Genomic DNA, 71,863 nt, shown 5'->3' on the forward strand with positions numbered 1-71,863 from the left:
TCAGTCCCCGGGTTCAAGGACCTCGTCCGGTGAGGGACACAGGGCAGGACGGGGGAGGAGATGCTGACCGTGGGAGGTGGGGCTGGGGGCAAGGGCGCAGGTGAGAGCGCTCGGGTGCAGGGAGCCCTTCGGGGGCTGGTCACTCGGGCGCTGCCCCCATCCTGCCCCGGAAACCACACAGGGACACTGAGAGAGCTTCTCTCATCCCAGCGCGTTCGGCTGCAGCCTGGCTGCGGGGCGCGCGGGCCTGAGAGGATGGCTGGCAGCTCGCAGCTCAGGGGAGGCAGGGGCTGTGCGGGGCGGGGCTCTAACTCACGGATGATAAACGATTCCATCATGGCAGCAATGTGGCAGGAAGAAAGGCCTAGTGATGTTTAGACTCTGCAACTACAGACAAATGCCTTTTTAAATATTTTCTCACTGGAAGCCCTGAAGACCCGTTAGTTCACGGACCTAACATTCTCTTTCCCCAGGAAAACTATTTTTTAAAGCAGTTTTCACGAGTAGGCTCTCAGGACAGTCGCTTTTTAACAAAGTGATAACGGCTGAAACTCCCCGCATACTCGCTGTACCCCGTGTGGCTCTCGGCTCTCACATCGACGACCCTTCCACCTCGTTTGCCTTATGACATACGATGAAGTCAACGCACAGGGCAAACACATATTGGCAAAGCATCGTGAACAAAAATAATTCAACATAAAAACGTCGACAGCAGCTCCCTACAAGACATCACATGCCAGGGGTTTGGGTGGGGGAGGACCTTTTACAGCGCCTCGTCGTCGGTTCCCACCTGGCCACGCGCTGTCAGGAAATCACTTGGCTCACGCCTCAGATGTGCCCCCCCCCCCACGCGGGCTGTCGCCCACCTACTTCTCCAGGACGGGGCGGATGCGCGCCTGAGACCACACAGTGCCTCCCCCCCTCACTGTGTGCTGGAGCATGTCAGCCTGGAGATGAGGATCACGGCAGCACCATTTCACAGGGGTGCTGCTGAGCTCAAACAAGGCCATGTGCAGTCGGCACGTTGGGAGCTCCCACGGGCGATGCTCGGGTTCTGGCCGTTCCGCACCTGCGACTCTGGGTCACAGTTTGGCTCTCATCCCCAAGGCCCCATTCCACCCAGATGGTGCCCACCCCCAACTAGACCATCTGTCCAACGCCCTGAATTCTCCAGTTTCCAGTGGATTCAACCTCTACCGATGCCCACCTTGGTGACGCAGTGATCGCTGAGAAGGGCTCTGTCTCTGACCACAGTCTCCCGATCTTGGGGCTTGAACCTCCAGTCCTCAGTCCCTCCACTCCCAGCCTCTCACTCCGTCCTCCCCACCCTCCTGGGCTTCAGGGGTATTACCCAGAGAACCCGGCACCTGCCCTGCCCCCACCCACAGAGAACCCACACCCTCCCTGCCCCCACCCAGAGAACCCCACATCCCCCCTGCCCCCACCCACAGAGAACCCCACATCCCCCCTGCCCCCACCCACAGAGAACCCCACATCCCCCCTGCCCCCACCCACAGAGAACCCCACATCCCCCCTGCCCCCACCCACAGAGAACCCCACATCCCCCCTGCCCCCACCCACAGAGAACCCCACACCCTCCCTGCCCCCACCCACAGAGAACCCCACACCCTCCCTGCCCCCACCCACAGAGAACCCCACATCCCCCCTGCCCCCACCCACAGAGAACCCCACATCCCCCCTGCCCCCACCCACAGAGAACCCCACATCCTCCCTGCCCCCACCCACAGAGAACCCCACATCCCCCCTGCCCCACCCACAGAGAACCCCACATCCCCCCTGCCCCCACCCACAGAGAACCCCACATCCCCGCTACCCCCACCCACGGCGAACCCCACATCCTCCCTGCCCCCACCCACAGAGAACCCCACATCCCCCGGCCCCCACCCACAGAGAACCCGGCACCTGCCCTGCCCCCACCCACAGAGAACCCCACACCCTCCCTGCCCCCACCCACAGAGAACCCCACACCCTCCCTGCCCCCACCCACAGAGAACCCCACATCCCCCCTGCCCCCACCCACAGAGAACCCCAACCCTCCCTGCCCCCACCCACAGAGAACCCCACATCCCCGCTGCCCCCACCCACAGAGAACCCGGCACCTGCCCTGCCGCCACACCTGCTGGCAAACCCCAGCCCCAAGGTCAGCTCACCACTCCTCCCCTTCCCTTTGGAAGCTGGACAGGGAGAACCCCTGCCTCGTGGATCTGTCCCCCGTGAGCCCCTGGGGCCTCAGAGCTCCCCGTGCTCCAGGGGAGCCACCTCGCACCTCCTCGAGGGCCAGCTACCCTATCAGGAGCCTCCATCTCTCCCACTTGGAGTTCCCCCCATGCTCCACACGTGCGGAGCAAAATCCAAGCCTCCTGCTCTCCCATCTGGTCTTGGGTAGAAATTCAGTAAAGACAGAAGCTGATGTCTGGGGACCGATGCTGAAGGGTGTCCCCCAGGTGCCCGCGGAGAGCCCTGAGCGGCCCCACCTGCGGGCGGAAAGACTGACCGGCCACCAGGTGTGCAGCGAAAGCGCCCGTGACATTCTGGGCCCAGAGCCGAGTTTACGTCCACGTCTGTTAAGTAGCGCACAGCAACTGCCACACCGTGAAGACGTGTGATGTTCTAAACCACTGGCGGACCATTTCAGAATGCTAACGTGTGCATTTGTTGAGTTATTTTTACAGAAAACTGTTCACGGAGGCATTTTATTGTAGAAGGTGGATTTTACTCATTGACGTTGTCACATTATGATCCAATTCAATCTGGAGAAAAAGCATGTGCGGATTTCCTTAAGATTACCAACCTAACTGGCATTCTTCCTTCTTACCGAGTGACCAACCCCAGCTCCTCCTGCAGACAGTACCCGGCAGGTCGGTGGAAAGAAGCGACACATTAGCCCCGGCAGGTACCTCAGTGGCTAGAGCGTCCTCCGGATACACCAAGCAGCGGGTTCGACCCCCGGTCAGGGCACATACTAGAAGCAACCAAGGAACGCATCAATAAGCAGAGCGACAAATCAATGTTTCTCTCTCTCTTTCTCCTTTTTTCTCGCTCTCTCTCAAGTCAATAAATAAAATCTTTGCCCAGCCTGCATAGCTCAGTGGTTGAGCGTCGACCTATGAACCAGGAGGTCACGGTTCGATTTCCAGTCATCGCACTTGCCCAGGTTTCGGGCTCCATCCCCAGGGTGGGCCGTGCAGGAGGCAGCCGATCCATGATTCTCTCTCCTCATAGTTGTTTCTATCTCTCTCTCCCTTTTTCTTCCTCTCTGAAATCGATAAAAGTATATTTTAAAAAATAAACGAAATATTTTTAAAATGTACAACTCCAACCTGCTACCAGCAGTAGGACCACTGCAGTCTTAGATAAGGAAACAGAGGGTAAGCAGTCACTTGCTTAAGGAGCCACCAACACCCACACTTGGATCACCTACAGGCTGGCATCCCCTAGGGCCGTGGTCAACAAACTGCGGCTCGCGAGCCACATGCGGCTCTTTGGCCCCTTGAGTGTGGCTCTTCCACAAAGTACCACGTGCGGGCGCGCACGTACAGTGCGATTGAAACTTCGTGGCCCATGCGCATAAGTCGGTATTTTGTGGAAGAGCCGGTATTTTGTGGAAGAGCCACACTCAAGGGGCCAAAGAGCCGCATGTGGCTCGAGAGCCTCGGTTTGCCAAGCCGCAGTTTGCCGACCACGGCCCCAGGAGCTTAGAAAAACAGCTGCCTCCCTCCTCCTGCCCCCTCCCTCCTCCTGCCTCATCTGACTCGCCTGGTCCAGGGGACCCGCCAGGGCTGAGAGCCTGCACTGTGGTCACGTTCTAATCCCTCCGCCCATCAATGTCATGTTTAGGGCCAAATGCCCTGCTCAGGATCTGTAAGTTGGACAAACGTGAGTACACTCTCAGAGATGACCTTGTCCCCAACTTCAAGAGAAGCCTACAAGTCCTGTGGCCTGAGAACGCGTACGTCAGGTTCTACCTCAACCACCGCTGGTGGCACGGCCTCCCGAGCAGCGCCCAGGAGGAGCTGGAGGAGCTGCCGGAGCTGGGAGGGGGCGACGCCTCGGAGGCCGCGGCCGCTGCCGTCCACCGTGCATCAGCCGGGGCCTGGGGACAGGCACCCCACAAGGCACCTGGCCGCTGAACAGGACAGGGTGTGGGGCGCACGTGGGCGCCCGAGGCCGACAGCCCCACCCAGACCTCCTGTGGCCAAGTGGCTGGAGGACCGTGCGAGACGAGCAGCGAGCCCAGAAGGAGCCAGGCCAGAGGGAAAGCAGGGGCTCGGTCTGCGCGGACCAAGGAGGACCCCGTGGCTGAGACGCCCCGGTGGGGACGCACAGGGGTGGGCGCTGACCCTCAGGAGGTGGCGGCCGGACCTCCTACGGCGTGGGAAACCCGACCTCCCGAGCTCGGCGGAGAGCGGGCTGCACGAGTCCCCAACTTGTTCCTAAACGGCAGTAAAAAGCCCAATGCTTTCTTCCAAATGTTGAGAGAATAAAACATACTTCATGTCTTCGAAGAAACACCACAAACACCAGTTTAAAAGTAAGGCAAGTGTTCTATGAACGGGATAAAACTAAACCTGTTAATTTAACAAATCCCTTTCAAGCCAGCGAGCTCCTGAGTCCTGCTTACTGCAAGCGTAGTCATGGAAACCGCAGGTCCCTGCCCTGCCCTGACCTCTGCCGGTGACCGTGCCCGTCCACGGCCGGCAGCCACCGGGGCGGCATCCACATCGTTTAGATTTCCTTCCGCAAACTTGGGATCAACATCAGACCCCACAGACACGAAGCAAATCTCGGATGTTTAAGAAAAACATGGGTCGCCCTAACCGGTTTGGCTCAGTGGATAGAGCGTCGGCCTGCAGACTAAAGGGTCCCAGGTTCGATTCTGGTCAAGGGCATGTACCTTGGTTGCTGGCACATCCCCAGTGAGGAGTGTGCAGGAGGCAGCTAAATCTGTTTCTCTCTCTTCGATGTTTCTAACTCTCTGTCCCTCTCCCTTCCTCTCTGTAAAAATCAATAAAATATATATTAAAAAAAAAAAAAAAGAAAAACATGGGTGAAGGAGAGCCAGGAGCGCCCAGCACAGCGGGTACTTCACCGCGGCTTCCTTCAGGGCGCAGCGGTGTGGGGTCCCCTCCACAGCACAGCCCGAGGGTCCCCGCGAGGACGTGAGCAGGTACGTTATCTGGAGCAATTCTCACAGCGCTCTAAGCTCCATGGCACTCCACTAGAGTGAGGTCAGCTCCTAGCAGACACGTGGCTACCTTCCATCTGGTGAGGTTAATGCCCGATGCCAGGATGTGCCTCAGGGAACATGGATGACCACACTCCAGGGCACCAGCACCTGCCCAGGCCCAGGACCCCAGCACCCGCCCAGGCCCGGGACCCCAACACCCGCCCAGGCCTGGGACCCCAACACCCGCCCAGGCCCGGGACCCCAACACCCACCCAGGCCCGGGACCCAGCACCCGCCCAGGCCCGGGACCCCAACACCCACCCAGGCCCGGGACCCCAACACCCGCCCAGGCCCGGGACCCCAACACCCGCCCAGGCTCGGGACCCCAACACCCGCCCAGGCCCGGGACCCCAACACCCGCCCAGGCCCGGGACCCCAACACCCGCCCAGGCCCGGGACCCCAACAGCCACCCAGGCCCGGGACCCAGCACCCGCCCAGGCCGGGGATCAGCCAGTTGTACCAAATACATAAAGGGCAAAGTGATAGGAAATAAAACACCGATCTGTATTTCAAGTTTATAACATTTATTTACAAAAATAGGCTGGGGAGGAGGCTGCTCTGCGCCACAGTCTGGCTGTTTTCCGAACGGTGAGTAGTCGCAGTTAAGCTCCTTCCAACATTCCCGCGTCCCCAGAGGCCGGCTGGAGTGCAGGGCGTGAGGAGGGGGGGCACCGCGGCCCAGGGGCTCCGCCTGGCGCAGGTGCCTCGTGTCCCCCAACATCGGCATCACCGCTGACCCCGCTCTGCAGGGCCCGAAGGACAGCGGGCTGGCGAGGTGACCCACAGGCCAAGGGCCAGGCTGACGCTAGGACAGGACTCCGAACACGGGGCTGTGGCGGCAGATGCTGGGGCCGCGCTCCTCGTAGTCCCTCTTGGTGTGGCAGGCCTGCAGGAACGCGGGCTGTGCCGCCCAGAGTGAGTGAGTGTCCGAGGCCAACACAGCCCAAGTGCCCCTCTCCTCGCCGCCCTCCCCCCCAGCCCCACACCCTCCCCACCTCGCCCCCCAACACCACCACCTCCCCCCCCCTCCCCGCATAGGCCTGCCCCTCCCCCCTCCCCTCTCCACGGGCCTGCCCCTCCCTCCACCTCTCCTCACCACCCTCCCTCCCTCCCACCCACAGGTCTGCCCTCCACCCTCCCTCCCCCCCACCCACAGGCCTGCCCTCCACCTCTCCTCACCACCCTCCCTCCCTCCCACCCACAGGTCTGCCCTCCACCCTCCCTCCCCCCCACCCACAGGCCTGCCCTCCACCTCTCCTCACCACCCTCCCTCCCTCCCACCCACAGGTCTGCCCTCCACCCTCCCTCCCCCCCACCCACAGGCCTGCCCTCCACCTCTCCTCACCACCCTCCCTCCCCCCACCCACAGGCCTGCCCTCCACCTCTCCTCACCACCCTCCCTTCATCCCACCCATAGGTCTGCCCCTCCCCCCTCCCTCCCTCCCCCACAGGCCTGCCCTCCACCTCTCCTCACCACCCTCCCTCCCCCAGAAGGCCTGCCCTCCACCTCTCCTGGCCTGAGCAGCCACACGGGTCCTGTGTTAAAAACCCCTCAGCCTCTGTTTGGGACCAGCTGTGTGCTGCCCTGGGTTTAGCAACTCATGACCTGTTCCGTGCTGACGAGGAAAAGGCACTCATGACTCGGACAGTCACGGAAAGGACGATGAACGCATGTGGGTTCACTGACCACACGGCCCGTCACCCCCAATCACTGAGAACTGAAAGGACCGCACGTTTCTGTCCCACAGCATTAGGGGGCGACAGTCTAGAGCAGGCACACCAGCTGACCTTCAGGACACGGGAGGGAGCAGTGCTGGCCGGCAGGGACTTACGGTGGAGGCGAGCATGGAGCCGCCGAACCACACGGCGAAGCGCTGCATGTGGTGCGTGATCACCTGCACCTCCACCGGCCTGGGCTGCAGGGAAGGGACACGGTCACCCGGGCACCAGCCTCTCCACAGACGGGCATGTGCCCCCCTCCCGTGGCACGGACCCTATGGTCAATCCCTCTGTGAGGCAGCAGCCACAGCTGCCTCAGAAAGGAGGTTCTCAGCCACTCCTGCTGCACCCCTCAAGCCCCCTCCGCCTCCTAGGCCAGTGATGGCGAACCTATGACACGCGTGTCAGAGGTGACACGCGAACTCATTTTTTGGTTGATTTTTCTTTGTTAAATGGCATTTAAATATATAAAATAAATATCAAAAATATGTCTTTGTTTTATTATGGTTGCAAATATCAAAAAATTTCTACATGTGACACGGCACCAGAGTTAAGTTAGGGCTTTTCAAAATGCTGGCACGCCGAGCTCAAAAGGTTCCCCATCACTGTCCTAGGTCACTGCCCCCCAACCTCCGCCCCACACTCTGCTCACCCCCAGCCCAGCCCCCAGCCCAGGGTGGTGCGGAGAACACAGCAGGCAGTCTCTCAGAACACTAAGGGCATTTATAAAAGCAAACCATCGGCCCTGGCCGATATGGATCAACGGTTAGAGCGTCGGCCCGCAAACCGAAAGGTTTCGGGTTCAATTTCTGGTCAAGGGCACGCAAGTACCTGTGTTGCAGGTTAGATAGGTCCCCAGCCCTGGCCGGGATGGTGTGGGAGGCAACCAATCAGTATGTCTCTCTCACACTGATGTGTCTCTCCCCTCCCCGGCCCCCTCCCCCACCCCCCGCCCCAAAAGCAATAGAAAAATATCCTCAGGTGAGGATTTTTTAAAAGGCAAAAAATCCAAGCAACTAACTCAGTTCATTTTTTTACTGAACAAATTAGCTGTTCTAGTTTTGTAGGAATAATTCCAAGTAACACTAAGAGTCCCCAAAATGCTCTGAGAAATGACATTTGCCAACAATGACTCAGCAGGTGACATCTCCCACTCACCCTCCGCCCAAGCCCCTGTGACCACTGCTGGCTGTCCAGTGGAGGCGAAGGGCGTGCAGCGGCGCTAACTCCCTGCTCAGGGCCCACGTCAGGGCGCCGAGGCCCTCGGTGAAGAGAGCCCGTCGGACACGGGCTGCCGGGGGCTGCGGGGGCAGAGCTGCTGGCCTCCGCGGCCGGTCAGTCTGCTCACACTTGGAGTGAGTTCAGCAACAACCTCTACCCGTAACTTCACAGTGTGGCTCAGGGGGGACTCGGACAACCTCTACCCGTAACTTCACAGTGTGGCTCAGGGGGGACTCGGACACCTTTCGCTTCCTGCTCCCCAGACAGCTGAGTCCTCGGCTCCGTGTGGGGGGAGAGCCGAGTCAGCTGGGGCAGAATCGCCCTTCCTCCCAGGCCCGCCCGTCCCGGTCCCCACCTTTATTCTGCCGCCGCTGAGCTCTTGGCTGAGTCGCAGTCTGGCATCCACCACCCTTTTCAAGTCTCTCTGCAGCCGCCGTCCAAAGTCTCTGAACATTGTCGAGCCTCCTGAAAGAACGACGTTCTAGAGGCAAAGCAGAGGTTTCCCGGGGTGAGTGGCCGCCCACAGAAACCGCCAGAGGGACCAACAACTGGCAATGACAGGGCAGGGAAATGTGGACTGACTGGGCATCTGATAATCCTGTGGGATTAGCATCAATGCTCTTAGGTGCGATCATGGTATTACGGTTCTGTTTTTCTTAACGTGTCCTTACCTGCTAGACTAGAGACACTTTCTGAAATACTTTATGGATGGAATACAATGTCTGGGATGAGCTTAACAATAATCCATGAAGAAGGAATGTGTGGGTGACAGGTACTGGGGGTCTATCAGTGCCCTATTTTTATGTTTAAAAGTTTCCATAATAAACTAATATATTATTGTTAAAAAAAAAAAAAAACTGCCAGGGGCCCGACGACGGTGTGAACAACACATTTCAGCCGACTGAGAAGACAAGCAGCGACCCAGGTCACTGCATACGAAGCGCCGAAGCGCCGCTGCATCTCCCTCCTGCCACCCCTCCCGTCCCCCCTCCCGTCCCCCGTCCCGTCCCTTCCTCCGTCCTGACCCAGGGAAGCCAGAGGCAGCTCTGCCCCGCACCCACCCACCCGCCGTGCACACGGGGAAGCTAGACAAGGACCAGGAGGGCAAAGCAACCGTGCACACCACCCGACTGCTGGTTGTCATGAAAACCTACGGCAAGTCGCACTGGGCCCAGTTTATCTGCCTTAATAATCACCGGGAAACACGTCTTAAACACTCGTCCGATCAGGAGGGCGCTATGGAGAACGGTGTTTTCGGGTGAGACACCCTTGTGCCCGTGTCCCCTCTGTCACCCTGAGACTCTGCTAAGTAGTCACAACAGGACTCTCCCCGGACCCTCCCCGGGACCCTCCCCGGGGCCCTCCCCAGGGTCCCTCCCCAGGGCCCCCCCCAGGACCCTCCACAAGCACCCTCCCCAGGACCCTCCGGGGGGGCGACCCCTCCTCAGAAAACATTAAGGACAAACACACGCGACACAGTGCCCAGGGATGGTGTCGCCACCAGGATGGTGATGGCCAGCCCTCCCGTGGGCACCAGCGTCCAAACCTCGCTTGCTCTCTGGACACCGCAGGCACGGGCTGCTGCCTCGTCCATTTCTCGAGGGGCAGCCGTCTACGGACACCCCTCCCCACAGGGACTGCCGCAGCGCCTTTGTGTGACAAACCGCACATGGAGGTCGTACCCGCAACACCCACCCAGGAGGGAGGTCACGGACAAGCGCTGCGGCACTCTGCTCCTCCCAGAGACAGCGCTGAGCAACAGCAGGAGGCCGCCCCGCCAGCCCAGGGCCACCTGGTTACCCACGTTCACTGGCCGTGTGGCCGCAGGCGAGACCGCAGGGCCGAGCCCCTGACCGCCAGGGTGGCAATCGTTAATACAGGGGTGTCCTCCCCCGCCCCTTCTCAGACAGGCCTCAACTGGGAACTCACACAAAGTGCCATGCGTTTCCCACTAAGAATCGCAATTGAAAAGCATCCTCACGATTCTGGTCACCGTCCCTTAGGACAAGCCTCAACTGACACCTGCCCCCGCCCTAACCGCCGGTCAGACGGGCCTACTGTCTTCTGGGGGAGAGACCTCGGCTTACATCCAAGACCGGATCCCGAGCCCAGGGGGCAGGACGGCACCGGCCTGACATCAGCCATTTCTAAGGGTGCTTTGCTGAAATACTAGCTTTTATTTTCATTTCTTATATTGCACAGCAGACAACGCCTCCGAAACTTCTTTTCAGGCTAAAATGACCAGGTCCCTGCTGCACAGCACTGACCAGAGGCCTGGGCCTCCTGCCGGCCATGTGTCACGGCAGGAAGCCGGCTCTGCCCCCGAGCGTCTCCCTGTGACTGAGCGTCTTCCTCCCTAAATGACTGTCCCAGATATGCGGCTGCTTTTCACCGAAACCCTGAAAACCAAAGCCATCACTGAGAATCTCAAAACTGGCTGCTGTCGTTCGGAAGGGGGCCTGCAATTGTGGGGGCATTGGTCAGGTGGGAAGGAAACGATAAAGGTTTTAATTTTGCTGGCAAAGGTGTAATTTACTAAAGTGCTATAGGTCATAGGTAGCTTAGGGGGACATTTTTCTTCGGATAATGGGTTTTACCTTATTGTACCTATTTTTACAGGTTTTTACCTATTTCAACTGTTATAAATTAAATCAATTTTTATCTTTTGTGGCTCATAGTTTTTATTTCTTATGAAACTTTTGCCTAGATCAGTCATAAAATATATATATATTTTTTTCTTCTAGAGTTCTTTAGTTTTAGGCCTGACATTTAAATCTGTGATCCATTTTAGTCAGAAAAAAGGGCCCGCATGACTCCAAGATTCTCACAACCAGAGCAGCCATGCTGTGCGGCTGGTGCCTGTGCTGGAGGCTCCCCCTGAACCCAATGCTGTGCGGCTGGTGCCTGTGCTGGAGGCTCCCCCTGAACCCCATGCTGTGCGGCTGGTGCCTGTGCTGGAGGCTCCCCCTGAACCCCATGCTGTGTGGCTGGTGCCTGTGCTGGAGGCTCCCCCTGAATCCCACCTGACAGACACACAGGGCCCCCCACCGACCTCCTGGTGCCACTAACAAATCCCTGCGCTCACTGCAGAAACCACGTCCCCTGCCCACGGAGCGGGCTCCCCCTGACCAGCAGACCAAACGCTGCCCGGGAAGAAGCAGCTGCCCCGTACCGTGCTGTGAAAGGCTGTCTCTCTTTAGGGACAAGGCTTTCCTGCTCTGGAACTGAACCTGAAGACTGGGACTCAGCGAAGCCAGAGCAGCCGTTTCTAGGACGTGGTGCCAAGTCCTAGAGACGGGTGAGTCTCGGCTGCCTCCAAGCGGCCTGATTGCCGGGGTGAGACTGTCCGCACGGCTCCTCTCCCCGACTGCAGGGACCTGGCTCTGCCCACCTCCCCTCACAGGCTGCTCACCTCCTCACCCGACGGCCACAGCCAGGTCTCGACCTCCCCTGCATGACTTTTCGCATCGCCAGACATGGCTGCCAACAACCTTCCATTGGCTTCTGGAGTTTTCTTTCTCTTTCTTCGCTACTTCTTGGCTTCTGTGATGGTTCATTTTACACATCAGGTTGGCCTGGCTATGGCCCCCAATTTAACTAACACGGCCCCAGGCTCTGCCGGGGTCTCTGTGGATGTGGTTAACATGAGTGTCCCTCCCCAGCGTCCGTGGGCCTCATCCGAGAGCAGAGTTCCCGGGGCAGAAGGGATGGGCCTCAGACTGCGGTCCGCGCCTGCCCCAGTCCCGGCAGCCGCCTGCCCTGCGATTCAGGCCCGAGCAGGCTGACAGCGGGCCAGAGACGTACTAACCCTGACACAGACACGGAGCAGAGGAGGGAGGAGGAGACGGAGACAGTGCGACGACCTCTGCCGCTTGTGTCTCTGGAGAGCCCACTGACGTCTCTTCTCTGCCCGTCCCTAAAACCTGACTTTCCGGTCGGCACCACCGTCTTCCGTCCTGTCCCTGTGACAGCCGCCGGCAGCCCTCCTTCCTGCAGCACGAGGATGCAGACCTTCCTCCTAAACCTCGTCATGGCCAGACCTCGCGCCCAGGACTCCTCAATGGGCTCCTTTCTCTGATGTCCTCGTTAGTGACACCCCTCCTAGATGTGCGTGTAAGAACCCTGCACTTTCCCCTATCAGCACATCACAAACACTGCCCGAGTCCGCCGCCACCTCCCTCGTGGGCACTGGCCTGGGCCGCCCACAGAACTTGCTCCTGCCCCTCTGGCTCCCACCCACTTCCGTGGTGCAGCTCACACGCTTTCCTAGCCCTAAGGGGGATGTCACCTCCCTGCAAAAAACCCCCGATGCCCTCAGCTTGGTAAAACCCAACTGCACGCAAGGCCCTCCCGGCGCACCCACCGCAGCTCTCTCTGAATCCCACTGAGTACACGCAGCTGCCAGCACCCTCCTGTGCAACAGCCAGGCCCCACCCCACCATGCCCACTGAATGGAAGGCCCGCGGAGGCCATACTCCTTTCAGACCCACATGCTCTCCTCCCCTTCACCCAGGGGCGGAGACAGAGCCTCCCTTTGACCAGGAAGCCCCACCGGCCGCCAGGACTCAGTGGATCTGAGCTGTCCCAGTAGCCAGCAGCCACACATGGCCACTTCGGTTTAAATGTAAACAGCCCTGGCCAGGTAGCTCAGTTGGTTGGAGCATCACCTCCAGGCACCAAGTTTGCAAGTTCAATCCTCAGTCAGGGCACATACAAAAATCAGCCAGTGCCCTGGCCGATGTGGCTCAGTGATTAGAGGGTCAGCCTGCATGCTGAGGGGTCTCAGGTTTGATTCCCAGTGAAGCGCAAGTACCTGGGTTACAGGTTCAATCCTAGGCCTAGTCACAACGTGTGCAGGAGGCAACCAATCAATGTGCCTCTCTCACATCCATGTTTCTCTCTCTCTCTCGCTCTCTCTCTTTCTCTCTTCTACTCTAAAAATCAATGGAAAAAATATCCTCAGATGAGGGTTAACAAAAAAAAAAAAGAATTCACCAATGAATGGATACATAAGCAAAACAACAAATTGATGCTTCTCTGTATCTCTCTCTCTATATATAAAAATCAATTTAAAAGATTTTTAAATACAAAAATTAAAAAAAATTAAAAAATTTTAAATAAAATTTTAAAAATAAATTTAAAGTAAACAAAATTTTACAAGCAGTCCTGCAGTCACATGAGCCCCGTTCTGAGGGCTCAATGCCACGTGTGATCATGGTGACGTAGAAACCCACAGAAACGCTGCATCAGAACCAGCACTGACTCGACAAAATAGACTAAAACAAAGCCTATATGACAAGAGACAAAGAAGGACCCAGTAATTCTACTTCTGGGTATTTATCCAAAGAAATCCAAAACACTAAATCCAAAAAACATATGTCCATATGTTCACTGCAGCATTCTTTACAATAATAACAAAGTTTGGAAGAAACTTAAATGTCCATCAGTAAATGAAAGAATAAAGAAGTAGTGCATATATATAATGGAGTGAGACTCAGGCATTAAAAAGAACAAAATCTTACCATATGTGATGGCATGGATGGACCTAGAGGGTATTCCGCTAAGTAAAATAAGTCAGACAGAGGAAGACAAAGGCCATATGATTTCACTTATATGTGGAATCTAAAATAACAAAATAAACGAACAAGCAGAGAAGAAACAAACTCATAGATACAGAGACTACTTTGACAGTTGCCAGGTGGGAGGGGGGCTGCAGGGATGGATGAAAAGGAAAAGGACTAAAAAAAAAATCAAAGAATTGATATAATAAAAAAGTTTAGCATATATCATTCAGAACCTTTGCTTCTATAAATATGCAAACTATATTTCTATATGAAGTGAAATACTATGTGCAAATTCTACAACCTGCTTTTCTAGCTATCAGTATATTCTCACAACTCTTCATTTGCATTTGCACTGATGTACCTATTTCTTTTTAAAGGCTGTATAGTATTCCATCTTATAGATCAGGAGTGGGGAACGCCAGGCCCACGGGCTGCATAAGGCCTGAAAAATCAATTGGTCTGGCCTGCCAAGGCATTAGGGGTGAGTTAATTAAATGTTTGACCAAATATGAGAGGCTGTTTTTTAAGTGGATAATTTTGTATGGCTCATGAATTATGTTATAAATATCCAAATGGCCCTGGGCATTATAGATGAAAAAATGTATTGGGCCCTCTTTACTGAGCCTGAGTCCCTCCTCTGTAAAATGCAGCTGCCTAGACCTGAGTAAGGGGAGACGCAGTCCTGAGGCTGGGATGAGGCATGACCCCCTCACGCAGAGGTTTAAATGCTCCAACGGCGGCTAATGGACCATCCCTTTCTGCTCTCAATATTTGGCAGTCAGCAATATTTCCTTTTATCCTGTAATTACATGGATTAGCATTTTCTCAAGTTCAAAAGTCCCTCCAAAGACTTTGGAAAAAAATATTGCACGAGCGTTTTCTAGTTGTTTGCTCTATCTTCTTCTGGCAACACCACATTGGCACTAAACCTAAATACGCATCAAACAAAACCAGCAGAATTCATGGAAATCAGAGGGGAAGTATCACTTTTCTCTCAATCAATACATAGAGTTAAAAGGGTCCAATTTAAAATAGCATAGCTTGCCGGATGAGAATTAAAGATACTAGAACAGTTAAACTAATACTTCTGGTTTACTGAGTCATTCTTCCAAACATCTAAGGCATCCCCACTCCAAGAAAAAAATTTTGCCATTCCACTGGCCTTTAACAAATCCTGTAAGACAGGAGGTGAAACAGGAAAGTCTGCGTATCGACGTTAATGACCTATCCTGAGGATGGCGGGCCTCTAGCTGTGCAATGAGCTCGGAGCTAACCCCAGCAGCTCCTACCTGGTACAGCGGACGGCGCACATCGATGGGACAGTTCTGTATCACTTCGTCAACAACATCCGAGATGGACTCCACGAAGTCTGGGTTGGCAAACTACATTTCACACAAACACAAAGGAAACATTACACACTTCTCTCAACAGGACAAAACAAGAGCACTTTTTAAAAAGTAACTTTAACAAAGACAGAATTCACTATACCTTTAAGCACTTCACATGGGAATGAACAACACGTCAAGTGAATCCCCTGTGACTGTGTGCACGGGCTGATGACAACATACGTCCCCTCAAGAGATGAAATGTAGGGTTTGGTGAAGGAAAAACATGAAACAGTAACAAAAGCAGACCAGCCCTGCATCACAAATACAGTGAAATGTGTGGTAAGAGACTGTAAAAAGCATGTACATGATGTATATGAAATAATGAAACACTATGAATACGAATGAGTACATCACTTATGAATACTAACTTATGAAAAAATTATCCAAGATACAGAAAATAAAAAAAAAAACATGGCCAATGAAAGGCCACTGTATGGTGGCTTTAAAATGTAACGACTGCCCTGGCCAGTGTGGCTCAGTGGTTGGTATGTCCTCCCATGTGATTCCCAGTCAGGGCACAAGCCAAGTTATGGGTTTGATCCCCAGTCAGGACACGAACAGGAAGCAACCAATCAATGTTTCTCTCTCACATTGATGTTTCCCTCTCCCTCTCCCTCTCCCTTTCCCTCTCCCTCTCCCTCTCCCTCTCCCTCTCTCCCTCCCTCCCTCTCCTTTCCTCTCTCTCTAGAGTCAATGAAAAACATATCCTTGGGTGAGGATTTTTTTTTTAAATATAACAATGCCCTGGCTGTTTGGCTCAGTGGATAGTGTGTCGGCCTGCAGACTGAAAGCTCCCAGGTTCAATCCTGGTCAAGGGCACGTACCTCGGTTGCAGGCTCGATCCCCGGCCCTGGGTCCGTGCAGGAGGCAACCAGTCAATGTTTCTCTCTCTCTGTCTCGCCCCCTCCTTTCCACTCTCTCTAAAAAATCAATGGGAAAATATCCTTGGGTGAGGATTAACCAAAAAAAATTTTAGCTTCTTTAACTTAGGGAATTTAATCTGAGGAAACAGCATTGACATTCCATTTGAAACATGTGTTAAAAGTCGAAGGAAAGCCTTAATGTACACTATTGCTGGGAGGAGGTCACATCCAGCTGCTCACCAGCTGTTCCCTGGGCCTGGGCAGCTTTATGTCTATTTCAATCACTGATATCAAGGGCATGAGTGGAGGAGTATGATATTATTAGATTATAATACTGGACACGTTTTGTGCCATTTCCCAGTACAAAATAGTGTTACGCACATCTAAAAAAACAAGTAGCAGTTTGCAATCTTCCTATTAAATACAAACTGAATCAGGCAGGAAAATATACCAAAATATTTTTTTTTTTTTAAGACTTAGGAATTGTTATTTGAAAAGTTGTCATAGAAATTAAAGTTATCTATGCAGGATCTTAATGCTTTTTCTCGTTCCCTGGAGGACATTGGGATCCCCCTGCTCGGGATTAGCGGTGCTCGAACCCCGGAGCAACATGTCGGCGTCCGTGAGGGGCTAGCTATGGGCAAAGATCCCAAAATATTTTTAAGTGCATTTTATTTAAACTTTAAAATGCTGCCCCTTAATTACTGCTTCCACAAAAGTAATAATTTGTGACTCCCAGCTAAAATGACGATAGCTGTGGTTCTTACAGACAGCCCTCAGATACAAGCCTTAACTAAGCATCAGGGGGCCGCGGCAGGCAGGTGTCCTCGTTAGAAACTGGGTTAGGAAGGGCAATCACAAAAGATGGAAAGGAAACGGTTACATCATCCACTCTGATAGAGGCAACTTGCACGCGGTCCTGAGAGTAACTCATTTTCATATTAGTGTGTGATTCGTTTCAATTCCATTGTCTCCTACCGCTCTTCAAACTTCTTCCGAACCACTCGTGGCATAATCAATGGTTCGCTATTTACAGATAATCAAGCCTATGGAGAGCAAGGGGCACGGTCAGTCACGCAGACAGACGGCCCAGCGGCTGTGACCGTCACAGGGCCTGTGCGCACCAGTGTCCTCACTCAGCCGCAGTCAGTGACGGAGAATCAGCTTTACACACACGAGGTGGCAGTGTTCCTCCACATATGAAGTGCTTCAACGCCACAGGCAAGCACCTCACCTCGGGGTGGAAGAAAATCTCGGGGCCCAGGAACCGTTCGTAGCCCACATCCACCACGAACTTCTTCTGGTTGATGGCATTGATGCCCGTGTACTGCTTGATCCACTTCCTGGGGTCCAGGTCGTACTTGGCAAATTCCTTGACGATGTCAGGGCAAATGTAACAGTATTTCTCCTGCATGCACACACACAAAGACGTCACAAGGCATTAACAACCAACCCAGAGCCTCAGACAAACACCCAGTAACCCCAGCATTGAACACGCCCCTGGACTGAGTCCTGCCCACACCCCTAACGCCAGCCTCACAGTCGTCATCCTTCACACAAGACATGACTACGCTTTGATGTTGGACCTGTGAAGCTGCTTGTTTCTAGGAGTCTACTAAGTATGTTGTCTCCATCACCTCTTTCTTTATTCCTCCTAGGCGCCCACATGGCACCTGCCCCGGGTACCCACTACCATGGCCCTGGACCAGCTGGCCTGCACTGCAGCCCCGCCCGCTGAATAAGGCAGACAACATGATGCCCGCCACGGCCACCGCCTCCTGTTACCCTCTGTGCAGCCTGACAGGACAGCGCGGCCATCAGCTGCACGGAGAGTCTCCATGCTGAGGCACGAGTGAACAGACACACAGATCCCGGCCCTGGGGCATGCGCTCTGGCTGAGAGTCCATAACAAGCAGGTGACACGATAGGTGGTAGGGGCCATGGAAAAAGAAGAGGCAGACTTAGGCAGGACTGGACTATGGCTGCTGCTGCTGCACGAACATGCCCGTGGCTTTCACCTTGAACCACCAGCCTAGTCGTGTAATGTTTCCTCTGAATCTGGCGATGCTCAACTGGGCTCCTTGGGTGGGCACCTGTCCTTAGAGCTAACCTCTGTCAAGCTGCAGGTGGCACCTGAGTACCAGCTTCCGAAAGTCAGCTTCCTGCGGGCAGATGGCAGAGGGGGGCACCTTGTACACAAGGAGCGAGACTGACAGAGCGGCTATAGATCACCATGGAGACACTCAAGCCATGCCCACTCAGGAATACGCAGGGACCCAGAATGGCTTCGGTGTCTCCAGGTGATCTGCACCTGCTGGGTCCGTCCTACTCCCTGCTTAGATGGTGCCCCCACCCCCAGGTGGGAAGGCAGCACATGGGCGCTCGTACACATTTTGGAAGAACCTCTGAAGGTGTTTTCTGCTATGAAGTTTGAAGTTTCCTAGACTCCCTGAAACATATTCCAGTTTCATCCTTGACACTCTAACAGAATTGTGAGACTGGTGGGCAGGGTTTGTTTATACAAACTGTGTTCCCTGACAACAGAGAGTGAGCCATTCGACACAGTTAAATCTACCAGGTGGAGCCAGAAGCATCGAGCTGTCCTCAGAGGCCTGGTCAATTTCCAACGGCACCTCAACTGGCCTAGTGACAGCACGAAAGGCTTCAAGGGAAGGTGGGTGGCGTGTGCAGACCTAGACTGGAGTTCTGGATCACACTACGAGAACGGCGTGCCACAGTCCACACAGCCTCAGGCCCGCTCATGCCCGCAGGCCACGGCCATGGCAGTAACATGAGGCAGGCACTTCCGCTCCACACTCCCCAGGGCCTCTGCCTTCACAGAAACAAGTGAGGCGGGAACCAACAGCAGGGCCCACAGCCACCCAGCAGGGCCAGTGCAGCTGATCTCGAGAGCGTCACCAAAGGAGTCTCTTTTCTCCTGACCTCTGCAGCCTCGACAGCCAGCTCTAATTCAAGGTCAGGATAGGACCCCAGAAAGCCAGTGAGTAAAGCAAATGCCACCGTGAGGACCAGAACGCAACCTCCTGAGCCATGCCACTCAGGAATCTTGACTGAGAAAGGGAACAGTCACGCTCACCAGCTCGACCCCTGAGTGTCAGAAACAAGAGGTTCCATTCTGATTGACATCTGTCACAGATATGGGGTGGCAAGAGAGCTTGGGTCAAATCTCTAATTTTTTTTTTCTTTCACTAAAAAAAGGCAAGGAAAGGAAGAGGGGAATTCTTGGGAAGCATTTTAGTCTAAAAAGACAGTCTATGATTCTTGGGTAAACTCTCCCCAGCTAGAAAGGGCTAAGTGTCCCGGTCTGCCCGGGGCTATGCTGTCCAGTTAAGCGTGCCCATCCCGGGAAACTGTGGTCCAGGACAGCAGGGCAGCTGGCCACCTGGCTTGTCGGAGCCCTGACCTACACCAGTGCACCCTGTTGCTACCCAGAGTGCCGTGCAAATGTGGGGCCATCTCTGATGCTTCCTGTCCTTCAACCAGCAGGGTTCCCGGGAACTAAGCCGAGGAAAGCAGTGGGGGAGCGCCCCTCACTCCCCCTCAAGCTCAAAATGACAGGAGATGCTCAAGCTCATGGCACACCCACGCGAAATTCTTCTTCAAAAACAAACTAAATCCTTCTCTCTTCATCTACATCAGTGATGGCGAACCTTTTGAGCTCGGCATGTCAGCATTTTGAAAAACCCTAATTTAACTCTGGTGCCGTGTCACATATAGAAATTTTTTGATATTTGCAACCATAATAAAACAAAGACTTATATTCTTTATATTTATTTTATATATTTAAATGCCATTTAACAAAGAAAAATCAACCAAAAAAATGAGTTTCACGTGTCACCTCTGACACACGTGTCATAGGTTCGCCATCACTGATCTACATATTAGTTATCCTTGCATTCCTAAGAATCTCTTGAATTTTTACTAGAAAAGTTTCCTTAAAAGGGTTTTTCAACTGAAATGGACACGGTAACAGACTAAACTGGTCAAGTGAGCACTTAAATATGTCCTGACAAGCCATGCTCCTTCTTATCGAATTGATTTCATTTTAAAACTTCCTGTAACTTTTTTAGCATGGTAACTAGAGTTCAGAAAATACAAGTGGACTGTGTTTCATGATTCTAGAGCCTGGAATGACTTGTTCTGAACTGCAGTTAAGAGGGTGCAAACCACACACAACAGGGATGGGAAACGAGTTTGACATTGGCCGATACCCAGGCCCCCGGGCGTCACTGCTGCTGCTGCTAGTGCCTCGTCCAACCGTCCAACCGTGGAGGGAGCTGCAGGCGATCAGGTATCTGGAGGCCCTACCTAATCAGGCTCCCATTAAGTGAGGCTGCATCCGTAGTACAGGCTCAGTCTGGCCAGCAAGCCATTCTCGTCTACACCGGAGCCTCCACGGCTGATGTCCGAGGAAGGGCCTGAGCTGTCAGTCTTTCAGCCCTCACTGAACCCAGCGGTGAACAGTTCAAGAGCCACATTCACGGAGAGGAAGCAGGGAGAGGAAGCAGGTGGGCGCGGGTGGGGCAGCGGGGAAGCGTGCAGCCCCATTTCTCCTCCACCCAAACCAGCCCATTCCCCGTCCGTTTTTACCTTAATGGCTTTTGCGGTCTCCAGTGACTGCTCAGGAGGGATTCCCACCTCCCTCTCCCTTAGCAGCTGTTGAATGAAATACGTAATATCTCTACCTGCAATCGGGATGTGTTTGATGCAGCTTCCGATTACATAACCTTCCGCCTGGGAAGAGAGGAGGCAGAAGACTGTGAGCAATCCCAGCGCCTCCTGCCCTGGCGGCCCTGACACACAATTACAGATCCCCACATGGCTCCGTGGGCGAGGTCCTTAAAGTGACTGCACTCCCAATCCCGTCACCATGACCTGGCCCCCCCATAAGCAGCCAGAACGGTGCTTTCATCAGGAACGTGCTCGGAAAACCACATTCCAAAAACGGATGCTGCGTGTCGGAACCGTGAATCCAACCTAACTCTGTTCCTTAACAGAAAGAGTTCTACCTGTAAGCTGCTAAGCCAACTATAAATCTACGTGTATTTAAGGATCTTAACATGCTTCACGCCAGGACCTCTGCCCACAGTGCGGGGCAAATGACCCCTTGGGGAACAATACAGAGTCAGTGCAGTACGCAGCCCAGCACTAGCACTGTGAGGCCATTTACTAAGCACCCAATAGACAGCCCCGAGTGTGGGGCTAGGAGTGATTCTGCGGTTCCCCTAACACTGTGTGTCTCAGACCCGCTCACTGGGGGCCTTCCTGGACCGTGGCACTGTCTGCTGGTGCCAGGAACAGGCCAGAGCCCAGCACCAGCCCCTCCCCAACCTTCCAGGAAGCCACAGGCTGTGGCACACCCAGCTCGTCCGACAGGGACCGACAGTAAGAGTGGATCCCTCCTACCACAGTGTCACAGACAAGGACGTGGCACGCCAGTCCCCAGGACGGCCCTGCTTCCGTGCCCCATGCCTGGGAAACAGAGGGCCCGGCAGGGGGCCGCAGACTGCACTCTGCGGTGAGAGCCACCAGGCAGGGCCACGTGAGGGCGAGGACACGCTGCTGACCCCTCAGGTTTCTTCCTGATGTGCCTAACGTCTGGAAGTAAGAGAAGATGTGGCCTTCCCACAGTCTAAGTTATTTATAAAATATTTTAAGAAAGAGGAAAAAAGAGGGAGATAAAAGATATGTCCAAATTATTAAAATAGTAAAGATCAACTTACAGTCACAAGAATATCAGCTAACACAAACTATTCACAATTATTACACTCCATGCATCACATCTAACACTTTCTAAAAGTAATCCAGCCAGTGTTTACTAACATGAGCTTCGTCTCAGATTCAGAACACCCTACACCCCGTCCAAGGACAGGCAGACAAGTGAATTAGGCTAGACTCCAGGATGCGCTATTACATGGCTACTAACTATTTTCACAGAATACTCAGCCATAAGAAACACTATTAGGGGTAAGTCTGTATGCAAGCTGTAAAGTTAGGGCTGTATTGTACAATCAGGACACAGAACCGGACACAGGATGCTCCAATTTCGCTGAAAACGTCACGCGTTGTGTCTAAGAAACGAGCTTAGAAGACTCTGCAACCAAAGCCACAGCGCGCTCTCTGGGTCAGTTCACGGGTATTCTACTTCCTCCTTTACATTTCTCCATTTCACCCTAATTTTGTACAACATGTAATTTTTTGGGAAAACACTGAATTATGATACAGACAAAAATGTTAAAGCGACTTTCTCTGTGGGCCTCGACACCGAGAGAACCAGTTTTCCTTTCTCCTCCTCAACCGGAAACACGGGAGAGAGGGCAGCAGGCCCACGCGCCCAGCGGGTCCGTCTGCACTGGCCTCTGAGGGGAGGGCCTGGGAAGGGGCAGGCGCCGGGACCCTCGGTCAGCACTGCTCTCACGGCCAGGGCAGCAGCGCCGACACGCCTCAGCAGCCCTACAGGAGCAAGGGGTGAGGCCAGCTGCGGGGCTCCCAGCACAGAGAACACCGGGAGGGCGCGTGCAGTCCTGCCCGTCCCTCCGGGCCCTGCTGCAGAGGGCACCCGGCTGGGGGCACGTCCACCCTTTACCCTGTTCCTGGCGTTCTAACCCGGAAGGAATTAAAGCACGTGAGCATGTCCTAGCTGCGACCTCCTGAAACGAAATGCTACTTTTCAATGGAAGTAAATGATTTGTTTTTTAAAAGCCCTAGTTTGTCTTTCCCAAAGGTGTTATACACACAGACACCTGTATATACAAACAGCGTGCTTGTAACAAACGTGGATAACCGGAAACGGGCTGCGTCTGGGAGGAGGGCCTGGCGATCAGGAATGAGAGCCAGGCGACTCTCCCCTGGACACCCTCTCCAGAGTTTCCATTTCTTTTCAAAAACAACTTTAAACAACTCCTTTAAATAGTTTATGGAGGGTGGGGGGAGAAACAGAAGTCTCTTAGAGCCCCAATTAGGAATCACTTCTCTAATATTCTGAAATGTAAAACCAAAAAGCGGCACTGCAGACCACTCTGCAAACTGAAAGGTGCAACCCCTCCTCTCAGCTCTTACATAAACTCTCAAACCCCAGCAGCACCCTGTCCAGAGCAGGAGCTGGTTAAAGCCACCCACGTCTTGTCCCGGAACAGAGAGATCCTCTGGGTGGCCCAGGCTCGGAAGGTGAGCAGGAAAAGCCCCCAGGGACCATGACCTCATGACCCCAGGGGCAAGGCAGAGTCCTGCTGACCCCGCCCAATGGCTGCCGTTCAACAGCAGAAGCTGCCCCTGCACATTTAAAACTGCGACGGCCACGGATTTTTTCTCCTCTTATTCCCTTGTCTAAGTACAGCTATGACTTTAAAAGTGGTATTTTAAGCAGAAAAGCTTTTTTCCTTTTAATTGTTCCCTTACCTCCAATCAGGTGAGTCCTGCAAAGAGAAGCACTGACCAGTCTGCTTACCACTGGGATGGCGTGGGTGACCCCGTCCCCGCTGTCGATGATGATGCCTGTCAGCGTGCGCTCGCCGACCTGCCGAGACGTCCACGACGCGGCCAAGGCCAGCACTGCCTGGACAGGACACGAGCCATCAGCACGGGGAGCGGCCTCAGGTCCTCTGCGTGCTCATGCTCAGGTCAAGCAATCGGTCCTTCTCCCCGACTGAGGCCAACTCTCCCTCTCCCTCCTTCACCTCCCCCCAAAATTCAAATCCCAACCTGGACAAGGACCATGTGTACTTAAAGTGGAGGACTCAAGTTTTCAATAAAATAAATCAGTTTTTACCCCAAAAAAGCCAGTGAGGTGGGGATTTTACTATGGAGTCCGAGGGGGGTGTTTCTCACCCACCATTCCCGGTGCGGGTCCACAGACAGCTGCAGTTCACTGGCCTCACACCGGATACTGGTTCCCCACCAGGGCCATCTGCCCCCGGGACACTGGGGAAGCCTGGTGCCATGTCTGTCACACTTGGGGAGACCAGGCAGGTGCTATTTCTAGGGGGTCAAGGCCAGAGGCTGCTAACCGTTCTGCTCTACCCGGGAAGCCCCCGCACAGAGAACTGCCCGTCCTACCCTGAGCTGGGAACCCTGGTCTGAGATGAATGCAGAGTAGGGTGTGTGTAAGTATGTGTGTCTGTCCTTCTGTGTGTGTGTCTGTGTCTGTGAATGTGTGTGTGTCTGCGAATGTGTCTGTCCTGTGTCTGTGTGTCTGTCCTTCTGTGTGTCTGTGTCTCCATGTGCTGTGTGTGTGTGGAGGGAAAGGAAAAAGGAAGAACACACAGCCCTATCTTGTAACAGAGAGCCTCTGGCATCACCATGCCGTCCTATGGCAGTGAAGGTTTTTTGGGAATCATAAAAATAACTTTGCTTTTACCTGAACTGCAATGTAGAGTCCTGGTACATTAAAAGATTCAAACATAATTTCTGCAAGATATTCTCTATTTTCTGGTGTGTTCAGCGGAGGTTCTGTCTGTAAGAAAGCAGTCACTGTGTTCAGTATTCGCCCAGATTTCATGGGATTGCATGATCATCAGGATGCTGTAGAGCGCCCTCCCTTTGCAGATGGCGAAACCAATGTGGTTCCTTAAGAAACCTGGCCCGGCCAGCGTGGCTCAGGGGTTGAGCTTCGACCTATGAACCTGGGGGTCGGGGCACATGCCCAGTTGCAGGCCCAATCCCCAGTAGAGGGTGTGCAGGAGGCAGTAGATCCACGATTCTCTCTCATCATTGATGTTTCTGTCTCTCCCTCTCCCTTCCTCTCTGAAATCAATAAAAATGTATTTAAAAAAAAAAAAGAAAGAAAGAAAGAAACCTGACTGTGGGGCTCAAAACCTGGAAGATGCAAAGTAAAGGCCTCTCTGAACAATGCTGCTCTTTGTGACCACCCAGACCAAGAACAGTCAGTTACGCAGAAGAAAGCTTGATCTTTGATAACATAACACCTGAACCTCCTGAGACTAACCGGCAGCAAGTTGCCACAGGCAAGAAACACTCAACCAAGACAGTGAGGCACCGGGAGAACACCAGGGACTTCAGATCTCAGAAGGGCAGAGTTCTCAGAGCACAGGCAGGCAGCCCTGCTTAGAGCAAGAGCCGATTAAGCGGACAGCCGCAGACCTGCCAAACCCCTGCCACCAGAGCCCAGAGCAAGCTCAGACGAACGCCTGTGCCTCCAGCTGCGAGGCAGAACCCCAGAGAGCAGCGGCTTCACCCACACTGCCCGCTTCCCCCTACCCCGGCCAAAACCACACACACAGCTGGTCCAGGAGGAACTCTCCTCATTCAAAGATGAGGAAAGAAACTAGGCAGAGATATAAAAACTAAAGAAAAAGAGAAAAGTCACAGGAAAAACAAATGGCAGACAAGACTCTTCCCCAGAAAAACATAAAAATAAAGCAGATAAAGATCAAAGGCATTTCAAAAAATTCAAATCTCTATCTATAATAACAAAAGCATAATATGCTAATTAGACCGGACATCCTTCTGGGCGTCCTTCCTTCCAGACAAAGCAGAAGCGGGTGGGGGCTGAGGCAGCGGCACCAGAGGCCCCCAGCTGCGGTGGCGGCGGGCGGGGGCCGGGGCCAAGGCTGGTGCATGAATTTCGTGCATCGGGCCTCTAGTTTTAAAATAATAGCCATGACCAAATAGGAGGAAATGACAGGATTACGGAAAGATAAAAAGAATAAATAGCCTGGCCAGTATGGCTCCATGGTTCCTGGTCAGGGCTCATGCCTGGGCTGAGGGTTGGATCCCCAGTAGGGGGCGTACAGGAGGGAGCCGATCAATGACTCTCTCATCACTGATGTGGGTTTTTGTTTTTTTAACCCTCACCAAGGGATACTTTTCCACTGATTGTTAGAGAGAGGAAGAGAGAAGGAAAGACAGAGAGAAACATCCATGTGAGAGAGACACATCGATTGGTTGCCTCCTGCATGTGCCCAACCACAGGCTGGGGAGGAGCCTGCAACCGAGGTACATGCCCTTGACTGGGATTGAACCCGGAACCCTTCGATCTTCAGGCTGACGCTCTATCCACTGACCCAAACCAGCTAGGGCATCGCTGATGTTTTTATCTCTCTCCCTCTCCCTCCCTCTCTGAAATCAATAAAAATATTTTTTAAAAGAATAATAAACCTGCTTTTTGCCATTCAGTGGTATGATGTGAATTTTTCCATGTCAATAAGTATGGGTATACATCACATATTTAAAGCTGCAAAAGGAAAAAAAAACAATAAATAAAAATTATCCAGGCCTTTTGGCCAAAAAAAAAAAAAGCAACTCACATCACCCTTTGTTATGGACTGAACTATGTCCCCAAAAATTCACATGTTGAACCCCCAAACCCAAGTGTGACTGTATTTGGAGTTGGGGTCTCTAGGGAAGTAATTGAGGTTAACTGGTCACAGGATGGGGCCCTAATTGAACAGGATAATGTCTATTAGAAAAGGAAGACACCAGGCAGCTCTCTTTCACGTGAACAGAAGAAAGACCATGTGAGGCACAGAGGGAAGGTGGCCACCTACAAGCCGGGAAAACAGGCCTCCAGCAGCCAACCCTCACGGCACCTTGACCTTGGGCCTTAAGCCTCCAAGTTGAGAAAACAAGCGTGTGTGTGGAAGCCACGAGCTGGTGGTGCTTGTTATGGCAGTTCCAGCAGCCACCTTAAAGTGGGAAAAGCACACCAGCCTTGGCCATTAGCATACCAACGTTTACCACCGAGACATAAGGGCTCACTCACAGTCTATACAGCAGGAAGCTACGACCCAAGAATTCTACATCTGACCACATTGTCAATCGAGTATGTTGCAAAAACAAGTCTCTTTAAACATTTGAGAACTTGGAGAAGTGGTTCCCATGAGCCCTGCATGAAGGAACTATTAGAAGATCAACGTGAGCCAAACAAGAAGAGTGCAGAAGTATAGAAAAAACTGGCAATGCGCATGTAATCCAGTTAAGGTGTACGTTTTTTCTTTTCTGGGAATCACAGTTACTGGACAGAATGCAAATGTCGTCAATTTAAACAGCAATAATATCAAATTGAGAGATGTAGACAGAAAAGAGGGAATATAAAGACATTGATATCCTCTTATGATGGAATCAAAAGGTTCTGCTTTAACCTGACAAAGTATCGGAGGCACTAACATACAGAAAGTCATCAATGTTAGTATTAGAGTAAGTTCAGTGACAAACTCAATCACAAGCAGGTGGCAGAGGCAAGGACAAGGGATGAAACTGTGAGGATGAGCCAGTCTGGTCACTGATCACAGCAGGAAGTAATCATCGCTAAACAAACACAGGTCAATGTATTACTTGAAATTTGAGTTACATTTAAAAACAAATTATTAGTTATGCATATATGCATACAAGTTCTTTGACTGATCTCTCCCCATCCCCACCTTCCCTCTGAGATTGGTCTGGAATGGGGGGAAAGGGGGTGTGGGGGCACGCTAGAAGGGGTCAATGAGGGGGAAAGTGGGACATATGTAATACTTTCAATAATAAAGATTTTTTAAAAACCCAAGTTATTAGAAAGAATACACACCCAATGCAATGCAAAGAGAACACCAAGCCTGAGTGTTAACAAATTAATACATAAACAAAACACACTAAAAACAGAAAGTGTAACATAAAGCAAGTGGCTAAACTAAGAGCAGCCATAGCTGTCACAGCAGCATGCAGACCAATGGGTTGATTGGGGTCAGAAGACAGTGATCTCCTCTCTCCACCTCGGTTAGCTGGAAAGATGAAAAGAGTCTAAGTACTTACAGAGCACCTGGCGTTCAATGAAAGTGAGTTATTAGTACCTGGCATCGGTCGGAACTCCAGGGCAGCTTTCTCTCGGAGGTGCTTGCAGCGATTGCCGGGACACTGAGAAGCGGGGCCTCTGAGGGCAGCCATAGCTGCTTGCCCCGCCCTGTTGATCCCTTAGGACCCCCACCCAGCCCAAGCTGTGTGCCGGCTTTTGCATATGAAAGGCCTGGCCCTTTGCAATCTGAAAATTACCTAACAAACTTGCAGCTGGCCCAAGGCCCCAAGGCAACTTGCATTGCTTCACAGCTGAGCTCCTGCTGGGTAGCCTCAGGCAGAGGCTAGATTAGCACCTCCTTAGAGATCCAGGAGGCAGTGTGCCCAGTGGGCAGAGTGGGACCATCCAGATTTCAGCTCCTCGGATCCATAAAGGACACACTCAGGGGGCAGACTAAGTGAGCACCAAAGCCCCACTGAAGCAAGTCTTGCCCCAGAAGGGTGTCTTCAGCACAGAAGTTCTCCCACTGCAGACACAGCTGATTCTCACAGCCAATTGGCCTGGAGGTCAATTCCTCCCAGTGATACCTACAACAATCAAGGCCTAACTACAACAAAACTGTGCACAAAGACCACAAAGGGGTGCACCAAGAGTGTCCACCTCAGGTAATTGGGGAGGCTGAGCCACTGGGCCCTATTGGACACCTACCACACAAAGCCACTCTACCAACACAGGGAAGGATAAAAAATGCGGAGACAAAGAAACAGGACACAAATGACAGAAATGGAGGAAAGCAAACTACTGGATATAGAGTTCAAAACCACACTTTTAAGGTTTTTCAAGAACTTTCTAGAAACCGCCGATAAATTGAGTAAGACCCTCAAAAAGCCTGGTGAGACCGCCGATAAATGTAGTGAGACCCTCAAGAAATCTAGTGAGACCCTCGAGGTTATGATAAAGGACCAACTAGAAATTAAGCATACACGGACTGAAATAAAGAATATTATACAGACTCCCAACAGCAGACCAGAGGAGCGCAAGAATAAAGTCAACGATTTGAAATACGAAGAAGCAAAAAACACCCAACAGGAAAAGCAAAATGAAAAAAGAATCCAAAAATACGAAGATAGTGTAAGGAGCCTCTGGGACAGCTTCAAGCGTACCAACATCCAAATTATAGGGGTGCCAGAAGATGAGAGAGAGCAAGATATTGAAAACCTATTTGAAGAAATAATGACAGAAAACTTCCCCTACCTGGTGAAAGAAATAGACTTACAGGTCCAGGAAGCACGGAGAACCCCAAACAAAAGGAATCCAAAGAGGACCACACCAAGACACATCATAATTAAAATGCCAAGAGCAAAAGACAAAGAGAGAATCTTAAAAGCAGCAAGAGAAAGAAACCCAGTTACCTACAAGGGAATACCCATACGACTGTCAGCTGATTTCTCAACAGAAACTTTGCAGGCCAGAAGGGAGTGGCAAGAAATATTCAAAGTGATGAATGCCAAGAACCTACAACCAAGATTACTTTATCCAGCAAAGCTATCATTCAGAATTGAAGGTCAGATAAAGAGCTTCACAGATAAGGAAAAGCTAAAGGAGTTCATCACCACCAAACCAGTATTATATGAAATGCTGAAAGGTATCCTTTAAGAAGAGGAAGAAGAAGAAGAAAAAGGTAAAGATAAAATTATGAACAACAAATACACATCTATCAACAAATGAATCTAAAAATCAAGTGAATAAATAATCTGATGAACAGAATAAACTGGTGATTATAATAGAATCAGGGGCATAGAAAGGGAGTGGACTTACTATTCTTGGGGGGGAAAGGGGTGTGGGGGATGCGGGAAGAGACTGGACAAAAATCGTGCAACTAGGGATGAGGACAGTGGGGGGTGAGGAGGAGGGCAGAGGGTGGGGTGGTAAACGGGTGGAGGGGAGTTATGGGGGGGAAAAAGAGGAACAACTGTAATAATCTGAACAATAAAGATTTAATTAAAAAATAATAATAAAGTTATCTAAATTAAAAAAATATATAAAAATAATAAAATACATGTACTGGTCACAGTATGTCTCTTAAAGTACCTACTACCAATCTGAAAAATGGGCCTAGTAACTACCTTCCTCAGGGTCACTGGTGGGATGAAATAAACGAGTTAATACATGTCAATACTGGGCGGGTGGGGGGGAACGGTCCCACAGCAAATTTTCTATAAAAGTCAACTGCAATGATCAATAATGAGTCTCAGACCAGAAGAAATAACCTGTTTGAACTAAAGAAATCTATAAAGTTTTTTCTCACCTTAAATAGGAATCCAAGCACCTTAATAAGTTACCTTTATAAGCAAAGCATTTCAACTGAGTAGAGGGGGAAAGTAGCAAAAGGGAAAGGTTACAAAGGTATGAAAAGTATAGGTAGGTCTTGGCCGGGTGGCTCAGTTGATCGAGTGTCATCCTGTGCGCCAAAAGGTTGAGGGTTCAATTCCCGGTCAGGGCACATACCTAGGTTGTGGGTTCAATCATACCTGTGGTCACATAGTATGGCAAGCACTACCCATTGCCTACCCCCTGTCCATTCTCCCATCTGCCTTCCTGACTGACCACTGATCAGTCATAGGAGGCAGCGACAGGCCAGAAGATGAGCATATCCCTGAACTCCCTGTGGACAGGGATGGCTAAAGAACTAAGTTCTGGCCAGTAAGAAGCAAAAGCTGATGGATACACCTTCTAGGAAAGCTCCTTCAAGGTCAAGGGCAGACTCAAGCAGTAGTCTCCTTTCTGCCCTTAACCCGCCCTTTCTTGGAACACAGCAGTGCTGACAGGAGCTGCAGCAGCCACCCTGTGATGATGAGATCCTTGGAATGGAAGCCTCATGCTAATCTCCGCTGGCTATCACCGAGCCCGGTGCTGGCAGGAGCACAAGGTCCCTAACGACACTGGGAGTGCCAGACCAGCACTGGCCCCTACTACAAATTTAACAACAATAAAAGCCCCAACTGTTTAAACTATTATTCTTTATACTTCTATTACTTGCTACCAAAACACTCACCATCTGTGGAGACTCTACATTAAAATCCATATACTTCCATTTAAGGAATGCTTACAATATAATTAGGCTGCCCTGCTTCTTGAATCAAATTCTGAATTATTAAGGGCATATCCTCATGGGTTCTGAGAACTTTAATCATAAATCCATTTCTTCCTCAATCCTCCATTTCTTCTATGTTTACTACCAGTAATTGTTCCTTTAGGATACCAACTTAAATAAAACTTCCCTAAACCATTATTTATGACAAGCTCTAAATTGGAGGTATCGTGTTTTCAAACATATTAAAACATCACAGGAACACAAGCTGCATAAACATTTTTATTCATAAGAATGGTAAAATAGCCCTAGCTGGTTTGGCTCAATGAATAGAGTGACAGCCTGTGGACTGAAGGGTCCCGGGTTCAATTCCAGTAAAGGGCACATGCCCGGGTTGCAGCTCAATCCCCAGTAGGGGGCATGCAAGAGGCAGCCAATCAATGATTCTCTCCCATCATGTTTCTATCTCCCTCTCCCTTCCTCTCTGAAATCAATAAAAATATTTTTTTAAAAAAAATAATGGTAAAATATCATCTGGTATTGATTCTAAAATGAATAATTAGTCACTGTCATAAAAACCAATCCATAGTTCTGGATTAAGCCAGCAAAATGTACACATGGACCTAATACTGCCCCACCTCAATCTCCTTTGTAACTGCAGCAAAGAAACCGTTTTAAAAACTATAGGCCTGGGGTGGAGGAGGGGGGTAGGGGCGAGCTGGAGAGGATCAATGGAGGAAAAAGGGGGACATATGTAATACTTTCAACAATAAAGAATTAAAATAAAAAGGAGAAGTGCTTTGTAATTGGGAAAGCTTTATGAATATACTAGACGCCTGGTGCACAAAATTCATGCATGGGTAGGGTACTAGGCCTGGCGACGATCAGAGCCAATCTGTGGGGCGACCAGCAGGGCAATCGGGGACCTCCACTGTCACCCGCCTTGGCCGGTCTGGCGCCACCCACTTGCTGCCCCCCCCCCCCGACCATCACCAATCACGACCCTCTGCAGGAGACAATTGTGGCATTGCCAGCCCGCTCGCTGCCCCCAACCGCGCCGCTGCCGCCAGTTGCCTCCCTCTGTGGAGTAATGGGCAGGGCGATCAGGGGGCCCCCGCTGGCACCCACCTTGACTGGCCTGGGGCCTGTGGGCTGGGGGCACCTCCTGCGTTGAGCGTCTGCCCCCTGGTGGTCAGTGTGCAACATAGCAACCATTTGTTCCACTGGTGGTTCCACCGTTCAGTTGATCTGCATATTTGGCTTTTATTATATAGGATGATATGATCATGCCCCACATGGTAGAAAGAAAAAACAACCATACATCCTTGCCCGACCAGCATGGCTCAGTGGTTGAGTGTTGGCCCATGAACCAGGAGGTCATGATTTGATTCCCAGTCAAAGCACATGCCCAGGTTGCAGGCCCGATCCCCAGTGTGGGGTGTGCAGGAGGCAGCCAGTCAATGATTCGTTCTCATCATTGATGTTTCTATCTCTATATCCCTCTCCCTTCCTCTCTGAAATCAATAAAAATGTATTTTTTTTAAAAAACTATAAATCCTCAAGGAAGGGAAGACAGGGAGGAGATGACAACACACTGAAGCAGCAGTTCTCAACCTGGGGGTCGAACGACCCTTTCACAGGGGTTGCCTAAGACCATCGAAAAACACATATATAATTACATATTGTTTTTGTGATTAATCACTATGCTTTAATTATGTTCAATTTGTAACAATGAAAATACATCCTGCATATCAGATATTTACATTACGATTCCATAACAGTAGCAAAATTACAGTTATGAAGTAGCAATGAAAATAATTTTATGGTTGGGGGTCACCACAACATGAGGAACTGTATTAAAGGGTCGCGGCATTAGGAAGGTTGAGAACCACTGCACTAGAGGCTGGAAAGCATGCAGGCCACTAGGCACTAACTGAGCAAATCCAAGAAGTAGCCTTGGCTCAGCTGGCCGCAACTAGACCGAGCAGGGCTGCACCCTCTCGAGAAGCAGGGAAGGACCATCCCTGCATCAGGACACAATGCATGGAAGGTCCATTGTGTTGTGCACCTGACGGCACCGGATGTGCCCACATAACTAGCAGAACACTGGTCCTGGGTGCGTCTGGGGTGCTGCTGGAGAGGAGAGCATCCAGCAAACCTAGTGAAGAGCTGTCCCTTCACATGGCGGCATCATCCCACAACTCACCAAGGACCGACTGGAACAAAAAGATGGAAGAAGGGTGATATTCCCTCTCTTTTTTCCTCTTTCTTGCTCGACTCATAGTCAAAATTTCCAAATCTCTTCTGAAGTTAAAACTCAATTTCTAAATTGGGGGGGGGGGGAGTTGGGGTGTGAGAGGGATCGAGCAAAACAAAAGAAAAAAAGAGAGAAGACATGGACAACAGTGTGGTGATTAGGCGGGGGGTTGGGGAGAAGTGGGCATAGAGGGGATAAATGGTGATGGAAAAAATAAAGAAAAATAAAACTCAATTTCTGCTCCCCAGCCCCACAATTCTCTGAAATCTGTTATTCTGGTTTAGACATGGGCAATCCAGTGGCAGAGTGGTTCCCATTTGCTCTACTCAGTCCACACAACCAATGTGAGCTGAGTCTCTGGAACTATGTGAAAAATGTGAGGCATGAGGAGCACCCCATTTGCTCTGATGTCTGTCACAGCAGTCAAAACGGACACCCTGTGGCTGTGAGGGGCACAGAATTTAGAACTCAGACTCATATGGAGAAGCCCTCATCTGACGCAGCAGTTTAGTAAATATCTTCAATGAACTTCAATGACTCAGCTGTAAATCTCTACACCGCTTTACTCCTGTCACAGCTGCAGTAGCCGATAATAAGGGCAGACACCTGAGAAATGGGCAGACACACTCCCTCAATCACACCACGCATTGAACCAACCTGCAGAATCCAAAACGCAACATATATAACACAGTATTTTCTTATCTTTAATAAACTTGATTATTTTTGAACATTCACCGCAGATGTTCATTTTTAGCAAATGGACTTTAGCTTTTCCACATTCACACCAAACACTTCCAATTCTTTCCTGGCAAGTGATTTTAGCTTACTGGCCTACATACGCCAGCTAAACCAGAAAAAAAAAAGAATTAGGAGACACTTCCTGTGCATCTGCTCCACAGGCCTAGTGGATGATGTCCCTCAAGGTGGAGTAAGAGGGACAACTCCTGGCACATGAGCAGAGCAGACAGAAGGAAGCAGCTGGGCATGGTGCCCGCTCCTAAAATCCTGTCCAACAGGTAGCCATGTGATGCACTAGAGAAGGAAAAGTGCCAAACCTGCCAGGTGGGAGTCTATGATTTGTTTTGGCTACAAAGACAAAGCCACTCAGACACACTGTCACTTCCTGGTCCCATTGGAGGGACACGGGAGGGACACACGGCAGCCTGGAAAGCACAGAGCTCGGCCTGGGCAGCCAAACCATGTAGGTTTTAATAGGCAGCTTATGTTACATGAAATTGCTCTCTATAAAACATGAGTTTTGTACATGTAATTAATTTTAACTTAAAAAGAATATATCATGGAAGAAAACACATAATATTGAGTATAACAATTAGAACAGAATCCATAATCAAGACATAATTCTTCTCATTTCTCTGTAATTGTTTATTTTGTTTGAATAAGATTAAGTGACATAATCAGGGCCCATAACCCTACTCAATTTTATTTTGCAGTAAGACTTAAACCACAGCAAAATAACATCTTGCCTCGGTTTCCTCTGTTGTCAGAAGCAAAAAATCACAGCCACCCAGTTACTTCACGGGGCTATCTAAGTACACAGCTGTTTCCTACCCAACCAATCCCTCCCTCCACCTCCCAGGCTGTTGGAGGCCTGTTTAGGTCCCTACCCTCCCAGGCCAGGTGATCAGAGAGGGTCCTCTCCCAGCCCCAGGGAGAGAATCCTGATTACTCTAAACCTGTCAAGGTAATTCCATCCCCAGGTTGGAATGGACGGTGGGCCAATCTGCTGGAAAGGTTTCTGGGAATCTTAAAAGGTGAGCCTCTCCCTGAAAGTACAGATACTAAGGCATGGGAACCTGGCAGGCTGGGCCTCAGGGGAACCACACAGGAGGCCCAGCTGACGCACTGGGCCGGCCCTCGCCTCTGTCACTGAGCGGTTGAGATGACCTGCCCTGGAACCACCCGACTCTAGGCTGCCTGTTTAGTGAGATAATGAGCCCTTTCTGGCATTAGACATTTTTGCTGACCCTTCCATTATTTGCCCAAAAGAGCACCCTGATTCATATAAGTCGCTTTAGCAGAAATAAAGACTCCCCAGGGAAGACTATCCTGAGTTTAACCATTTGTACGCCATGAGCGTCGTACAGACGCAAGCAGCAGACCTTTATTAATTAAATTCAAAATATCGTGGTGTGTGGGAATGGTTTCTGTTTTGGACGCATGGCAGTTAACTGGTTAAATGCAAGCACTTGGGAATTATCCCTCTTAGCTCCAGTTACTCACCATTAGGAAATAATGATCCTCAGGTTCAGCTCGAAGATATTTAAAAATCACATGTTCCATGAACCTTTCCATAAGATCCCAGTCTTCGATTATTCCGTGTCTTATTGGCCACTAACCCAAGAGAAACCAAGTATGTCAAGCCTCGGTTCACATCAGTGAGAGCAATTCTAACGACAAGGCCGGGGGAGGCTGAGCAACTACAGAATCAAGGTCCCCTTTGCATGAAGTGAATGTTGGTCCCAAAGAGAAAAGAGACACCTTAACAGAAAGACTGTTATGTAATTGTTTGTACTCTAACTCCACCCATTTCTAACGACAAAGAACGTCTTAACAGTGGAGGGCAGGTGCAAAGTGCAGCTAATCCACCATACCATTCGACTGGGAGGTTTTGTTTTTGGGGGTTTTTTAGAACAAACGTCTACTTAAATAATTTTAGTGCTTCTCTTTAATTAATCAATCTGCAACTTTCCATATCTGACAGGTCATTCAGTCAACCTGTGATTTTCCATCTCAGCAGAACCTGCCTTCACATGCAAGCCTGAGTCCAGATTGCATCCCAGGGCTATGAAAATCCACCCGCTTCCCCACATCCAAAATAACAAAACCTCTTTACAAACGTAAGGATAAAATCACATTCAACTCACAAGCACACTTTCTAGATAACCTGCCATTCTGCGTAGTTCATTCTGCAGCTCGTCCTGGCTACTCCCTAAAGCCATTCCCGTCTGGGCTCACCTTGGTGGCGTATGTGGGTTTATCGATGGCTTCATCCCCAATGAAAAAGTCCAGGTCATCCACGCCCCTCAACACCTTCCTTTGTGCTTGGTCAACTACCTTTGCTGACTCTCTGATGGCAATACCTTAAAAACAAGCACAAATATTTCCATCACTATCCACATTTATTTAAATAATTAAGAAAGGGGTTCTAAATTTAGGGGGAGAACCAAGATGGCAGGGTAGGTAAACATTGGTACTTGTTGCCTCCCACAATCCAAATTACAACTAAAATACAGAACCATCATTCAGAACGACCTGAAATCTGGCTGAATGGAAGTCCTACAACTAGAAAAGTAAGGAAGAAAGCACGCTGAGGCTGGAGAGCAAAGATGCAGAATTGGTCTGGTCCGACGCCCCATTTTTTTAATCGGGAGAGGTAGTGTGGCTGCAGAGGCCTCCTGTGAGAGCAAGAGATCCCAGCCCTATACCAGACCCTCAATCCAGGTTCCAGAACTGGGAAGAGAAGTCCCCATAACTTCAGGCTGTAAAAACCAGCGGGGATTATGGTTAAGGAGACACAGGTGTTCCTCTTAACAGCACACAGACTTACACAGTCCACTTTCTCTGAGCTCCAGCACTGGGCAGCGGCATTGGCGGAACCAGGGAAATATGGTTCCCAATGCTAGACTCTCTGGCATTGGGGCAGGAACTCTGGGGGTGGCTTTATCCCAGATAGGGGTGCTTGCAGGGGTCATTGTTCCTGTGCTGGTACCTCCCCCTGTCCCAGAGCTAACTGGAAGCCATATCTAAGTTTCCATAAGCTTGGCTCACACTATTCACCAGATTCTGGTGATTCCCTGAGACCCAACCCCATCCAATTTGCAGCCCTACCCAAGATGTTTGCAGCAACTTATCCATATGAATGGGCTCTCCTGGGTCAGGCTTAAGACTTTCCTAAAATCTCTAAAACAAGTAGCAGCTGGTGTCAGCCTGCCTCATACTACCAATAAGTGGCCCAAGACTCCGCACTAGTACCAGCCTGCCTTGCTGCCGGGGTCCAACCCCAGCAGGTCCAGGGGTCCCCAAAGGTGTAGACGGAGTCGGCGAAGAAGGAAGGACACGGAGACAGTGTTCAGTTGATCGGCAGCCTAGCCAGGATCTCCAGCCAGGATCTCCAGCCAAGTTCTGGTCTGGATCTCCAGAGAGGTTCTGCTTAGGATCTCCAGCCAGGTTCTGTAGCCATGTTCCCTCGCTAGGTTCTCCAGCCAGGTTCTGTCTGAGATCTCCAGCCAGGTCAGTCACCAGGTTCTAGTCAGGTTCTCTTGCCATATTTCTGTAGTCAGGTTCAGTCCAGGATCTTTTGCCATGTTCTCTCCAGCGAAATTCTTCTGTCTGTAGGTTCTGTGTAAGTTCTGTCTTCTGAGTTCTGACTTCTAAGTTCTGTGTTCTAAGTTCTGTCTCTTGCTGTCTTGTTACATCTGTATTTATACCAGTTGATTCAATCCTATCAATCTCTATTACAAAGGTTAGGGTGTTTCTTATCTCCATTCCAGGGAGTAAAGATTATGTAGCTTAAGCATGATTGTTCATAGTTAACGTGATTAATTACCCTCCTGGCACTTAGTTGAGGGGTTTTATTCCCTCCCTAACTTCAGGGGAAAATCCCTACCTGGGGATTCAACCTTTCTCGGAGAGGTGACCTTGGTTAAAACACAGCGCCAAGAAGGTGAGCAAACATATTAAGAACTGTATGCCATATATGCCAGGTCCCTTGAAACAGCAAGGATGGACTGGCTCCCGGCACCTTGCTTCACACCTGGGCCTCACCTGGTCACTTCCAAGCCCAATACAAGTGGCAGCCACCTGCAGATCGTTCTGTAGCTCCTGCTGAGTGGCTCTAGTCTAGACAGTCACTGACTTTGCAGCTCCCAGAGGCAGTGCACCCGGTGAACAGCTTCAGACCATACCAGATTACAACGCTACACATCCACAAGCAACACATTCAAGGGACAGACTCAGTGAGCACCAAAGCCCCAGTGAAGCAAGTCCTGCTTCACAGGAGTGTCTCCTGTACAGTAGCTCTTCCAGTACAGTCACAGCTGGTTCTCACAGCCAATTGGCCTGGAGGTCAATTCCTCCCAGTGATGCCAACAGCAATTAAGGCTCAACGACAACAAGACTGTGCACAGAGCCCACACAGGGGCCCACCTAGAGTGCCCAGCCCAGGTGACTGGGGAGGCTGAGCTACTGGACGCTATAGGACACCAACTACACAAAGCCACTCTACCAATTCCAGGAGACATAGCAACTCTACCTAATACGTAGAAACAAACACAGGGAAGTGGCCAAAATGCAGAGACAAAGAAACATGTCACAAATGGAAAAACAGAAGAAATCTCGAAAAAGAACTAAATGAAACAGAAGCAAGCAAACTACGAGATACAGAGTTCAAAACCATGGTTATAAGGTTACTCAGGGATCTTAATGAAGGCTTCAAGGATCTTGGTGAGAATTTCAAGGATCTTAGTGAGAATTTCAAGAACCTTAGTGAGAACATCAAAGACATGAAAAGGGACCAGTCAGAAATTAAGCATACACTACTTGAAATAAAGACTAATTTAAAGAATAATTTACAGGGATTCAACAGTAGAAAAGAGGATTCCGAAAATCAAATCAATGATTTGGAATATGAGGAAGCAAAAAAACACCCAATCAGAAGAGCAAAAATAAAAAAGAATCCAAAAATATGAAGACAATGTAAGGAGCCTCTGGGACAACTTCAAGCAGACCAACATTTGCATTATGGGGGTGCCTGAAGGAGAAGAGGTAGAGCTAGATATTGAAAACCTATTTAAAGAAATAATGACAGACAACTTCCCCTACCTGGTAAAAGAAATAGACCTACAAGTCCAGGAAGTACAGAGAACCCCAAACAAGCAAAACCCAAAGAGGTCCACACCAAGACACATCATAATTAAAATACCAAGGATTAAGGACAAAGAGATCATCTTAAAAGCAGCAAGAGAAACACAGTTAGTTACCTACAAGGGAGCATCCACGCGACAGCTGATTTCTCAACAGAAACTTTGCAGGCCAGAAAGGAGTGGCAAGAAATACTCAAAGTGATGAATAGCAAGGACCTACAATCAAAATTACTCTACCCAGCAAAGCTATCATTTAGAATTGAAGGTCAGATAAAGAGCTTCACAGACAAGAAAAAGCTAAAGGAGTTCATCACCACCAAACCAGTATTATATGAAATGTTAAGGGGTATTCTTTAAGAAGAGGAAGAGAAGGAGGAGGTGGGGAGGAAGTGGAGAAGGGGAGGAAGAGGAAGAGGAGGAGGAGGAGGAGGGGGAGGAGGAGGGAGAGGAGAAGGAAGAGGAAAAAAAGAAAAATGTGTACAATAAAACGGCAATAAATACATATCTATCAACAACGGAATCTAAAAATCAAAATAAATGAACAAGGAATCTAATGAACAAAATCAACTGATGAATAAATAGAACCAGAGGCATGGAAACATGGAACAGGCTGACAAATCTCAGAGGGAAGGAGGGCGGAAGAGATTAACTAAAGCTCTTCTATTCGTATATGCATTACCTATGGACACAGGCAATAGGGTGGTGAAGACCTAGGGGGGTGACAGGAACCAGGTGGAGGCGGGCAACAGGGGGTTAAAGGGGAGACATCTGTAATACTCTCAACAATAAAGATTCTTTTAAAAATAAAAAAAAATTTTAAAAGATAAATAATTAAGAAAGGGTAATATAATCCCTATGTATATGCAGTAAATACTTCTGCATAATATTTAGGGAGGGTAGAGGGTGTTCCCAAAAAAGACACTATCAAAGAGCATGTAAAGTGCTACAGGACCGGTTCCATGTTCGGGCATTCTTTTCGGGAGGGCACAGGGGACTTAGCTGCTCTGCTTTTAGTGCTGACAGAAGCTACAACACTCCATTTCTCAGTTCCATCTGAAAAAAAATCCCACAAGACAGTGAAATGCACCTAAAGTATATATCAATAGGTCCAAAATTTTAAAATACAAGACAGAAGGAGACAAAATTAAAAACATAATACAAGAGAGGAGAATTAACTGGAAAAAAAAATGCCTGTATGCTCTTTTTTGGTTTTGTTTTTGTTAATCCTCACCGGAGGATATTTTTCCATTGCTTTTTTTTTTTTTTTTTCCAGAGAGAGCAAATGAGAGGGGAGAGACAGAGAGAGAAACATCAAAGTGAGAGAAACACACATCGATTGGCTGCCTCCCATATGCTCGAGCCTGCAAGCTTGAGCGTGCAACCAAGGCATACGTCCTTGACCTGAATCAAATCCGGTGTCTTCAGTCCAGAGGCCGATGCTCTATCCACTGAGCCAAATCGGCCAGGGCAGCCAGTATGCTCCTTCACATTTTAATAACACTCTGCATCAGATAAACTTAAAATACTTCTTGTTTTGTTACAGAAGAAAAAGAATTGACTTCCCATTAAAAGAAAAACTAGGAGGATCCCAGCTAATATCTATCACAAAAGTACAGTAATCAAACTGCACTATATGAAAATGTTAAAGACTTTTGATATACTATTTTAATAAGAGCTTCGCCTTGCCCGGTAGGGGCGGCTCTGTGTTTGAGTGTGGACCCATGATCCAGGAGGTCACAGTTCGATTCCCGGTCAGGGCACATGCCTGGGTTGCAGATTCGGTCCCCAGTAGGGGCCATGCAAGAGGCAGATGATGGATGATCCTCTTTCATCATTGATGTTTCCCTCTCACTCTTCCCCTCTCCCTTCCTCTCTCCAAAATCAATAAAAACATTTTTTAAAGAGCTTAGCCTTGATATTTGGAAATACACTTAGTAGTAAATAATTATATCAAACTTCCCTCCAGAACTTAACATCTGATGAAATGTGGAAAGCTTAGCAAAGATTCAATTTTCTATTCAAATTCTTAATCCCTGGTTACACAAGACCAAGGAAAAAAATAAAGTACTGGGGCTGGAAGAGACAAAATATCTATTATTTGCAGTTAGGACAATATTCTGCATAGAAAACTAATAGAATCTGTGGGATATTAGAACAAATCAGACAGGTCAGAAAGGTTACTAGATTCAAAAACAACTTAAAAATCTCAGCAGCATTCCTCCTATGTGCTGGCAATAACTAATTAGAAAATTTAATTCTAACAAAATTCATGAAAAAACAACAAAAACAGAAAGTTACCTTACTAGTATTCAAAAATGCACTTATAAAATGAAACATCATCATTTTACATTCATTAGACTGGCAGAAATTTAAGTCCAGCGGTATCAACTGTGGTCAGGACGTGTAGAAACATACACTCGTCTGCTGCTAATGGGAGTTTAGGTCAGTACAGCCTCGGAAGAGCCATCTGACAGTGCCTGACATGGGGGAAGAGGGGCACACCTGGATGATGAAACCACCCATTTCTCCTTGCTTTCTCTTGGGAAACCAGCACACATGAATAAGGAGGTATTCACTGCACCATTTTGTACAGCAGAGAAAGCTGGGAAACTCCTAAGTTTAAAAGCAAACTGTTGTAGATGCACGTGTTAGAATGCCAACCTAGGTCTGTGTACACCAACAATGAAATACACCTTAGAATCAAAACTTTGAGAGGTTTTCAAAAGAGCAATAACAGAAAGTTACTCGCAGTATGACACCATCATGGAAATGTTTACTCACAAAACAATGCTACATGTTGTTCATGGATCCTGGAGCCTGTCACCTAAGGATCACATACGGACTGGATACAGGAAACAGCCACCAGAGCAGGGCAGCAGCGCCAGGGGAAGGCCAGGGGAAGGCCAGGGGAAGGCCAGGGGAAGGCCAGGGGAAGGCCAGGGGAAGGCCAGGGGAAGGCCAGGGGAAGGCCAGGGAAGGACAGGGAAGGACAGGGGAAGGATAGGGGAAGGACAGGGGAAGGACAGGGAAGGACAGGGAAGGACAGGGGAAGGACAGGGAAGGACAGGGGAAGGACAGGGGAAGGCCAGGGGAAGGCCAGGGAAGGCCAGGGAAGGACAGGGGAAGGACAGGGGAAGGACAGGGAAGGACAGGGAAGGACAGGGGAAGGACAGGGGAAGGACAGGGGAAGGACAGGGGAAGGACAGGGAAGGACAGGGAAAGGACAGGGAAGGACAGGGAAGGACAGGGGAAGGCCAGGGGAAGGCCAGGGGAAGGCCAGGGGAAGGCCAGGGGAAGGACAGGGAAGGACAGGGAAGGACAGGGGAAGGACAGGGGAAGGACAGGGGAAGGCCAGGGGAAGGACAGGGAAGGACAGGGAAGGACAGGGGAAGGACAGGGAAGGACAGGGGAAGGACAGGGAAGGACAGGGGAAGGACAGGGGAAGGCCAGGGGAAGGCCAGGGGAAGGACAGGGAAGGACAGGGAAGGACAGGGGAAGGCCAGGGGAAGGACAGGGGAAGGACAGGGAAGGACAGGGAAGGACAGGGGAAGGACAGGGGAAGGACAGGGAAGGACAGGGAAGGACATGGGAAGGACAGGGAAGGCCAGGGGAAGGACAGGGGAAGGAAAGGGGAAGGACAGGGAAGGACAGGGAAGGACAGGGGAAGGACAGGGGAAGGACAGGGAAGGACAGGGAAGGACAGGGAAGGACGGGGGAGGAACGGGAAGGACAGGGAAGGACAGGGAAGGACAGGGGAAGGACAGGGGAAGGACAGGGGAAGGCCAGGGGAAGGACAGGGAAGGACAGGGAAGGACAGGGGAAGGACAGGGGAAGGCCAGGGGAAGGCCAGGGGAAGGACAGGGAAGGACAGGGGAAGGACAGGGGAAGGACAGGGGAAGGACAGGGAAGGACAGGGGAAGGACAGGGAAGGACAGGGGAAGGACAGGGAAGGACAGGGAAGGACAGGGAAGGACAGGGGAAGGACAGGGGAAGGCCAGGGGAAGGCCAGGGAAGGCCAGGGAAGGACAGGGGAAGGACAGGGGAAGGCCAGGGGAAGGACAGGGAAGGACAGGGAAGGACAGGGGAAGGACAGGGGAAGGACAGGGAAGGACAGGGGAAGGACAGGGAAGGCCAGGGGAAGGCCAGGGGAAGGAAAGGGGAAGGACAGGGAAGGACAGGGAAGGACAGGGGAAGGACAGGGGAAGGACAGGGAAGGACAGGGAAGGACGGGGGAGGAACGGGAAGGACAGGGAAGGACAGGGAAGGACAGGGGAAGGACAGGGGAAGGCCAGGGGAAGGACAGGGAAGGACAGGGAAGGACAGGGGAAGGACAGGGGAAGGACAGGGGAAGGCCAGGGGAAGGCCAGGGAAGGACAGGGGAAGGACAGGGGAAGGACAGGGAAAGGACAGGGAAGGACAGGGAAGGACAGGGGAAGGCCAGGGGAAGGCCAGGGGAAGGACAGGGAAGGACAGGGAAGGACAGGGGAAGGCCAGGGGAAGGCCAGGGGAAGGACAGGGAAGGACAGGGAAGGACAGGGGAAGGACAGGGAAGGACAGGGAAGGACAGGGGAAGGACAGGGAAGGCCAGGGGAAGGAAAGGGGAAGGACAGGGGAAGGCCAGGGGAAGGCCAGGGAAGGCCAGGGAAGGACAGGGGAAGGACAGGGGAAGGACAGGGAAGGACAGGGAAGGCCAGGGGAAGGCCAGGGGAAGGACAGGGAAGGACAGGGAAGGACAGGGGAAGGACAGGGAAGGACAGGGAAGGACAGGGAAGGACAGGGGAAGGACAGGGAAGGCCAGGGGAAGGAAAGGGGAAGGACAGGGAAGGACAGGGGAAGGACAGGGGAAGGAAAGGGGAAGGACAGGGAAGGACAGGGAAGGACAGGGGAAGGACAGGAGAAGGACAGGGAAGGACAGGGAAGGACGGGGGAGGAACGGGGAAGGACAGGGAAGGACAGGGAAGGACAGGGGAAGGACAGGGGAAGGCCAGGGAAGGACAGGGAAGGACAGGGGAAGGACAGGGGAAGGACAGGGAAGGACAGGGGAACAGGAGAGGCTGGCGCTCGCACTGACGGGTGCTTTTGTTCCGGTGTTCACAAGGTGAAATCCCACTAACATTTATTCATTCAGGGTGCTGGTACATGGGTGGGTTTTTGTTTGTTTTTTTGTCAAAATAAAGACTTTAAAGACCTCTAATTTTTTAAAAGAAAACCATCTCTGGGCTCAGCCTCTGTCTCGAGTCCAGGCTTCCCCCAGAGCACCTAACCTGTCCCCAGTGCCTACTGGACCTTTACACCGAACTCTTCAGACACCAAATGTCTGAGCTGCACTTCTTCTCCCGCCCCGCCCTGCCTTCTATGCTTGTAATCGCCACACACACACACACACACACACACACACACACACACACGCACACACACACGTACACACACACATGCACACACGCACACACACACGCCCTCTCTTGTCAGTGATTCCCAATATTCTCCAACAACTTAAAGTTCTGCACAGAGGCTCAGGCAAGCCAGACCTCGCAGAGCCAATCTGAAAATCCCTGGTATACAAATGAAAACTCCTTCCGAAGGCGGTTCGAAATCCTTCATCACCTGGGCCCTCTCTGTGGTTCCACATCCTCCATCGTCCACTCGGAGTTGTGATTTCAGAAACTATCGGAGTGCTGCCATCCCCCACCACACACACCAGGGCCTCGCCTGTGCACCCCTGGTCAGAAAGCCTGGTCCCGGCACTCTCCACACACCCGCACACCCACTCCACCCTTCTCTCTGCACGCACTTCAGCACATGGGTCTTGGCCTTGGTCTGTGAACGGAGCCTCTGGAACCAGAAGAACAGTTCAGCTCCAGCACTAACACAGCAGTGGGCCACGGGCCCAAGTAAGCAAGGCCCCTCCCTACCTGCCCCAGCACCTTCTCTGTCCAAACACCTACCTGCCTCCTATGCTGCTCTCTCTGGCAACAGTTCAGCCAACAGGATAGCTCTTCTTTCATTCCCACTCCTGACGTTTTAGCCTCTCTCCAGCTTCTGCCACTGCAAATGCTCTGCAGCACCAATCTGAGAGTCCCCGCCTCCTGACAGTGAGCAAAATCCCTCTAACAACAGGATTCAGTTCCCCTCCCCACCAATGATGACAGGTTACATGGAGCCCACAACAAAATGCTGCACTCGGTTTAAAGGCCAAAGCTTTAGCACTAGCTGGTTTGGCTCAGTGGATAGAGCATCAGCCTGCAGACTGAAGGGTCCCAGGTTCGATTCCGATCAAGGGCACATGCCCAGGTTGTGGGCTTGATCCCCAGTAGAGGGTGTGCAAGAGTCAGCCAATCAATGATTCTCTCTCATCATTGATGTTTCTATCTTTCTCCCTCTCCCTTCCTCACTGAAATCAATAAAAATATTTTTTAAAAAAGAAGAAGAAGAGAGTCCTGGCCAGTGTGGCTCAGTTGGTTGGAGTGTCATCCCCACACTGAAAAGTCACAGATACAATTCCCAGCCAGGGTTCACACCCAGGTGCTGCTTCGATCCCCCGTCACGGCAATCAATGTTCATTCTCACATCGATTTTTTTTTCTCTCTCTCCCCCTAACCCTCTTTCTCTCTCTAAATACAATAAAACCATATCCTAAGTGCTGGTGGGGATGTGGAGAAAAGGGAACCCTCGTGCACTGCTGGTGGAAATGCAGACTGGTGCAGCCATTATGGAAAACAATATGGAGTTTCCTCAAAAAATTAAACATGGAACTGCCATTGACGCAGTGATCCCACTTCTAGGAACATATCCTAAGAAACCCGAAATGCCAATCAGAAAGGATATATGCACCCTTATGTTCATAGCAGCACAATTTACAATAGCTAAGATCTGGAAACAGCCCAAGTGCCCATCATTAGACGAGTGGATAAAAAAAAGTTATGGTACCATGGAATATTATGCAGGGGTAGAAAGAAGGCTCTCTTACCCTTTGAGGCATCATGGAGGGACCTGGAGAGTATTATGCTGAATGAAATAAGCCAGTCAGAGAAAGACAAGTATCACCTGATCTCACTCATATGTGTAATCTAATGAACAAAATAAACTGATGAACGGAGTGGATCCAGAGGCATGGAAGCACAGAACAGAGTGAGGAATCTCAGAGGGAAGATGGGGGAGGGTGGGAGGTGATCAACCAAAGACCTTGTATGCATATATGCATAACCCATGGACACAGACAATAGGGTGCTGAAGGCCTGGAGTGGGGGGTGGGGGAGGAGGGGCAGGCTGGAGTGGGGGAAAAGAGACCTATGTAATATTTTCAACAATAAAGATTTAAATAGCCCTAACCGGTTTGGCTCAGTGGATAGAGCGTCGGCCTGCGGACTCAAGGGTCCCAGGTTCGATTCCAGTCAAGGGCATGTACCTTGGCTGCGGGCACATCCCCAGTAGGGGGTGTGCAGGAGGCAGCTGATCGATGTTTCTCGCTCACCGGTGTTTCTAACTCTCTATCCCTCTCCCTTCCTCTCTGTAAAAAATCAATAAAATATATTTTTTTAAAAAAAGATTTAAATAAATAAATAAAATAATGGTTAGAAAATAAAAATAAATAATAAAAGCATGTCCTCGGGTGAGGATTTAAAAAAAAAAAAAAAAAGGAGAGGAAGAGACACCAGAGCTCTGTCGGCCATGGAGAGAGAAAAGGTCACGCAAGAACACAATGAGAAGACACCTCACCAGAAACCATCCCTGATGGCACTGACCTTGGACTTGGAGACCCCATTCTGGGATATAAACTATACACCAAATTATGGATTTAAAATGAGGGTGCAGCAGACCTGTTGTCGAGGACATGCCGTCACGGAATGGGGTGAAGAAAATGTTCTCAAGGGCCCTGGAGATGTGAATGCCCATATTCACCAGAACATCTTTGGTCTTCCCTTGAGTAAACACTCAGCCGGCTCCTTCTCCCGCCTCCTCAGCTGTCCATGCCCCACACGGGTCAGGAGAGCCTGTCACCACCATGTCACCGGCCCCAGAGCAGCTTGGATTCTAAGGTCGCAGCTTCTCGTACCAGAGCCACACTTAGGAGGCAGTTTCACTTCACTGACACACCTCACTCTTTTTTTTTTTTTTTAACATATTTTTAATGATTTCAGAGAGGAAGGGTGAGGGAGAGAGGTGGAAACATCAAAGATGAGAGAGAACTACTGATCGGCCGCCTCTTGCACACCCCACACTGGGGATGGAGCCCGCAACCCAAGCATGTGCCCTGACTGGGAATCGAACCATGACCTCCTGGTTCATAGGTCGGCGCTCAACCACTGAGCCACACCAGCTGGGTTACACTTCACTCTTTGGTAAACTATCTCCAGAATTTAAATCATTTCGGAGACTAATTCTACCCTCTCAACAACCAACCTAAGCCTGGAGACTCCCATGGGAAACGGAGAGGGGGTGGGAGGCACTGCTACCAAACTGTGAGAGCATGCCCTTTTCAGTCTACCATTCTCTACTGACTAAAATTTAAACAAAAGAACACTTCTGAACACAGTAAAACAGTCATCAGGCCTCTCATTTCAAAAAAAAGTCTTTCAATAGAGTGAACAGTGAGTACAATGGATATTCAGCCCACAACGTGGCCAATAACACTGCACTGACTTAAAAATTACAAATTATTCTTCAAGTGACACATACACTTCTAAATAATTCAGACATTTAGAATTGCACAGCCCCTACCAACCACCCTAGCTGAAACTTCAATGACAATGACAAAGGACTGTCAGAAAGTTGGGGGGGGGAGGGGGTTAGGTCACACCTGCAGCCAATAGCAATATTCAGGAACTAGGTGTCAAAATAAATAACCGTCCCCAGGAACCAGGACAAGTTCTACATGAAGATGGCAGGTATACCTTACAAAACAGAATTAGAACGCTTAGAACAATTCTGAGAAACAATCTATTATACACTCGAAAGAGGAGCTTTACTTACATGAAGGGACAATGAACTGGGGCTCAGTGTTGCCTGCGTAGCCAAGCTTGGTATACCTAAAAGCACAAAGTCATCGACACGTTTAGAAAACGATACTCTCTTCTACATCCCACTTACTATAAGCTCTCCAAGTCCTAGAATATCGTGGCTCAAAATATTCCCTTGAAATTAAAAAAATTTATGACTGAGAATCACACTAATTTTGGACAAGCGAGCAGTTACAAAAATGTAAAATAGTATGCTTGTTTCTGTTGGAAAGATTCTATATGTATATATTTATAAACTAGAGGCCTGGTGCACGAAATTCATGCAGAGGGGGGGTTATCCCTCAGCCCGATCTGCACCGTCTCCAATTCGGGAGCCCTCAGGGGATGTCCTACTGATGGCTTGGGCCCACTCTCCGTGGTTCTCTGCTCTCTGCGGGGCCTCCCTGCTCCACACCACAGGGATGGGCAAGCAGGTCGTGCTGGGTGCTGCCTGCAGGCCCCACTTGCCTGTTGGGCTCACGTTGCCGGGGTGATGCTGCCAGCATCCTGCCCTGGCCGCTATGGGCACCACCATCTTTGTCATAGAGTGACGGTTAATTTGCATATTACTCTTTTATTAAGTAGGATTACATTTATGTGTCCTAATAACTTTAAGAGTGCTTTTACCCTCTTTCAGTCTTTACAAAAAAAACCCTGTGAAGAAAGTAAATATTATCACTATTTTGCAGATGAGAAAATTGAGGCACTAATGAGTTTATTAAGCTGCCCAAAGCCCAACAGCCAGTGAGCAGGAAAAAACCCAAATCTCAATATGCGGCCCCCGTTCCCGTCCTGATCAGGCTGCTGTATGAACAGTGGGGTCTGGGCAGTGACCTCCATTCTGTAGTGATGCATATAATGAGTAAAACACTTGATGGCAGTGCTGAAAGTGACTTTATTAATTCATTCCATTTTACAAATTCTTTCAAGATGCTTGATACTAATTTTTTGATATAGTAATACATTCCAAATTCCAATAATTTAATGATTTTTAAATATATTTTTAATATATGTTATGTGGACGAAAGGGGCCACATGCTAACCTGACAAGCTCAGGGAAGGCCTGCATGGCGGTCTTGCAAACTCAGAGACCTTAACAAAGGATGGTCTGAAATTAAACTTTAACTAAAAGCTGTTATGGTGGGTAGTTATGTCCTAGGCCAGTATCTTCACTGACGAGGCCAACCTTTACCTTAACTGAGCCTATACTAGCATATCTTTTTGCATCTATAATAACATGCCCTTGAAATGTCTGGGTAACTTGTAACTTCCCTTTTCCAGACCCCTTGGGGCACAACCTAATGTGCTGGGTGCCAAGACAGATACCACAAGTTCCTTCATTATTATCATGTTAATTGTTCCTGCACCCACCTAAATATTTGTCTATCATTTTACTTTTTATCCAATCGCTGGGGTTTCCCTGCTTTGCTTTCTCCCGCCTCTCTAGTCTATCACCAATGAATTTCATGTAACCCACCTATGTCCCTTCCTTTGATTGCAATATATAAATACAGATGTAACCCGCCATTCTCTGAAGCATTATCTCAATTCGTTGAGGTTCTGCTTCCCGGCATATGTCAACAGTTTGGCTCAAATAAACTCACAAAAATTCTTTACAGGTTTCAATGTTTTTTTTACATTAACAGCTCATTTTACTATTTTCAAAACAGAGTGAAGATGAAAAAAAAAAAAGAAAAAAAAAAGCAAGTCAGCTCCACTTAAATCACACCTTACTGTTCAGTATCCCAGGATCAGAGGGCTTGGTGTCACAACAGCTTGGCCCAGGCCCTGAGACCCACCTGAGGGTCCTTCCAATTTCCATGAATTACCCAAGTACACGTGTACCCACCAGTTCCTCATCCCATGGCCCACAAGACCCACAGGGTGGGTTCAAAGCCAATACAGAGCCGAGGGCTTTCCAGAAGGAAGTCAACACATACTGAACTGCAACAATTCTAGATCATATCCAATTCAACCATCTCGCTGGAGTTTACTGCAGACAATAAATATAAATAAACTAAATTACTGACCCAGGGCTAAGGAAGCCTACAGGGTCTAACAAGCAGGCCAGCAAACACTAAAATCAGCGCTTCCACGCCTGTGTTTTGAACAACCCCTTGCACTAAAGTAAGTCCACATTTCCATGCTGTTGAGATCATGACTTGTATCATGACCAAAACGGGGCCTTTTTCTTGACTGTTTCTCCACCCTGCACAGTGCCTGGCCTTGGGCCTAAAAGTGCTCTGGCCCACTGCTGCAGTCTGACCCTTTGCTGATGGTTTCAAGGCACAAAACTTTGGGATGGCGATGAGACCCAGTTGTGGAAGGGCACTGGTGTCACACCACTTGGTTCACCACTTGTCCATTGAATTTCTACCACTACACACGTTGGCGTGTCCATTGAATTTCTACCACTGCACAGATATTCCAAAAATGCCTGCTGAATGAGTGCTTACCAGACAGAAGAAAAAGTAATCACGTCACAGTGCTGCGGGAGGGCGATGTTGGAAAGGGCAATGCTGAAAAGCAATCTGATGGGTCCGGAAAAGACCAAAGATAGTGTCTAGAGCAGTGGTTCTCAACCTTCCTAATGCCGCAACCCTTTAATACAGTTCCTCATGTTGTGGTGACCCCCAACCATAAAATTATTTTTGTTGACTGTTATGAATTGTAATGTAAATATCTGAAAGGCAGGATGTATTTTCATTATTACAAATTGAACATAATTAAAGCATAGTGATTAATCACAAAAACAATATGTAATTATATATGTGTTTTCCAATGGTCTTAGGCGACCCCTGTGAAAGGGTCGTTCCACCTCCAAAGGGGTCGCGACCCACAGGTTGAGAACGGCTGGTCTAATACAATTCCTCAAGGATGAGAAAACACTTGTTTTTTTGCAATGGGGTTTTTTTTTAACTGAAAACAAATATAGTAAAATGTTAACATTTGTTAAAATTAGGTGCTAAATATCATCCATGTATATGATAATACTTTTTGTATTTCTGAAAGGCAACAGAGTGTATTGTATTAGTTAAGACCATGTACTCTGGCACCAGACTGCCTGGGTTCAAATCCCAGCTGTGATTTGCCAAAATGTAACTTTAAGCAAGTTACTTTACCTACCTATAATCTCAGTTTCTTTGTCTGTAAAATAAGGATAATACAATCTATCTGCTGGAATTCGTGAGTTAATATATAAAAATACATAAATAGAGGGAAAGAGCACTCGAACTGTGCTATCTATATGTTATCATTTTTACTATTATTTTTCTGTATGTTTGAAATATTTCAGTTAAATTTGGGGGGAGAGGAGTCATTTTAAGTTTGTTCTGTGTCCCAAGTCACACACCACTCTGCAAACCACTCTACACCACAGACACGCCAATGTGTGTAGTGGTAGAAATTCGATGGACACGCCAATGTGTGTAGTGGTAGAAATTCAATGGACACGCCAATGTGTGTAGTGGTAGAAATTCAATGGACACGCCAATGTGTGTAGTGGTAGAAATTCAATGGACACGCCAATGTGTGTAGTGGTAGAAATTCAATGGACAAGTGGTGAACCAAGTGGTGTGTGACACCAATGCCCTTCCACAACTGGGTCTCATCTCCATCCCAAAGTTTTGTGCCCTGAAACCATCAGCAAAGGGTCAGACCGCAGCAGTGGGCCAGAGCACTTTTAGGCCCACATTTAAAATGTTAATAAAATCTTCATCAGCACAGGCTCATCTCAAACTTCCATGAGAAGCTATTAACTGGAACACTGCAAACATACCTGACAAGTGTGCATTCTAATAACTCCTAGGAGGGCAGCCCCATGCGAGCCTAGCATGCCCAGTAAAGATGACCCGACAACAAAGTGGCTCAGCTATACACAGAACAGGACACAAAACGACAAGAAAAACACAACTCAAACACGGAGTGTGTTCAAGACACCATTTATGGAAACAAGACACCATTTATTGCAACCGTTAGTAGTAAAAAACTTAAAATTAAAAAAACAGGCTCAAATAATAGTGAAAAACTAGAATCATCCCTATTAAAATCAGAATTAAGCCAAGGAGACCCACTATCATTGCTCTCATTTAACACTGTTTGGGAAGAAGTAGATAATACAAATCAGAAACTAAATAAAAGAAATAATATTGGGAAGGAGACAAAAACTTATTTGTAAGTCATAATTATAGACCTGAAATATATAAGGAATTAAATGAAAAAACTAAAAACAATAGGAACTCAGTAAGATGACCAGGTACTTAATGAAGGGACAAAAGTCCACGGTTTTCCTACCTAAGCAACAGATCAGAATACACACTGGGTCAGAATCCCATTCACAATAGAAACACCGAATAACACTGTCCTTACAAATAAACTGTATAGTGTGTGTGAAGAACTCACCATGTACAAGTAGGCAAATAAATGGAGACATATCTTAAATAGGAAGAGTCAATAGTTTTCTTTTTTTTTAACTGCTTTTTTTATATATTTTTATTAGTGATTTTAGAGAGGAAGGGAGAGGGAGAAAGAGATAGAAACATATATATATATATGGCTAAGTTGACTTGCGCATGTGCAATACATATAAAGCTCTCGCTGGCGTCAATCGCATGCGTGTGTTTCCATCTGTCATTGTTGACCGTGAATTTGGTTGACACTTCTATTATAGAGAAAGGGCGAACAGCAATATTAAAATAATTCTTCTAATTACTTTCCTTTCAATGTGCACGAATACATGCCCCGGAACACTAGTCAACAAGAGACAATCACTGTTTGGCTGGCTCCTGCACACCCCACACTGGGGATTGAGCGCACAACCCGGGCATGTGCCCTGACCAGGAATCAAACCCTGACCTCCTGGTTCATAGGTTGACACTCAACCACTGTGCCACACCAGCCAAGCAAGAGTCAATAGTTTTAAAAGAAACATCAAATATCACTAAATTCACCTACCACTAAGTTTAATGCAAAACCATTAAAAATCTGGCCAATTCTGAAGAAGATAGTAGTAAATTATACCTGGGCATAGTAAAGGTTGAAGAGTCATTACAAAAGGAAGCTTCATTCTACCAGTCAAAATTTTAAATGCATGTACCCTATGGTCCAAATAGTTTATATGCATACTGGAAGCCCAGTGCACGAGATTCTTGCACTGGGGGCAAAGGAGGTGTCCCTCAGCCCAGCCTGAGCCCTCTCACAGCCCAGGAGCCCTCGGGGGATGTCCACCTGCTGGCTTGGGAGCGGGCCTAAGCCAGCAGGCGGACATCCCTCTCGTAGTCCAGGAGCCCTCAGGCCATCAGTCAGACATCCTTAGCACTGCCATGGAGGCGGGAGAGGATCCTGCCACCACCACTGCGCTCACCAGCCTTGAGCTGGCTTCTGGCTGAACTCACCAGCTTTGAGCTGGCTTCCTGCATTAAGCGTCTTCCCCCTGGTGGTCAGTGTGTGTCATAGCAACCAGTCGTTCCACCATTTGGTCAATTTGCATATTACCTTTTATTACATAGGATGCCCTAGGTCCAAATAGCATGTTTCTAGGAATTTACCTCACAGAAGCACTTTTACATGTGTACAAAGATATGCACAAGAATGGTCACTACAGTATTACAATAACAAAAGAACAACAACAAAAATAACTGGGAACACTCAAATGCCATCAAATAGAGGACATCCTATCTGATAAAAGAGAAACATGGTAATTAGCCATACGTCTGCTACCCTTCCCATTGGCTAATCAGGGCGATATGCAAATTAACTGCCAGCCAAGATGGCGGCCGGCAGCCAGGCTACTGACATGAACAGGAGGCTTGCTTGCTTCAGTAACGGAGGCCTCCAACATTCCCCGCCTGCCGCTGCAGGGCTCTGAGCTGCTAAGAAACATTGTTACAAATATAGAAGCTAAACAAAACCCCAGAAACCTGTTTTCAGTCAGCCGGGATCTCAGACCTGGAGTCGCAACAAAGTTTCAAATACAAAAAGTAAACAAAGCCAGAAACCTAAGTAAACAAAGCCAGAAACCTGCTTTCAGCAGCGAGGTCTCACAGCTAAAGCCAGCTCTCAGCTACAGTGACAGCCATAAATCCAAGAATAAAAAAAAAAAAAAAAAAAAAGGAAAAAAGGAGCGGTTGGGAGCTTCAGTCACCCGCCAGCCTGAAAACAGCCCTCAGCCCCTCACCCAGACTGGCCAGGCACCCCAGTGGGGACCCCCACCCTGAAGGGTGTGTGACCAGCTGCAAACAGCCATCATCGCCTCATCCAGGCTGGCCAGGCACCCAAGCGGGACCCGCACCCTGATCTGGGACACCCTTCAGGGCAAACCAGCTGGCCCCCACCCGTGCACCAGGCCTCTATCCTATATAGTAAAAGGGTAATATGCCTCCCAGCACCGGGATCAGCGGAGCCGCGAGGCCTCCGGGCACCGGGATCAGCGTGACGGGGGCAGCGCCCAAACCCCCTGATCGCCCTGCGGCTCTGCATGTGACAGGGGGTGGGGCCGCAACCTCCCTATCCGCCCTGCTCTGTGCATGACAGGGGGGAGCTCCCCAACCCCCTGATGGGCCCTGCTCTGTGCGTGACAGGGTATGGAGCCCCAACCCCCCTGATGGGCCCTGCTCTGTGCATGACAGGGGGCAGCGCCCCAACCCCCTGATTGGCCCTGCTCTGTGCGTGACAGGGGGTGGCACCGCAACCTCCCCATCAACCCTGCCTTGAGTGTGACAGGGGCGGCGCCCCAACCCCCCAATCGGCCCTACCCTGAGCGTGACTGAGGGTGGCATCGCAACCTCCTGATCCGCCCTGCTCTGTGCATGACAGGGGGCGGCGCCCCAACTCCCCAATTGGCCCTGCTCTGAGCCCGACCAGGGGCTGCGGGGCAGGCACCTAGGGATTGGGCTTGCCCTCTGCCACCTGGAAGTGGGCCTAAGCCAGCAGGTCGTTATTTCCCAAGGGGTCCCAGACTGTGAGAGGGCACAAGTGGGGCACAAGTGGGGCACAAATTTTTGTGCACCAGGCCTCTAGTATTAAATAAATAGAATCATTCACTAAAATGTTACACAATCACCAAAAATGAAGCAAGCCCTGGCCAGGTGGCTTCACTGGTTGAAGCATCATTCCATACACCAAAAAATGGTCAGAGGCAGCTGACCAATGATTCTTTCATTGATGTTTCTATCTCTCTATCCCTCTCCCTTCCTCTCTCTAATAATCAATAAAATCATTTTTAAAAATAATAGAAAATGGGGGCTATGAAGTGCTTCCTCATAGTAAAATGTTAACAAATGTAGGTAATACTAGAGTTTTGTGTGTGTGGGTTTTTAATCACAATTTTGCAATCATCACTGTAATAATCACTTAGGATAGCGGTTCTCAACCTGTGGGTCGCGACCCCTTTGGGGGTCGAACGACCCTTTCACAGGGGTCGCCTAAGACCATCGAAAAACACATACATGCCGAAACCGGTTTGGCTCAGTGGATAGAGCGTCGGCCTGCGGACTGAAGGGTCTCAGGTTCGATTCCGGTCAAGGGCATGTACCTGGGTTGCGGGCATATCCCCAGTGGGAGATGTGCAAGAGGCAGCTGATCGATGTTTCTCTCTCATCGATGTTTCTAACTCTCTATCTCTCACCCTTTCTCTCTGTAAAAAATCAATAAAATATATTTAAAAAAAAAAAAAAAAAAACACATACATAATTACATATTGTTTTGTGATTAATCACTATGCTTTAATTATGTTCAATTTGTAACAATGAAAATACATCCTGCATATCAGATATTTACATTACGATTCATAACAGTAGCAAAATTACAGTTATGAAGTAGCAACAAAAATAATTTTATGGTTGGGGGTCACCACAACATGAGGAACTGTATTAAAGGGTTGCAGCATTAGGAAGGTTGAGAACCACTGACTTAGGGCAAGAATCACCAATGGATATTGAAACAGTGGGTGAAAGTTTATGGAAGAACCAAGGTATCTCTCCACGAATGACATTAACAACAAAGGGGAAACAGCAACCAGACAGTGAAGAAATCCAGTGGACATCACCGTATCCAAATAATCCAAGTGAACCTATCAAGAACAAGGCAAATCACTATCTTTAGGCCTTCTGATTAGACCAATGAGTTCTGGAAATCTAATGGACAGCACAGTGATTGTAGTTAACGACACTGCCTTATATACTTGAAAGTTGCTAAGAAAGTAGATCTTAAATGCTCTCATCACAGAAAACGAATGGTAATTATGTGTCATGATGGAGGTGTTAGCTAACACTATGGTGATAACCACTTTGCAAATATATTTACAATATCAAATCAACATATTGTACACCTTAAACTTCCACAACGTTTTGTGTCAATTACATCGCAATAGAACTGAGGGGAGGAAAAGCCTTCTGATGGGATACACTAAGAACTGGGCCCCAAAAGTGTCAATGTCTTGAAAGACAGAAAAAGGCTAAGCAACTGGTCCAGTTAAACCAGACTAAAACGACAAGAGACTAAAAAGTCAAGATGATAACCGAACAGAATGTATGATGCTAGACGAAGGAGAGGTGAGGATCCATGAGACAGACATGGAGCCATGCCCGTGAACCCAGACTGCCTATTAGATAACAAGTAGATAATGTTAAACTTTCTGATTCTGACCATTAGTCTGTGCTAATATAAGTTCCTTGTTCTCAGAAAGTATACCTTGAAGCATTTTGGTATAAAACCACGGGGTTATCTGTACTTTACACTCAATAGTTCAGAAAAATAATAATATAGATAGAAATACAGAGAATGAAAAGCAACTGTTAATAGTTGGTACAATTGGATGAAGAATATGCAGTTTTTTTTACATACTTTTTGCAGTTTTTCATTAGGTCAGACATTTTTTCAAAATAGGTTTAAAAAATACAAAAATCTTCATTAATAAAGTCTGGTTATGAGAAGTGAGACTAGTATTTGTGGATATTCTCTGAAAACTTTGCCTCCTAGTAATTCCTTTAAATCAGGGGTGGGAATGTCGGGCCATATAAGGCCCTCAAAATCATTTGGTCTGGCCCTGCCAAGGCATTAGGGTGAGTTAATGGTTTGACCACATAAAGCAGGCTAATTTTTAAGCTGATAATTTTTGTATGCCCTGTGAGTGATATGAAAATACCCAAATAGCCCTTGGCAGAAAACAAAGTTCCCCATCCCTGCTAAACGACACTTTACCTTTAGATGGAGCAGACCCCTGGTCCATACTATTCCTGGCCCCCAGTCCACCTGTGCTCAGCAGGTTTGTCTCAGGGTTTATTAGAAGATTCTAGGCTACCAGTGTGAAATTTATTTGCTATAAAAATACTATATAAAGAAAACGCTATATAGTACACTGCCCACTAAATCATTGGTGTCCACCATGTATAGTTCAATGTGAATTCTTCTTTTAGAATTTAGCACTAGCCCTAACCGGTTTGGCTCAGTGGATAGAGCGTCAGCCTGCAGACTCAAGGGTCCTGGGTTCGATTCTGGTCAAGGGCATGTACCTTGGTTGTGGGCACATCCCCAGTGGGGAGTGTGCAGGAGGCAGCTGATAGATGTTTCTCTCTCATTGTTGTTTCTAACTCTCTATCCCTCTCCCTTCCTCTCTGTAAAAAATCAATAAAATATATTTTTTAAAAAATAGAATTTAGCACTAGAAAAAGCTTTCACCTGAGAAGCAGGTATTTCTTTTCCTTCCTGATGACAGGAATTACGTAATAACAATGACTTTTACCATTATGTCAGACAGGAAGAGTGAGGCTTGACTACAACAGCCACAGGCCTACACCTTATGGTGACTCAAGAGGTCCATTCTTTTCTTAATTTTTAAAAATATTTTTTTATTGATTTCAGAGAGGAAAGGATAGAAATATCAATGATGAGAGAATTACCGGCTGCTTCCTGCACACCCCCTACTGGTGATCGAGCCTGAAACCTGGGCATCTGGCCTGACTGGGAATCGAACCGTGACCTCCTGGTTCTTAGGTCAATACTCTACCACTGAACCACACTGGCCGGGCACCAGGCCCATTCTTTTCCTTGGTCCTGGCTTACTTTCATCTGCATTTACCCCTTTTTATACTATTTTGAAGTAAAAAGCAATCCAAAAACCATTTTAGCTCTCTGGAAATATAAGAACTACTAATATGGTTTAAGTAAATGTAGGCTCTTCCGGGCTGCTCCTTCTGGCCAGACCCTGGCCACTGGGCATTTGTAGTGACCACAGTCACTTCCAGGACTGACTACGTGAGACCCACTGGGAAAATTCCCTGCCAAAGCCTATGACAGCCTGAAGACAATGACATGACTTGGGGCCATAAAATAATAATATCCTGAAGTTATAGCTCCAAAGGGGCCAAGTTCCACTGATCACTTAACCTCAGAAGGTCAACACTGTACACACATTGTAGGTATTTCGAGCAAGAATGATGAGTACAGTCCCCAGTTTACTAATAGTAAAGGTGGCAAGCCCTGTGAGCATTATTTGTATTGCCAGGAAGTGCTCTGGATTTCAACAGTCTGACAAGACTAGAAATACAAAAGCAAAAATCTCACATGCAAATGTGGGAATGAAAAATATTTTTACCTGCTGCCTTCCCTCTTGATACCACCAGACCTCAGGTGGGCTTGGGTGAACACTGGGTTGTGGGAGGAGGGAATGTTTGTGAGGGGAGCAGATGCCTCAAGGAGCTGACAGTTGAGGGAGTGTTAATACCAATATTGACTTTGGCCTGTGTTTTGGGCAGCAAAATGACTTATAACATAAAGGGCCACAATACTTCTGGTATAACATGTATTTCAAAAAGAATTAGTACAGCCCTAGCCGGTTTGGCTCAGTGGATAGAGCATTGGCCTGCAGACTGAAGGGTCACAGGTTCGATTCTGGTCAAGGGCACATGCCTGGGTTGCGAGCTCCATCCCCAGTAGGAGGGATGCAGCAGGCAGCCAATCAATGATTCTCTCATTATTGATGTTTCTATCTCTCTCTCCCTCTCCATTCCTCTCTAAAATCAGTAAAAATATATTATTTAAAAAAAAAGGATTAGTACAGGAAAAAAGGCAGTTTTTTCCCAGATGGCTGGTGCCTTTAGCAGAGGGAAAAAAGAGATCAGTAGATGAACTGCAGCAAATTAAAGACACCCCCACAGGGTTGTCATGGAAACTAAACCTGTTTTTGTACAGAAAAGAAATCAAGGCAAAGGTGAACATGCCATGGGCTATTTCATGACCAAAAAAAATTATTAGAATCCTGTCTTGAAATACTTTAAGAGGCTACATTTCCTCCCAGGTCATTTTAATAAGTACTTCATCTATAAAGCAAGCAGGCAACCTGGAATTCCTAAACCACGAGCTGGACGTATTCAGCAGCACCTTCGTAACATCAGGACGCTTGGGCCCCCGAGAGCGAGCTCCGGAAATGTCCCAGAAGGCTCTTGCATACCTTAACATCAAAAGAAGTAATCCCACCCAAAAATAGAGGAGGAAAAAGAAAAAAGACCTATACCACAACCCGGCTTTCCCAAATCTAGACTTTCTATTTTTCAAAATGGGGCCTTTTTCATTTTTTAAGCGAAAAGGCAAGTCTACGCAAACTACCGCAAGAGCTTAGTAGCCTAGTGAGCCACTGGATACTGGGGAGAGCAGATCAGGTGCCCGGCGATGGGTGGGTGGTGGATGGATGGACATAACCACCGCCAGGGTGAGCGGCGAAGATTCCGCAGGCGCAATGGTTGCACCCGGGCCCAAAGAGGGCCGGGTTTAAGGGCCGGGAGGTCGGGGCACCGTTAGGTGGGTAGAAAGCCGGGACGCCGGCGGGCCTGCAGCCACCCGCCTGGAGGCTGTCCGGCCGGGGAGGCCCGCCGGGCGGAGAGGGGGCGGCGAGCGAGCCGGGCCGGCTTCAGCCCCGCAGCCCTCCCGGCCAGGTGAGCGGGCTCCGCGCGTGGCGCTTCCCGGCCCGGGGAGTGTGCGGGGCGAGCCGCCGCTGCCACCGGCACGGGGTGGGCGGGACCCAGGACCCGGCGCAGGTGAGAGCGGGCGGACGCGGGACAGGTGCTCAGCGCCGGCGGCTCTTACCCGGTGCCGCAGTCCACCACGCAGGGAGGCAGGGAGCCCGCCATGCCCGGCAGCGCGCCGCTCGGCCACGCGAGAGCCCCCGGAGGACCCGCCGCCCTCCTCGTGCCGCGCTCGCCACGAGCCTCCCGCTCCCGGGAGCCGCCGCAGCTCCGCCGCGGGAGCCCAGATGGTCGGTACCGCCCACGTGACGCCGCTCCGGCCAGCCAATCACGGCGCGGGCACGCCATACGTCACGCCAGGCCACGCCCACCCGCCATCTCTAGTGCTGGCGGCGAGGCCTCCTGGAACACACCTGCAGCTTCCGGCTCTGGAGATTGGAGGCTATTTTTAGCTAACTTAACAGTGAATTTGACCTGGTTTCCGTGGCCTGGCTCCAATGTCACCTTCTCAGAGAACTTGTCCCCTCCCCGCACCTTACTCTCTATCTCAACAATCTATTGCTTTCGTTCACAACACTTGAAGCAAGTTTTTATATACGTTTATTTGTAGTCTGTTCCCCCCACTCAGATAGGGATCCTGTTTTACCCATTATTGCATGCATGTGCACAGAACTTGCCGCACCCATAAAAAGGACCCAAATGTCTGCTGGGTGAATGAATAACCTTCATCATAAAGAATATATATCTATATATATAAAAGCCTAAGTGACCATTATGACCACTACCAGTCGCTATGACGTGCACTGACCACTAGGGGGCAGACGCTCAACACAGGAGCTGCCCCCTGGTGGTCAGTGCACTCCCACAGCCAACCTCTCTTGGCCGTCCCTCCTCCAGACCAGCTGGCCCCAGTTGGCCCTGATCAGGACTGGGTGAGACAGCTCTGATCAGCCCGATCACCAGCCAGGCCAAGGGACCACACCCGTGCACGAATTCATGCACCAGGCCTCTGGTGTATATATAGACTTATGATACCTAGCAGAACACTGCACAATTCCTTCTCTAGTAGAAAAATAACCAAAAAATTGCAGGCCAGCCTTAAGGAACCAATGACCTTAGATTGAGTTAACACCACACCCAGATTATTACAGGAAAATGTTCCCAAGTATCAAAGATGGAATCATCCAAAAGTTCTCATGGAAACCAGGGACCAGACAGGCAAGCTCCTACCACATTTCATTATAAAGGTACTGACGGTCCCACCGGCTTTCTGCTTCCTGCCCTGTTGCAAACTCTTGACATTAATTTTTATGAGCTACATGGAGACATAGTTCCATGTAGCTTAGCTAGTATTTAAAGCATTGTGTTTTCCCCTAGGGAAAATAATAGATGAGTTGGTCATTCTAGGTAACCCATGTTCATTACCTTTTTTTTTTTTCTCTTAATTTGCCTGTTAAGGTCAAATAAGCCTCGGAGCTAGAAAACCCATTCCCAGAAGTCCCTAGCTGCTTTCCCTCAATTTCATTAACCAGCTCCATTAGTGTCCTGGGGCTGCCATAACAAAGCGCCTCATACTGGGCGGCTTAAAACAACAGACACTTATTGTCTCACAGTTCTGGAGGTCACAGGCAAAAATCAAGGTCTGAAGGCTCTAGGGCAGGAACTGTTCCGTGCCTTTTCCCAGCTTCTGGTGTTGCCATCAGTCCTGAGGTCCCTTGGCTTGTAGGTGTATCACTCCAGTCTCTGCCTCCATGCCATATGGTATTCTCTCTGTGTGTGTCTGCATTTCACATGGCATGCCTTCTCTTTTTTAATGTTTTTTATTGATTGATTTTTTGAGAGAGAGAACCATCAATTTGTTGTTCCAATTACGTATACATTCATTGTTTGCTTCTTATATGTGCCCTCACTGGGGCTAAAACCTGAAACATTAGCGTATCAGGATGATGCTCTAACCTGGCCAGGGTGGCATTCTCTTCTTATAAGGATACTAGTCATACTGGATTAAGGTCTACCTTAATGACCTTATCTTAACTTGATTACTGCAAAGGCCTTGTTTCCAGAGAAGATCACATTCCCTGTACCAGGAGTTAAGACTTCAACATGTCTTTTTGGGGGACACAGCCTGTGCCAAAGCAGCCACCCATGAGGGGAAGTAATATACAGTGATTGACTTAGACCAGGGTGGGAACGTGAAATAAGGCCCATGAAATCATTTGGTCTGGTCCTGCCAAGGCATTAGGAGCGACTTAATTAAATGTTTGATAAAAAATAGCAGGTTAATTTTTAAGTTGATAATTTTGTATGGCCCTCAAATCCTATCTAATAAAAGAGAAACATGGTAATTAGCCGTACGTCCTCTACCCTTCCCATTGGCTAATCAGGGCAATATGCAAATTAACTGCCAGCCAACATGGCGGCCGGCAGCCAGGCAGCTTGAAGTTAACATGAGGCTTGCTTGCTTCAGTGACGGAGGAAACCAACGTTCCCCGCCTGCCGCTGCCGGCCTCTGAGCTTGCAGTTTGAAACATTATTACAAATATAGAAGCTAAACAAAACCCCAGAAACCTGCTTTCAGCCCACCGGGATCTCAGAGCTGGAGTTGATACAGTGTTTCGATTATAGAACCCAAACAAACCAGATACCTGCTTTCAGCAGCAGAGGCCTCAGAGCTGGAGCCAGAGCTAAAGCTGGCCCAGAATTTAAAAAAAGAAAAAAAAGGAGCAGTTGGGAGCTTCCGTCACCCGCCAGCCTGAAAACAGTCATCAGCCCCTCACCCAGACTGGCCAGGCACCCCAGTAGGGACCCCCACCCTGATCCACGACACCCTTCAGGGCAAACCATCTGGCCCCCACCTGTGCACCAGGCCTCTATCCTATATAGTAAAAGGGTAATATGCCTCCCAGCACCAGGATCAGCATGACAGGGGGCAGCGCCCAAACCCCCTGATCGCCCTGCTGCTCTGTGTGTGACAGGGGGTGGGGCCACAACCTCCCTATCTGCCCTGCTCTATTCGGGACAGGGGAAGGCGCCCCAACCCCCTGATCAGCCCTGCTCTGTGCCTGATAGGGTGGAGCTCCCCAACCCCCTGATCGCCCTGCGGCTCTGTGTGTGACAGGGTGCAGCGCCCCAACCCCCTGATCGGCCCTGCTCTGTGTGTGACAGGGTGCGGCGCCCCCAACCCCCCCCCCACATGGGCCCTGCTCTGTGTGTGACGGGGTAGAGCCATAACCTCCCCATCGGCCCTGCCCTGAGTGTGACAGGGTGCGGCGCCCCAACCCCCTGATCTGCCCTGCTCTGTGTGTGACAGGGGGCAGTGCCCCAACTCCCCTATCGGCCCTACTCTGTGAGTGACAGGGGGTAGCTCCCCAACCCCCTGATGGGCCCTGCTCTGTGCGTGACAGGGGGCAGCGCCCCAACCCCCTGATTGGCCCTGCTCTGTGGGTGACAGGGGGTGGCGCCGCAACCTCCCCATCGACCCTGCCTTGAGTGTGACAGGGGTCGGTGCCCCAACCCCCCAATCGGACCTACCCTGAGCGTGACTGAGGGTGGCATCACAACCTCCCAATCCGCCCTGCTTTGTGCATGACAAGGGGCAGCGCCCCAACTCCCCAATTGGCCCTGCTCTGAGCCCGAACAGGGGCTGCACCTAGGGATTGGGCCTGCCCTCTGCCACCCGGGAGCAGGCCTAAGCCAGCAGGGCGTTATCTCCCGAGGGGTCCCAGACTACGAGAGGGCACAGGCCGGGCTGAGGGACCCCCCTCCCCCCCGAGTGCACAAATTTTTGTGCACCGGGCCTCTAGTGATGTTATAAATATCCAAATGGCCCTTCGCAGTAAAAAGGTTCCCCACCCCGACTTAGACTCTTAAGGACGGCCCACTTGGGCTGGAGAGGAACCTCGTGTTCTCTGAAACATACAGCTGCCAATACCTGACTGGAGTTGGGTTTGATCAGCAAGAAGGAGAATGACAACAAATAGTTCCTGCCTCACTGGTAATTTTCCTAATTAAACTGATTTTTTTCTCACTCATTGTATGCCCTTTCACTCCTCTAGCCTCTGCTTGAAACTCTCAGTAGGTTGGAGCGTTCTCCCATGCACCAAAATGTTGGGAGTTTGATTCTCTGTCAGAGCACATATCCATCCCCACTTGGGGCATATACAGGAGGCACCACCCCACCCACACCCAATACGCAGAAACATGGAAACCGGAACACTTCCTGTGTAGAATTCAGCATCTCCTCCATGATGGATAATGTGACTGTTTCATAACTACTATCCTGACTGTTGCACAACCCAGCTCCACCCTCAGATGAACTTTAAATAAACACCTTTTGAGCATTTTTATGCCAATGAAGACAACTTTTAAAAAATAATCAGTGCTTAGAGGTTGTGGATCTAACGGGATTTAGTCAGTGAGCACTGGGACAATGTGATCTTCATTTCCTGCATTTAACTAGTCATGCTGGGCCAAGGAGGGAAAAGAACACAAAACATAAAGGCTGTCTTCAAAACCTGACCACCCGGCAGCTCTGCGAATCTTCAATGGCAGCGCTGAAAGCAGAACGATCTGTGTGTTCTCTGTTGCCATGAGGTTGCAAATAGAGAAAAGAGGACCAAAAAATTAGTGCCCTGTTCCTTTGAAAGTAGCTGGCATTCTCCTTTAAGAGGAAGGGCTTGTCATCGCACTCAATGGACCTCCCAGAGGTCTTGGCAACAGTGGAGGAGAACGGTCCAAGTTGGATTTGATTGGCCTGAGTGTGTTGGCTGTGCCAGAGTTGATAACAGACCCCAAAACACAAGACTGCTAAGGAAGGACTGGTTAGTCGATCTGGCCCTATTCGATCAACTCTACGATGTTTCTGCCTCCTCCTATGGCGATTGCTGGTTCTGGACTCCCCCTCCCTCCACTACCTCTCGGCTGCCAAATCCTGTTCATTCAATCCCACCACTCATGTCCCTTGTGTCTGCAGCCTTGCTTTTTATCTCACTGTCACTCTTGCTGACCTGCTCAATAGCTTCCCTCTAGCTACCCTGTCTCCATCGCCTGCCTGTCCAAGGCATCTCTTGGGCAAACAATACTGCTCTAAGAGGCATCGTGCCAAAGTACAGATGTTTGTACATCATGTCAACCTCCCTTCCCCCAAACCTTCAGCGACTCCCTAAACTATGGAATTTTATCCAAACCCTTATTATGACATTCAAGGTCCTCTATGAGCTGCCCTCAAGTGATCTTTCAGTGATCTTTCAAATCTCATCTCACAGTATGTCCCTTGACACATCTGGGACAGAGGCTTAACCCTCTGTGTTGTCAGGTCTTCATGCAGGCCCTCAATCTAGAACAGCGGTCGCCAACCTTTCAGATCTCACGAACCACCAGTGGTCCACAGAACACCAGTTGGCAACCGCTGATTCTAGAACATTCTTTTTCACCTACCCTGTTTTTTTCATCCTTTAAGACTTGGTTCAAAGCTCACTCATCCTTCCAATTTCAATTCAAATTCACTTCATTTATTCCTTCAACAAAACAGCGAGGAATTCTTTATGCCTCTAATCAAAATCAATCACTAACTCGGTGTATGAGTCAGCATCTATTGATTTGAGAGAGAAACACTGATTTGTTATTCCACTTATTTATGCATTCATTGATTGATTCCTGTATGTGTCCTAACAGGGATTGAACCTGAAACCATGGTGAATCAGGACGACGCTCTAACCAACTGAGATACCTGGCCAAGGCTTTTTATTATTATTATTGAAGAGATGTGCATTTTAATAAGGTCTTCTGTTCTACCAAGTAGAATTCTGATTTTCTTATGGAGAACTGAGTTACAATATCTTAGTTTACAAAGCATTTCAGTACATCATCACATTTAATCTTCATAGAAAACCCATAGGTAGATATTATAAATACCTCTCTTTATCAAATAAGAAAACGGAGGCTTACACTTTTCAAATTAGGACATATTAAAATTTAATTTTGTTCTGGGCACCTTCTTTAGGGCCTACGGAGGAAACAGGAAAATGCTAACATGCTGCAAACCCAGCACCTGGTAAGCGGAGGTTTGATGGATGTTGGAGCCAGAAGGTGTCTCAGCAATCTATCGTCCTTCCCTTTGATCATTTCAAATGCACTTGGAAAATTTTGAGCTCTTCACCTTGAATGGTTTCTATTTCCAGTAACCAATACCCACAAGCTCCCATTAGGCAGTCACTGTATGTTCTAGAGACTGAGTAGTAGCCAATAAAAATCTACTTCTTTTGCCAACGGGCATGAAACTGCTGAGTGTTATAATTGGACGCCAAGCAATCTGGACAGAGCGTACTGCCAAGAGCGAAGCCCAAATGTTTCTTGCCATTGTGAAATCTCACAAGCAACAGGTTTTGAAGGAGTTGGCTTCCCAGGGGCCTCTCTGTTCCTTACTGACGTTCATTATAGAACATTTTTCAGAAGTGCCCAGCAGGAACTCTTATATAACTATAGTAGAACGAATTAATCAAGGCCATGCCATTTCAAACTGTCTTCCCAGATATTGACTTGGTCCTTTTGGATGTGAAAAATTGGTCAGAGAAACTCAAACATGTCATAGTGAACAGTGATAGGGGCAGGAGGTTGGGAGGATTGGGGGGTACCCCTGCCTCCTGAATTTGTCTTTTCATCCAAATGAAACTCTGATTGCAAGAATGTGTATCTGAAAACCAGACACAGAATTGCAATGCTTCCGTGTCTTATCTCACTATATCTTGTGCTTGCTTACTTATCTAGGTACAAGATGATTCTAAGCAGGAATTGTTCTCAAAAAAACAAAGAGTCACTGTGTTCCAGATCTTTGTAATGATAATAAATAGCTGTCAGTTAAGGCAAAAAGCATGTTGTCTTCTTAATCCAGACATTTGTCATTGTGTCAGTTTATACCAATAAAAAATGTGGGGTGGGATGGCTAGGGTGGGGTGGGGTGGGGTGGGGTGGGAGCTGGGTGGAGGAGGCAAGGCATGGATAATGGGGGACATCTCTAATACTGTCAACAATAAAGTTTTTAAAATAAATAAATAAAAAGTTAATTTTACTTGTTGATTAGAGTATGGAAAGAGCCCAAATTTTTCAGCCTTTCAGAACTGTGTCAAAATCCCACCTCAAAAACTTAAATATGTTTATGCATGAGTTATTTACTATCGCTGAGTTTTACTTTCCTTATGTAAGGGAGGATTTTTCCAAGGTGTTTTTTTTTTTCCTCCTGCACTTGGCTTTAATCTCTTGATCTAAGGATTTTTATTTTTTTAATCTGCACCCGAGGACATGCTTACAGAGAGGAAGAGGGAGAGAGAGAGAGAGGGAGAGAGAGAGAGAGAGAGAGAGAGAGAGAGAGAGAGAGAGACATCGATGTGAGAGAAACATGTATCGGTTGCCTTCCATATATTCTCTGATTGCAGATCAAACCGAAACCCAGGTATGTGCCCTGACCAGGAATCAAACCTGCAGTCTTCTGGTGCAGGAGACATGCTCAACCAACTGAGCCACTCCGACTGGGCTTTCCTCTCTCTAAAAATCAATAAACATACCTTTGGTGAGGATTTTAAAAGGAGGACGAGAAGGAGGGGGAGGAGGAGGAGGAGGAGGAGGAGGAGGAAGAGGAGGAGGAGGAGTTGGAGGAGGAGGAGGAGGAGGAGGAGGAGTTGGAGGAGGAGGAGTTGGAGGAGGAGGAGGAGGAGGAGGAGGAAGAGGAGGAGGAGGAGGAGGGGGAGGGGAGGGGAGGAGGAGGAGGAGGAGGGGGAGGAGGAGGAGGAGGAGGAGGAGTTGGGAATGTTGGTCTGGAGCTGAGCCAGGGCAGACACTGTGGCGGCCGCAGCGCCATAAAAAGCACGGAGCACCTTCTCTGTTCGGTTGAAGAGGCGGAGCCACTGGGTGGTTCATCTTGGTCGGTCTGTGACACAGGGAGATGGACATGGCAGCCCTCCTCCCGAGGCCTGCGAGCCTCCTCCTGCTGGCTCCCTGCCCAGCTCCCAGCTCCCAGCTCCCAGCTCCCAGCGGCCGGGCCTGTGGCCCACATCCCAGCTGGGTGATTTATTTGGTCCCGTTGTCCCGTAAGTGCGTTTGTCCTTTTCTGTATCCCGATTTTTGGCTTGGACCACACAAGACCTTAGTCACCAGTTATCCATCACCCACACCTTCTGTCCCCGGTCGGCTTGTACTTCTGTGCCCACAAATACATCGACAGACAGCCTCTGACTGAGTCTGCGCAAGCACTTACCCCATCAAGGGTCCCAGTTTTTACCAGAGCCCCGGTCCCTGGGGAACACTCCGGGGGCTCTCAGGGAACTGGCTTAAGAAATGCAGGAAGGAAAGAGGATGAAGAAAACGGGACCAGCGTAAATCCCAGGTGGCACTTCCAGGGGTGGCTGCTGGGCCTCAGAGCGCCCTCCGCACTCCACCCTCCACACAGCGCTGAGCCTAGGGCGCTGTGAATGTCCCGGCCCGGCTCAGGGTGGCTCTGGGTCGCCGCCTGCAAGCCCAGACCTGAACCGCGCCCCGCCCCCCCCCCCCCCCCCCGTCTTTAACAATGTAGGCAGCTCGGGGAGGGGGGAGGGGGAGGGGGAGGGGAGGGGGAGAGGAAGGGGAGGGGATGGGAGGGAGAGGGGAAGGGTCCGGACATCCACGTGTCATCCCAAATGAGCGGTGCCTTCTGGGCCGCTGCTGGGGGACAGGATGCTATCTGGAGCCGGGCTCAGAGGGAGAGGAGGCGGGGAGAAGGGGTGGTGTTTTTAAGGTTTGAACAATGCCAGCGGCATTGAGTGTTCCATTACGACTGCAGGAAGAGTAACACTGAGTCCGAAAGCTCAGGGCACAGGGCTCTTGGACGGGAACCCCAAGGAGAACAACCCGGGTGCCGTGGGTTGTACTCCATCCCTGCCCCATCCTGCAGCGCCCCCAGCTCCGGGATGCGAATCCAGCGGGGGATGAAGGGAATCCCCCTCATTATTGTTTGCTCTTTTTTTCTCACTAACTCGGGGATTGGGTTGGGCCAAACCGAAAGGCTCCGGAGGCCCAATTCCACAACCGGACAGGCTGTTGGTAGGTGGGGACTTGCAGTAACAGCGCACGGAGATCGCCATTATCAGCTTCAAATTAGGGACCGTAGGCAACGCCATGGTCTCCCCAGATCTCAGCCACCTCGTTTGTAAAGTGGAGGGGTTAGAGCAGGCGACCCTTCTAAAAAAAACCCTTTTATTCAAGGAATTAAAAAGGTGGACAGTGCGCCCTCTCTTGGAGGGGAGAGCGGGCGGGGGCGGGGTGGGGGTGCTGGGAGGCCTTTCCCAAGTCCCGGGGTCCCACTGCCTGGCCCGCAGGCCTCTCCTGGCAGCCGGGCCTGGAAAGCGGCAGGAGCTGCGGCGGGAGTCAGGGCTAGACCTCTGACGAGCAGCGTTAGTCGCAGGGAGCGCTGCCGGAGCGAAGGGAGACATTATGCTTCCAGGAAAAGTATGGCAAGTCACAGTAGCAGCTGCTGGGAAGGGTGGAGAGGTTCAGCCACTTAGCAGGAACGCTGGGGATAAACGTTCTCCTTCAGAATACGGAGGCACCAGAGCAGCTCCAGGCGACAAGGGCTACTTCTTATGTAGAGATGGCGGCATTCTTGGGAAGTGTGTAGATGGACGTAAATCACTATTGAAACGGCATCGCAGCCGGTGGGCTCAGTGGTTAGAGCACTGGCCCGCACCGAAGGGTCTCAGGTTCGATTCCTGGTCAAGGGCACATACCCAGGTCGCAGGTTTTATCCCTGGCCCTGGTTGGGGACACACAGCAGGCAACCAGTTGATGTGTGTCTCTCACAGTGTTGTTTCTCTCTTCCTCTCTGTTTCTCCCTCCCTTTCACCCTCTCTAAAAACCAGTGGGAAAAAATCTCAGGTGAGGATTAACAAAAAAATAAATAAAAAGTTCCCTACTACCGGAGTATGTCCACACGTGAGCAGTTCACTTTCATTATCAACATGAGATGAGGGAGAAACATGTATTTGACCATTTATTACAGCCATCTGTTCTCAGAAGTATTCCAAAGCAGCTAGATGAACGAGGTTAACTTTCAGTTACTTTTTTTTTTAAAATATATTTTATTGATTTTTTTACAGAGAGGAAGGGAGAGAGACAGAGAGTCAGAAACATCGATGAGAGAGAAACACCAATCAGCTGCCTCCTGCACATCTCCTACTGGGGATGTGCCCCCAACCCAGGTACATGCCCTTGACCGGAGTAGAACCTGGGACCCTTCAGTCCACAGGCTGATGCTCTATCCACTGAGCCAAACCGGTTTCGGCAACTTTCAGTTACTTTTACTGTGTTTTCCTCAGCTCACCTTCAAGCAGAAGCCCTAGTGAGTCTGATCTCTCACCCCACGGCTCTCAAGAAAATAAATGAGAAACCCAAATCAGCCTCAAAATCAAGATGTGTCACTACCAAGGGACAATTAACCACCCTCCCTCACTTAATGACACCATGACATCTAGAACGAAGAGATGCACCCAGAGGCGTTTAATTTATTTTATCTGTACCTGCTGTGTGGCTCAGTGGTCGAGCATTGGCCCATTCACCAGGAAGTGGCCTGTTTGATTCCCAATCAGAGCCCATGCCCAGATTGCCTCACAATTCCCGGTGGTGGGTGGGGGCTGGGGGGTGCAGGAAGCAGCTCATCAATGTTTCTCTCTCATGGATGTTTCTATCTCCCTCTCCCTGCCTCTTTCTCTCTCTCTCTCTCTCTCTCTCTCTCTCTAAAATCAGAGGAAACATAGTTTTTAAAAACTATTTAAAATATACCTGCTGCTATGATTCAAAATATGAAACGTACATGCTCCATGAAAATCAAAATGCTGTCTGTCTTTTACTCCGCTAATTCTAGCAATCAAAACACTCACTCCACTGGAGAAGAAAATTTAAAAGGATGACAACCCTTGTTCTCATTAATTGTGCTTGATAATTAATTGATTGATTGCTGTCAGCCACTGATGGCACTATGCTGTCCGTCAATGTCTTAGATCAATGGGAAATTAGAAGATTTGATTAGTTAATATGAACACTTGCAAGGATGTAAGTAAGATTCAACTGAAATAGTACAATACTTTCTTCATCACAAGGAGCACCGTCAATTTATAACAGCTTTTTGAGGGGAGAGAAACTGCTTTAAGTAAAGTGTTTAGAAAATGTAATGAGTGAGGAAAGTGAGACCCTCTCATTGGAGAAACACTGGAAGTGCATGTTCCTGTAAATGTACATCATCGAGTGTTTATCACAGCGCCTTACACGCGAGTACAATCAATGATGAAGAGACCGGGCAAGTCCCTGGCTGGGCCCCAGCTGGGCTCTGCCCCTGTGTGGCCGTGAAAGGACGTGCTGCCTACCTTGTGACCCTACCTCCAAGTTTGGGGTAAATGTTTAAATAGCCTCCCCGCTTGTGAACACACATAATATCTGAAGACGATTTTGCTGACAAGCAGAGGCTGGTCTCCTTATGTTTGGTACGATTATTACAGAGTTACAGCTAGAGAGTTATCTTAATTTGTCAAGTGCAACTCTCAGGGTATCTTTGGATCTGAAGTAATTAATTGCTCTGCTGCTTCATTTGATTTAAAAATTACTTGGAAGACATTCCCTCTCAGCATATGAAGCTTGAGCAGCACTCCGTTTTTCAGATTGAAAAATTTGCAAATAGCAGTTTTGTCCTGTGCGTGCGCGCGCGCGCGTGTGTGTGTGTGTGTCTGCAGAGAGCACGCTAACACCTCTGCTACCTTTCCTCACTCCCTAGCTCTGTCTTATCTCCATTAGGAAGTTCAGCACATATTTGCCTCTGGATCTCCCAAAGGCACTTCAAGTTCAAGCAATAAAAAGAGGTAAATTACTATCTTTGCCAACAAATTAGATCTGTCTATGGCAGTGGTTGGCAA

The 71,863-nt window shown here is 49.4% G+C and overlaps 1 protein-coding gene across 15 annotated transcripts; it reads right to left on the bottom strand.

Moving 5' to 3' along the window:
• Positions 1-5,796: 5,796 nt before the first annotated feature.
• Positions 5,797-60,226, bottom strand: ACTR3B (actin related protein 3B). Of its 15 annotated transcripts, none has more exons than XM_059711375.1 (12): positions 60,058-60,225; positions 47,954-48,009; positions 36,078-36,202; positions 35,343-35,453; positions 24,382-24,477; positions 23,473-23,580; positions 20,616-20,759; positions 17,239-17,412; positions 15,043-15,135; positions 8,545-8,670; positions 7,082-7,165; positions 5,797-6,135 (listed from the first exon to the last, which is right to left on the bottom strand). In XM_059711375.1, exons 1-12 carry the CDS (start codon positions 60,099-60,101, stop codon positions 6,055-6,057), a joined length of 1,242 nt encoding a protein of 413 aa, XP_059567358.1. In that variant the 5' UTR covers positions 60,102-60,225; the 3' UTR covers positions 5,797-6,054. The 15 variants fall into 15 exon arrangements, with proteins under 15 accessions (XP_059567358.1, XP_059567357.1, XP_059567362.1 ...); XM_059711374.1 differs by having other exon boundaries at positions 5,797-6,150; positions 60,058-60,224; XM_059711379.1 differs by lacking the exon at positions 35,343-35,453 and having other exon boundaries at positions 5,797-6,150.
• Positions 60,227-71,863: the final 11,637 nt, after the last annotated feature.

The sequence above is a fragment of the Myotis daubentonii genome, chromosome 10 (genome assembly GCF_963259705.1).
Source record: "Myotis daubentonii chromosome 10, mMyoDau2.1, whole genome shotgun sequence".
Lineage (NCBI taxonomy): Eukaryota > Metazoa > Chordata > Mammalia > Chiroptera > Vespertilionidae > Myotis > Myotis daubentonii.

Bases quoted from the DNA above. Each gene is read 5' to 3' on its own strand.
- ACTR3B (XM_059711374.1), bottom strand. From the start codon at position 60,101: ATGGCGGGCTCCCTGCCTCCCTGCGTGGTGGACTGCGGCACCGG. The intron at 15,136-17,238 runs GTGAGGTGCTTG...TGTGAAATGTAG, and splicing joins AGATTTTCTTCCACCCCGAG to TTTGCCAACCCAGACTTCGT. The intron at 7,166-8,544 runs GTGGGGACCGGG...CCTTCCCTGCAG, and splicing joins TCAGCGGCGGCAGAATAAAG to CCCAGGCCGGTGGAGGTGCA.